Source organism: Helianthus annuus, chromosome 9, assembly GCF_002127325.2.
Source record: "Helianthus annuus cultivar XRQ/B chromosome 9, HanXRQr2.0-SUNRISE, whole genome shotgun sequence".
Taxonomy (NCBI): Eukaryota; Viridiplantae; Streptophyta; class Magnoliopsida; order Asterales; family Asteraceae; genus Helianthus; species Helianthus annuus.
Genome location: NC_035441.2, coordinates 145,903,526 through 145,975,614, shown reverse-complemented (window position 1 = coordinate 145,975,614; position 72,089 = coordinate 145,903,526). Strand labels below are relative to the sequence as shown.

At 37.1% G+C, this 72,089-nt stretch overlaps 2 protein-coding genes and 2 long non-coding RNA genes across 4 annotated transcripts; 1 reads left to right on the top strand and 3 right to left on the bottom strand.

The window, feature by feature from the left end:
• Positions 1 to 10,839: 10,839 nt before the first annotated feature.
• Positions 10,840 to 11,652, bottom strand: LOC110917826. Its single transcript, XM_022162270.2, has 2 exons — positions 11,571 to 11,652; positions 10,840 to 11,476 (listed from the first exon to the last, which is right to left on the bottom strand). The coding sequence occupies exons 1-2, from the start codon at positions 11,619 to 11,621 to the stop codon at positions 10,877 to 10,879; spliced, it is 651 nt and encodes a 216-aa protein (XP_022017962.1). The 5' UTR covers positions 11,622 to 11,652; the 3' UTR covers positions 10,840 to 10,876.
• A 17,027-nt stretch (positions 11,653 to 28,679) lies between these two features.
• Positions 28,680 to 34,144, top strand: LOC118482150. The gene is made up of 3 exons (XR_004867484.1): positions 28,680 to 29,038; positions 30,280 to 30,389; positions 33,741 to 34,144. It is a non-coding gene; the product is annotated as an uncharacterized LOC118482150 (long non-coding RNA).
• A 9,018-nt stretch (positions 34,145 to 43,162) lies between these two features.
• On the bottom strand, positions 43,163 to 46,138 carry LOC118481796 (protein FAR1-RELATED SEQUENCE 5-like). The gene is made up of 6 exons (XM_035977069.1): positions 46,114 to 46,138; positions 45,921 to 46,022; positions 45,060 to 45,831; positions 44,692 to 44,953; positions 43,944 to 44,516; positions 43,163 to 43,852 (listed from the first exon to the last, which is right to left on the bottom strand). The coding sequence occupies exons 1-6, from the start codon at positions 46,136 to 46,138 to the stop codon at positions 43,163 to 43,165; spliced, it is 2,424 nt and encodes an 807-aa protein (XP_035832962.1).
• Positions 46,139 to 46,255: 117 nt separating this feature from the next.
• Positions 46,256 to 46,624, bottom strand: LOC118482149. Its single transcript, XR_004867483.1, has 3 exons — positions 46,589 to 46,624; positions 46,393 to 46,470; positions 46,256 to 46,271 (listed from the first exon to the last, which is right to left on the bottom strand). It is a non-coding gene; the product is annotated as an uncharacterized LOC118482149 (long non-coding RNA).
• Positions 46,625 to 72,089: the final 25,465 nt, after the last annotated feature.

The window sequence follows — 72,089 nt, the reverse complement described above, 5'->3', positions numbered from 1 at the left end:
GAGATGAGAGTGTGAGAAGAGAGTGTGTAAAATGGTTAAGGGAGGTGGGGTTGGGTTTATGTAGTGTACCGAATGGGCTTAGGGGGATTCCGGATTGGGTTCTTGGCTACAAGGCCTTAACCGGCCCAAGTGCTTCACTGTTTACTCGAGACCGTGGTTTCGAGTCGGGTTGAGGTTTCGGTTTACATATATATAACACATATATATATACATATATACACATAAGTAAATCGGCATATAGCACATAATAACAAATAATTCATCGTTTTCATTTAATAAAATCTGTACACGAAACGTTACATCGAAAGGTTATCCGGAAAGATCCGAGGTGTCACATTATCCCCAAGTTTTAGGAACTTTCGTCCCGAAAGTTAAGGCAGCCACTGTCAAGCTAGTGTAAGTGAAAGCGCTTAGTGTAAGTGAAAGCGCTTCAACGGGGTGTCACATCATCCCCCCGTTAGTTTGGAATTTCGTCCCGAAATTCGTTCGTAGCTTCAGTGCTGGGATTTTCGTTAGGGAACAACTGGGGATACTTGTGCTTCATCTGGTCTTCCCGCTCCCAGGTATACTCTGGGCCACGTCGCGAGTTCCAACGAACTCGTACAAGAGGTATCTGGCTACGTTTGAGGATTTTGATCTCCCGATCAGTGATCTCAATCGGTTCCTCAGTAAAGTGTAGCTGCTCGTCAATCGTCAGTTCCTTAAAAGGAATCACAAGTGTTTCATCCGACAAACACTTCTTCAGGTTGGATACGTGGAAAACGTTATGTACCGCACTCAGTTCTTCAGGCAGGTTCAATCTATAAGCAACCTTACCGATCTTCTCGGTAATTTCGAATGGTCCAATATATCGCGGATTAAGCTTGCCCCGTTTACCAAAGCGAACCACACCCTTCCAGGGTGAGACTTTAAGTAGAACCCGGTCACCGACCTGGAATTCCAATGGTTTCCTACGCTTATCAGCGTAGCTCTTCTGACGGTCACGAGCTGCCGCCATGCGTTGTCTGATCTGGGCAATCTTTTCCGTTGTATCCACCACCATCTCTGGGCCCGTGATTTGACTATCACCGATTTCTGCCCAGCAGAGAGGTGACCGGCATTTACGACCGTATAATGCCTCAAAAGGTGCTGCCTGAATACTGGTGTGGTAACTGTTGTTGTAAGAGAACTCTACTAACGGTAGATGCTTCTCCCAGTTCTTGCCAAAATCGATCACACACGCTCTAAGCATGTCTTCTAGAGTCTGGATGGTGCGTTCGGATTGTCCATCCGTTTGCGGGTGATAAGCAGTGCTCATATCCAAACGTGAGCCAAAGCATTTGTGCATAGCTTGCCACAATTCCGAAGTAAATCGAGCGTCTCGGTCGGAAATAATTGAGGTTGGCACTCCGTGCCTCGAAACTACTTCCTTTAAGTAAATCTCCGCCAAGGTAGAAAACTTGTCCGTTTCCTTAATAGCCAGAAAGTGTGCGGACTTGGTCAATCGATCTACGATTACCCAAATAGCATCATTTCCGCGTTGAGATCTAGGTAACCCTGTAACAAAATCCATGGAAATTTGCTCCCATTTCCATTTCGGGATTTCTGGTTGTTGGAGCAGACCTGCTGGTTTCTAGTATTCTGTCTTGACTCTTGCGCAAGTCAAACATTTGCTGACGTAGGTTGCTATGTGGGCCTTCATACCAGGCCACCAATACGTAGTCTTCAAATCATGGTACATCTTGTCCGAACCAGGATGTACCGAGTAGCGGGACTTGTGGGCTTCGTCCATCACGAGTTCACGTAAATCTCCGTAGAGTGGAACCCAAATGCGCCCTGTTACGTAGTAAGCACCATCTTCTTTCTGTTCTAGTTGCTGTCTCGATCCTCGCAGAGACTCAGCCCTGATGTTTTCCGGCTTTAATGCTTCAACTTGAGCATTTCGAATCTGGGTAGGGAGGTTAGACTGGATGGTGAGTTGCAGTGCTCGCACGCGCTTTGGTATAGTGTCCTTTCGGCTGAGGGCGTCTGCCACGACATTGGCTTTGCCCGGATGGTATTTGATGGCGCATTCGTAGTCATTCAAGAGTTCGACCCATCGTCGCTGTCGCATGTTCAACTCCTTTTGCCTAAAGATATGCTCGAGACTCCTATGATCGGTGTAAATAGTGCACTTGGTACCGTACAGGTAATGTCTCCATATCTTAAGAGCAAAGATCACTGCTCCCAGTTCCAAGTCATGCGTCGTGTAGTTCTTTTCATGCGTCTTGAGTTGTCGAGAGGCGTAGGCAATAACTTTCTCGCGTTGCATTAACACGCAACCGAGTCCATGAATAGACGCATCGCAGTAAACCACAAAGTCGTCAGTGCCGTCAGGCAACGAGAGAATAGGAGCGCTACAGAGGTTATCCTTAAGTCTTTGAAAAGCAGATTCCTGTGCTGCATTCCACTTGTAGGCTACGCCTTTCTGAGTGAGAGTCGTGAGGGGTTGTGCGATCTTCGAGAATCCCTGAATGAATCTGCGGTAGTAGCCTGCCAAGCCCAAGAATTGACGAACTTCAGTGGGGGTCTTAGGTGTAGGCCAGTTCTTTATCGATTCGATCTTAGCTGGGTCGACATGAATTCCGTCCTTATTAACTACATGGCCGAGGAAATGGACTTCCCGAAGCCAGAAGTCACATTTAGAGAATTTGGCGTACAATTGCTCGTTGCGAAGGAGTTCGAGAATAAGGCGTAGGTGCTGTTCATGCTCTTCTTGACTTTTCGAATAGATCAGGATGTCGTCGATAAACACAATTACGAATTTATCGAGGTAAGGCTTACATACGCGGTTCATAAGATCCATGAACACTGCAGGTGCGTTGGTCATCCCAAAAGGCATAACGAGGAACTCGTAATGACCATAACGAGTCCTGAATGCCGTCTTGGAAATATCTTCATTACGAACTCTCAGCTGATGATAGCCTGATCGCAGGTCAATCTTAGAATAGTAACTCGATCCTTGCAACTGATCGAACAGGTCGTCGATGCGAGGGAGGGGGTAACGATTCTTGATGGTAACCTTGTTCAACTCACGATAGTCAATGCACATCCGGAATGTGCCATCCTTCTTCTTGACAAAAAGTACTGGTGCTCCCCAGGGTGATGAACTAGGACGGATAAATCCTTTATCCAATAGTTCTTGTAGTTGCGTAGAGAGTTCCTTCAGTTCTGCAGGGGCTAAACGGTATGGTGCACGAGCTATAGGTGCTGCTCCGGGAGCTAGCTCGATCTGAAATTCGACCTGACGGTGAGGAGGGAGTCCAGGTAGTTCCTCAGGAAATACCTCAGGATAGTCGCGTACTACAGGAAAATCTTCAATCCTCTTTTCCTTTTCGTGAGTGTTGGTGACAAGTGCTAGGATAGCGGTGTGCCCTTTCTGCAAACACTTCTGGGCTTTCAGAAGCGAGATAATGCCTGTGACTTCTCCACCTTTGTTGCCTTGGACGATGAGGGGTTGACCAGAACGACGAGGTATACGAACTGCTTTCTCTTGACAGAGGATTTCAGCGCGATGTTTGGATAACCAATCCATACCAATGACGACGTCGAAGCTTCCAAGTTTGACAGGGAAAAGATCGATACTAAACGTGTGGCCAGACAATTCTAGGGTGCAGTCGTGGATCACGTGCGTGGCCTCGATGTTCTTACCATTAGCTATCTCGACGGTATGCTTAGAACTTAATAATGCAGGCGAATGCTTAAGTTTCTTACTAATGCGAAGGGATACATAACTGGCATCGGCACCGGAATCAAATAACACAGAAACATAACGATCATCAAGTAGGAACTTACCCGCCACGACGTTGGGATCGTTCCTTGCCTCTCCAGCTCCAATCACGAAAGCTCTGCCCCTTGCATTTCCAGCATTGTTGTTTTGCTCATTGTTCCCAGCCCCCTGATTGTTGTTGCGATTCTGATTCAGTTCAGGGCAATCTTTTCGCATGTGCCCTGTTGCCCCGCATTTAAAACATGCTCTGTTGTTTCCCTGCTGCTGTTGCTGTTGGGGTTGTTGCTGATTCTGCCTTGCTGGGAACTGACTTCTGCAATCCTTGGCTTCGTGCCCCATCTTGTGGCATCGCTGACACTGACCCTTGTTGCATGCCCCATTGTGGTGTCTGTTACACTTGTTGCACTTAGGGTAGTTTCCCCGGTAGCCACCCTGTTGCTGAGTGCCTTTGTTGTTGTCAGTTTTCCTTTGCTGAGCTGGGGCTTGAGTAGGGTTAGCATCCTTGCCCTGATTTCCTTCCCACTTTCGTTTGCCATCACTAGAACTTCCTTCCGCAGCACTGATCCTTTTGGGCAACCTGCCCTCTTCCACAGCCTGATCAGTGAGTTTGTGAGCAAGTCGAACGATCGGCTGAATGGTATTGTGGTTAGCTGAAGTCACGTGGCTTCGAATTTCTGGAGCCAGACCCTTGATGTACAGTTCGATCCTTCGATACATAGGTCGAGACATGTTTGGACAAAGAGCAGCATAGTCGTTGGACAGCTTGGTGTAGGTCTCAATCTCTGACCCAACCATCTTGAGTTCATAGTACTCATTTTCCAGCTTGTGGATGTCATCCCTGTGACAGTACTCTTCCTTGATCATATCCTTGAAATCTTCCCACGCAGTAGCGTTAGCAGTCTCCAAACCAAGCATTTGAATTTGCGCCTTCCACCATGAAAGTGCGCTTCCCTCAAGAGTACCAGTAGCAAACTTCACCCAATTAGCAGGGGGACACTCGCAGACAGCGAAGACAGCTTCGACCTTCTCGATCCAGTGCAGGAGACCTATGGCACCCTCAGTGCCATTGAATGGAAGAGGCTTGCAATCCATGAAGGTCTTGAAGGTACAGACACGTGGTTGCACAGGTGCAGGCTGACCTGTTGTGAGGAGCGAAATAGGTTTAGAGGCGAAAAGACGCTGTGGCGGTAGGATCTAAACATCCTAAAACAACGAGTTTACCTATCGGGTGAGCTGCGAAAGCTGCAGCCACAGTGTTGAGCAGGCTAGTGAACTGAGCCGGGGTCATGTTGACGTTTCCTCGTCCGCGTCCACTCATTGTCTTCATAACCAGAAAACATAGTATGAGTGTGATGTCGTAACATGGCGAGAATAAGATAGAAGAGAGAAGATGTATCTATCTAATCAGGCAACTAGTACGTATAGTAAAGCAGAAAGCATAAGACAAGTAAGCAAGTAACTATGGGTCCGAGCCATGAGGTCAGATAAGTCGAGCCTTGTACTTGGAGTGTAGTGTCGTCACGAGTCACGGGTTATAGTCTGGTTTTTCTCAAAAAGATTTTTCCCCTTTTTAAAACCAAGTTCACTATAACCAATGGCTCTGATACCAATCTGTCACACCCCCAAAATCCACCCGCGGATAACACCCGCTTCGGGGGCGTGACTGACCAGGATCCAGCCACCAATTATACTGAATAACTAAGTTGGTAACAAAAGTAATACTTACTAACCATACGATTAGCAAGCGTTAAGTTTAAAGTTCAAAGTCTTAAGTTCAGAGTAAAATGTAGCGGAAGCATAATAAACAGTTTTAAACATTGTTCATAAGGTAAGCATAATAAATGCCCAACACACGGGCAGACGACCACTACACATCCCAAGTAGCTGCTCCAGTCACTGGCCACCTGCAAAGCATGCAGTAAGGGGTCAACAATAATGCTGAGTGAGTTCACTAGTTGTCCAGTTTTAATTACCAAAAACTCGTTTCACCAGTTAATTTATCCGTTTATACATGCCATGGGGAGCTACCCCAAAAGTTAGCGACTAAACTGTTTTTCCAATACCGAACACTAGGTAACCGTTTGCGTTTCCGCAGGATGCCCCGATGTCAATGTTCTATCATCATTGACGGATTGCCTGAGTACATTAGTTCACGACCGATCCCATACCATGGCACGGTGTGAGGCTGGTAAGACCTAAATAGCGCTATCAACTAATAACCCGTTCGCCTGGCACCGGCGACTAATCGGTATTATGTAGTAGGGACTTGAGTGATAGAGTTGCGTTTAGTGCCGTTAGTTGCATTCCGTATAAACAGTAATTAACTAAAAAGGTTTCCCAATACTAGGGACGATAAAGTAAGTTTGTTCCCAATAACTAGGGAAGGAATGTAGACGGTATCCCCTTTACAAGGGGATAGGGTTGTTTTAGTCTCGTGTCCCAAACCACCGGGACGCATGCTTTTAAGTTGTGAACTCACCTTGGGTTGCTCGGTAAGATACGTTACTTGGTTAAGCTCGTTGGTTACCACGTCCTAGCATGGTTACCAAGTATGGGTCAAGTCGGGTACAAGTAAACACGTATAGCATGCATGTATACAAACAGCTAACCGGCAGAACTACAAACCGTAACATATGTACATACAGTAGCAGATCAGAATGAGGTCCAGTCAAAAGGAGGCCCAACAGTTGAAGCCCAAAACAACAAGACAAACAGTCAAAGACCAATACACAGATCAGCCCAGTCGAAACTAAGGTGGTTGCGACTCGCAACCGAGGTTGCGACTCGCAACTGCGGTCTCGGTCCGTCATGTTTTGGTTACGACTCGTAACCAGAGATTGCGACTTAGCAGGTGTGGTTGCGACTCGCAACCAGGTTTGATGCGTGCTGATTGCGACTCGCAACTGGGAGGTTTCGACTGGTCATGCGTGGTTTCGAGTAGCAACCAAAGGTTGCGACTCGCAACCGTGATATCGTGCATGGCAATCCCTTCTAGAACCTGCAGACTTGTACTATCCAATGAAATTGCATTTTCATGTAAATGTTGTACTATTTCCACTAAAACATGTTTGTTGGTCGATTTGTGCACCAATTTGGATCAAAATCAGCATTTTCAAACTATTATACACATTCAAACTGTTCTTCATTCATTCAATAAAACTTCAAACATTTAATCAAGAAATCATGAATTCTAAATAAACCCGAATCCAAACAGGAAGCTTATAAAACCATGTATCATTTCTTGACAAGGATTATAATACCTATTCCAACATAGATTTCATATTTGTTAACAAACAAATCCTAAGAACATGCAATTCTAACCATCCCCTTCACATTCATCGGATAACCCAAAGCTATGAACAACCAAAAATCATCGAGTAATCACCTCCCTTATCACATTTATGAACATACAAGCCTAATATTCATACTAAGACCTCTAATCACATCAACAAGCATAAAACCATAACAACTTCAACAATCATGAACATATAAATACTAACCGGTTAGAGATTCAAGGTGTGCGGGTAAGATGGATCGATGAATGAGCTTCCGGTTGGTGGTTCCGAGCTAAAGCCGAGTATGTTCTTGATGTTGGTTGAATCCGAGAAGAAGAAGAGGGATGAGAAGAGTGGTCTTGGTTGTTAGAACTTTTAGGGTTTTGGTGTGAGAGATGAGAGTGTGAGAAGAGAGTGTGTAAAATGGTTAAGGGAGGTGGGGTTGGGTTTATGTAGTGTACCGAATGGGCTTAGGGGGATTCCGGATTGGGTTCTTGGCTACAAGGCCTTAACCGGCCCAAGTGCTTCACTGTTTACTCGAGACCGTGGTTTCGAGTCGGGTTGAGGTTTCGGTTTACATATATATAACACAAATATATATACATATATACACATAAGTAAATCGGCATATAGCACATAATAAAAAATAATTCATCGTTTTCATTTAATAAAATCTGTACACGAAACGTTACATCGAAAGGTTATCCGGAAAGATCCGAGGTGTCACACTATTTTTAGTCTTCACTAGGCATAAGGCTAGACGGTATGGGGAGCGTCCCCCACCCGTCCGGCACAGGCTACGGAAGCTACACCACGCCGCCCCCTTGCGTCGTCGTCCTCACCGTCTAGCAAAGGACGTTTGAGACATTCCGTGTGAATGACAAAAAAATGGTGGGTCCCAAGGCTTTTGACCGTTTAAAAAAATTAATTTCAAATTCCAAATCTCAATTCAAACGACTATTTTTTTAAAAATTACTAAATTCCAACATTTTATTATAAATATTCATCCATTTTACACCATTTTTCACACCTTTTCACCCACTACAATCTCATATCTCTCTCACATTTTATAAACATTCTTCCCTTTTTATATAAACTCAACAATTTTATACCATTTTTACACACTACCACCCCATCTCTCTCTCTCAAAATTTACCATGGCTTCATCTTCTTCCATTTCTTCATCTTCTTCGTCTACGTGGTATTCATCATCTTCGGAAGAGAATGACGCATTTATGGAAAACATGATTATGAACGCGGCTCAGGTCTTCATGGCAGGTGATGAAGCTTCTTCCCAATGGCTAACTAGACGAGCAAAATTAAACCGAGACAAAGAAGGTACTTTACTATTTTTTCCGTATGTTTATTTAGATTTGAAAATGTATTTTATAATTAATTTCATATATTTTTCGTTTTAAATATATAGCCGCCCACGATAAACTAGTAGCCGATTATTTTGCCGACGAACCGTGTACACAGACGAGATGTTTCGACGTCGGTTCCGCATGAGTCGTCGTCTTTTTTTACGTATTGCAGGCGACATGGCCCAGTATGATCCGTTTTTACACTGCGACACGACGCTAGGGCGCAAAGGGGTTTCACTAATTTACAAAAATGTACGTCGACCATTCGCCAACTGGCATACGGTTACGCACCCGATGCATTAGACGAGTATTTAAGGATGTCCGAAAGAACCGCACGTCTATGTTTGCACAAGTTTTGCGAATGGATTGTCAAATTATATAGCAAGAGAAACCTGCGGAGACCAAACGCAAACGACGTTCAAAAATTATATCAAGCACACGAACAGAGACATGGTTTCCCAGGAATGCTCGGGAGCATTGATTGCATGCACCGGCCGTGGCAGAACTGCCCAGTTGCCTGACAAGGTCAATATACTAAGGGAGATCATAGACATCCGACTATTATTCTAGAGGCTGTTGCGTCACAGGATCTCTGGATCTGGCATGCTTTTTTTGGTCTACCTGGTTCGCTCAATGACCTTAACATCATATACCAGTCACAGATATTTGACGATGTAGTGGCGGGAACAGGTCCAGACACAAGTTTTACGGTTTCGGGGGTGGAATACAGGCGAGGTTACTACCTAGCAGATGGAATATACCCAACGTACTCGACAATCGTTAAAACTATTCCGCACCCGACAAACGAAAAAAGAAAAAAAAAATTGCGAAGTATCAAGAGGGTGCGAGAAAAGATATTGAACGGGCTTTTGGTGTTCTACAAAAAAATGGCATATCATTGAACATCCAGCACGTTCGGCTACACCAAAGAGGTTACGACACATTATGTACGCTTGTATCATCCTTCATAACATGGTCATTGAAGACGAAGGTAGAGCGATATGCGAGTACGACGAAAACGCGTCTACCGGAAATTCTGTTGCCGTTAATTTGGAACAATAAGATTTGAACATGTTCTCTTTACGTAACGAGTACACACATCATAACCTACAAGCGAACTTGGTGGAGTACATTTGGAACAACGCTCAAAACGAACCAGACGACCACATACAGGAAGAAGACTAGTAGCTTTTTTTAATCTAAGATTTTTTAAGTTTATGTTTTTTTTTAATTTATTAGGATTTTTTTAAGTTTTTGTTTTTTTTAAGTTTATGTATTGTTTTTTAATATTAATGAAAATATTTTCTTAATTTATTTGCTAAATGTTAAAAAAGTGAAATATTAAAAAAATAAAACATAAAAAAGTGGTGGGGTAGGATCATTTAGGATCATCCTTCCATTTCCACTAAAATTGTGGGATGGACTATCTTCCCAAGGATGGTGATGTGTCGATGACGTGGCGGATCATCCTCCCTTGGAGGATCATCCCCATACCATGTAGCCTAATGTTTAGAAGGAAACCAATAAATATAGGAAAAACCACGCGGCCCCCTTGTGGGAATCAAACCAAAAACCTATTGGTCTCAAAGTCTTATCCCACCTCTAAAATAACATTCTATAAAGGTATAGACAAACTGACCAAACTTATTATTGTGAATTTGTAATAAACTAATCACAGTCATACGGACCAACAAAAACATCGAATTTAATAAAATTAACATGTAGTCATGATGGTAATTAAAGTCCAATAACAATTTTCCATTATGCATTTGTGCAAAAGCTTAAAACCTAATTAAAATAGTCTTAGTCACCAACCAAGCTATCACTGTTGCAACAACATTTAGTGATGCTTGGATTCTTTGGACACCGAGTGCACCATACATTCGAAAAGAGAAAAAACGATTTCCAAAGTGCGATATGCACCTGGGAAGTAGCTCTTTTTACTGGCGTATTACTCTCAAAGAGTGATGTCAGCAAATTTCGTCGAAAGATGTCGCGTGACACGTTTTTAGGTTGTGCACGTAGCCAACATAAGATGTGTTTGGTTCTCAGAAATTTCAAGTGTAGTTTTCTCAATAGTCGATTTAGTAAAAGTTTATTAGTGAAATTCAAAAAGTCAATGGTTGTTTTGGTAGGTTTGACCAATCAAACATCTATTTTGATGAATTTCTCTATGTATAGTAAGGGTATAAGGAGTGGTTAAACACTTTAAAGTGGCAAATCAAAAAACCGACCAATCAGAGCGTGCCATGTCAATTAGGCAAAAGTGTTTAAACTTTGCTGAAAATTGTTGGCAGTGGTTTAAACACTTGCTGAGTGGCAAACTTTTTTTTTTATTTTATGTTTTTTTATATTTAAGATAAAATGGAAAAAACATAAACTTTTTAAAAATAAAAATAAAGCATTACATTTTAATTAAAAATAAACCATTACATCTTAAATAAAAATAAAACATTACATTTTTAATAAAATCTAACTTAAAAAAAAAACTAAAAATCACAAGGCCATCCATATTTTTTTGCGATCTCACGTTTTCTAGCGAGTGCGACTTCCAACATCTTCGGGTGAAGGTCGTCGGTAGGCCGATTATACGTCTCAAAGTCCTTGTCGAACATTGTTTGTCGCAACGCCTCTCGTTGCTCATCCGCCAAGGTCAAATATTTTTCTTCTCGTACACGTTTAATTTCCATTATCTCTTTTTTCATGGCCTTGTACTCTTCGAATTTGCTTGTTATATCTCTTGGATCTTCGTTTTTTGAAGACGGCCCTTTGTCCTTTTTCTCCTTTCTCGTTTGTCGTCTTGGTGGTGGTGGTGAAGGATCCTCGTTTATGTCGGGAATATTGAATCCGCTTGAGATTTCGACATTCGGTGATCCTCGGGCATAATTTCCCGAATCCGAAGACTTTCTTTTTAGACCCGAACCGGAGCTTTCTTCATTCAACAAAGGTACCGGCGACCACTTTTGATTTGTTCTAACAACCTCCCAAGCCGCAACATGAGCGAACTCAATTTTTTCTTTGCTTTTGTAATCCTTTAACGCTTGTTTCATTACATATGCGTCGTCACTCCCGCTAGGACGTAAACGATCCTATATTTCGTTAAAAAATAAACCGTATAAAAATATATTATCATCAACTAAATCCAAATATTTCGTTAAAAAATAAACCGTATAAAAAAATTACCGCTTGATGATATAGACCGTTGAATGTGTTAATTTTTGTTTGCATCGTCATCCATTTTGAGCGAACTTGGTGGTGGGTTCGATTACTTCCCGCCGACCGTTTCGTTAAAGTGGTTTAGAACTTTCTTCCAAAAGCCATCCTTCTTTTGTTGATTGCCTTTCCTTTTATTCAAAGTGCAATTAACAAAAGCCTTTGCCAACGCCTCTTCTTGTCTAGGCGACCAATTTTCCCGTTTGGCTTTTCCTTTTTTTTCCGGTTCATCCGCAACATCTTCATCATCCGCAACATCTTCATCATCATCTAACTCTTGTTCTTGTGTTTCCGGCACGAACTCCTCATCGGCGTCATCTTGTTCGTCTATCGGTGATTGTGACATTGGGTTTTGAAAAGCAAACGGGTCAAAAGCATTTTGCGCTTCTTGGGAGTAATCATAATAACCGGCTTGAGTCATCCTCGGACCGTATTGCATCCAATTTTGGGTGGGTTGGGTATCATAACCGAAAGGTTGATGCATGGGTTGGTTAAAATAAAATGGAGGTTGGGTGTGACTCGCAAACCCAAGTTGCGGATTAAACGGGACACTAGTACCACCCGAACCACGTTTATCTTGAGGCCTCGACTTTGAACCGGACCCTACCATTTTCTTCTTGCCTTCACCCTTCTTTGAGCCTTCCATATTTTTCAAAGTGTTTAACAATATGTAGAGTAGATTGAGAGAGTATGGTTTATTTTTTTAAAATGTGTGAGTAGTATTTATAGGGTAATATTTAAAAAACAATTTTTTTTTTACATTTAACGGTAATATTACCGTTGGAGGGGGTGAAAATTATGGCAACCATCATGCTTCTCGAATCGGCAATCCATCACCGATTTCTTTCCTTTGCCGCGTCCCAAGATTGTCGGCGGCGGTGTTTGCCGATCGGCAAACACGTTTGCCGAGCATTGCCGCGTCCCACACCGTATCCCCTAAAGTACTTATTTGTTGGGTCACTCAAAAAGAAAGTCACCGTTCAAAAAAAAAAAAATTAAATACATTTGTAACAATTTCATATATGTTATTTATTATATTTTTAAGTTAATACAACATTAATATATGGTTTTGATGCGGATAAATGGGCATGGGATAGGTTTTGAGCGGGTGTTACCTAAAGCCATACGTATCCAAAACTCATGATTTTTTATAGTTAATCTCACACTCATGCTTGGTCATATACTCGATGACCCATTCTGAATATTTCAGGTTTCACCTTTTCCCATTGAGTTTGGTGTTAATCTCTACATACGCAATGGCGGAGCCAGAAATTTTTTCTTATGGTGTCGTTTTTTATGAATACCCCGGTTTATAGTAACCCGGAGTCGAACTTTTTTGGATCGGTTCGGATCTAGCCGGGTCAAATCACATAATAAAAGCAAATATCACAGTAAAAATACAATGTCATTGAATTAAAACACATAATAAAATTACAAAGTCATTTGAAATATATAATAAAATGCATTTAATAGTTGCTCTGTACGCATTTTCATGTTTTGAAAACCATTCATAATTTTTTTCAATGGCAACTTGAAAAAAACCCTCTTTTTCATTATAACAAACAAGTGCGTGCATCATTCAAATGATAATCAAACATCTTGTTAGGTTAAACAATTGAAACAAAACCAATTAGACATGAGGCTATAATGCTTACTGGATTAGGAAAAAAAATTAAGCATGGACCTTTAATGATTTAAAGTATACTAATTAAATTCAAATAATTGGGATTAATTTTTGAAATATAAATTTGTTTATTATGTAATTGTTTTAGAAGAAAAACAAAACAATGGTGTCGTTTGTAAAAACACAATGGTGTCGCTCGTAAAAAACAATGGTGTCGCTCGAATTTTTCCTATTATACGTTGTATTTGCTACACAAAATTCAATGGTGTCGGACGACACCGTTGTTCAAAGTGTGGCTCCGCCACTGTACATACGACTTCAAAACTATTGTCATAGTTTGGTGCTTGTCATTGTTGTAGAATGCGCCCTTGAGAAGTGATGCACACCACGGTGATCCCAAATATGTTAAACAATATAAAAGCTCAAAATTACTTAAAAGGCGTTATGTATATGCTAATAAAACAGGTAGCTAAAAGTCTATAACAACTAAAACATATCAACTCTATAGTTATGAGGTATTTGATACAATGTGATAACAACATAGGCATATCGATGCGACCTAGACCTATAGATACGAGTTATACAACTCAAAACATCCGTTAATTGAGCAAAAATTAACTCGAGGAGTTTTCCGCCTTGTATAAAAATATAAAAACCACCAAAGCCGCCGAACTTACAAGCTTCTACGTAACATAGAGAAATTTTCTCTCATAAGTAAACAATCTACTTCCGTGGGACCTTTTGTAGCGTTAGAATGATAGCTACACACTCACATTTTCCATTTTCCAATATCGTGTAGTACTAAACTTCTTTCAAATGCAATGAACATATATACCATAACTAATTTCAATGACCACGACCACGATGGCTTGGGCCCGAATAAGCTTTTCTTCGAATGACTCTAATTGCCGATGAGAAAACCGAATCTCCCATTTCAGACGTACGATGTTTATCTACAAAAAGCGGTCTGTGGCCTTCAACCACCGTCGGCGTAAACAATAAGCAGACCAAGACGAGTAGGGCAATGATTTCTCTCATTGTTGGGGGTTTAGTTAGTTAATTCTCCTTGCTGCTAAATTGGGTTATATATATATTATGAAATATATATTAAGGTGAGCGCATTGGAGGAAATCTTGGAAATTGTTGGAAATTAAGGAACAAACTGGATGCCAGTTTTTAAGAATGTTTTGTCCGGCCGTAATTACAGGCGAAGCTTAATTCTACAGCTTATTGGACCGGGTTTTTTGGTGTTAAAATTTTTAAACATGCTTCATTTATTCAAACAATGCCGTGAAATATGGTCAATAGTGGATCTTGTGCTTGTAACATTTGTTTTTTTGTAAATGGATCATCTGGATTTTATTAATTTTCTTATTTAAAGTTTGACAGATATATTTTATTTATATGCAACAACTTAAGGGGTCCTTTTACATATGTAACCGGTTAAAATACAATACACACCATAATGACAAATGTGACGGTATATATTGTTTTTCTTGGCAATTTATATTTATGTAACATTTTGTTTAGAAATAATCATGTTTAGTCACGAATGTGGTGATGGCGGATGTAGTGATAATGGTAGGGGTGGTGATGGCGGCGAGGTCCAGGGGTGAGTATGGATCTAATTGGTTATTAGCTAGGATTGAACACATGACGATGTTTTAGTTTATAGATTTCTATAACTGTTCGGTTTTGACTACGACAATTTGGTCAATGGAAAAGACAGCTCATTTAACCACCGGTTATGAGAAAGAGCTTAAACAACCTATTTGATTAATAAAAACAACCAAGTTTTGGGCAAAAACTTACTTTATAAAGAGATGAGAGGGATAACAATCTTATTTAAAATAAAAATAAAAAGTGTAACCTAACGTATAGAATATTATTTGTAAGAAATAAATTGTATAAATGTTGATTAACATAACCATAGCTGAACTATATAACTCAGATACAGAAAATCGATGACCGAACCATTGGTTCTTAATCAGTCCAATTTATTTCGATTCAATATTTTTTTGTTAGTACTGATTTGTTTATTTGATTTTTCTACACACCCCTAAATTGATAACAATAGAAGTAGCGGTAGGGGCCGGTAGTAATGACGAAGGTGAAGGTGGTATGGTGGGATGGTGTCAACTACATTACTACCTCAGAATGTGATGGTGAGAAAGGGAGAGATTTCAGTTTTTTGGTTTTAATCTTTGACTATTTGAAATCTTTTCCAAATCTTTGAATACTTAGATACTTAGATATTTAGGTTAAAGGGTGTAGGGATCATGGTTGAGACATGATTCGTCACTAGGGGTGAGCAAAAGGAAAAACCCGACCCGACCATTACCCGACCCGACCCGAGAACCGATCAAACATAAAATACAGAACCGATTCACTACCCTAAATATAGGGCCGGTTCCGGTCCATAGGTCCAAGTCGGGTTTCACCATGAAAAGAACCGAGAACAGACCCGACCTGACCCTATTTTATATGAAAATATGGAACCGATCTAAATACCTAGGTACTTGGGTTCGGGTCAGGTTGGGTATATTTCGGTTCGGTTCTCGGTTATTTTCGGTCCGGACCTAAACTTGCTCACCCCTATTCGTCACGTAGGAACATGAATGGAAGGCTATGCCACCCCCTTGCATGATTCACCATGGTTTGCATGGATTAAACCATGACAACCATGGTCCTCCTTTCCATTTTTCAAGAAAACATTTCATTTTTCTTTAGACAAAAATAAATTAAAATAAATTAGGGGATAGTGGTGTGGGTCATAACCACACCTTTCGGGTATTGGTTTTGAATGGTGGATTAGAGGTGGATGACATGACACTGACGTGAAAGATATTGATGATCATGAGGATCATGACCACACCATATAGCCTTAGACATGTATAGATGTTTTATTTAGTTCTTTTAATTGAAACATGTTATTTTTAAATTTATGTCAACAATAAAAAAGTACATAAGAAATAAAATGATTTTAAAAAGTATATAAGAAATAAAATGTTTTTAAATTCTAGTTTCATTGATATTAATATGATTAACCAAACACCATGGTACTTTTTTTAACAGTAAATTAAGATCACTAATTGACGACTAGAGTATCACCGTATTATCAGCGGAAACACCCGATCATATTCATCTCCACTAGACTGTATGATTTATCTTTTTATCTTGATGGTCTCACACATAGTTGAGTTGATACATAACTCTTATTTTTGGGTTATTGGATTTTATCACCCCCCAACTATTGCCCGCTATCACCCTCAACTATCACTTTGACGTCCGTCATCCCCAACTTAACACGTAGTGTGTTCTGTCACCATGTCATTAACTAATCACTAACTTTTGATTTTGCTACTATACTTTTAGGGTGTCTTAAGATCCCTAAAACTTCCTAAGATCCCTATGACACCTCCAAAAGTATAGTAACAAGATCAAAAGTTAGTGATCAGATAACGACGTGGTGACAGAACACACTAAGTGTTAAGTTGGAGATGACGGGCGTGAAAGTGATAGTTAGGGGCGGCAACGACAAATAGCCAACAGTAATGATAAAATCCAACAACCTTATTCTATGATTCATAAATAAACAATTACCGTATGTACGGCATTCTTTAGGCCCAAAAAAGTAATTTATTTGTTAATATATTTAATCATTTATTTCATAATATATTACTTTAATCCTTTCTATTTGAAGAAACTGTCTCAAAATCGTGTAAAAAACACATAATAACATTGTGTACTTAAAGTAACAAGCTATATATATTTTTTTTTATAAATTGGTGAGTAGTTTTAAGTAAAAAATTTCATTACTTCAAGAAATTACATTCAAGTTATTATGTAATATGCGACGCATATATATAACTTGATAAATTATATAGATTTAATTAATTTAATGTATAAAACTATAAACAAATATAAAAAAGAGTTAATTACACTATTAGTCTCTGTTGCTCATGAAAAGTAACAACCTTAGGTACTAATAGTTTAAAGTAACAATTTAAGGCTTTAACTTTTGATTTTATAACATCCTAGGGCCTTAAAGCTAACGAGTGAACTGAAAACTTAAGGTATATTTGTCAATTAAGAACTTAGTACCCAACTTTGTTACTTTGGAGAAACCATAGGTACTAATCCCGCAACTAACTCTAAAAGTATTTAAAACACAAATTTTGTTTTTTTTTTCTCATTTTCTTTAACTAAGTTTTTTTTATTATTTAACTAAATAATATAAAAAATGAGAACAAACCAAAGCACACTAATTTATAAAATTCAAAATTGTCAATTTGAGTTATAAAAAAATTTCTCGAAAACATGGAATAAGTCACTTTTAATTCTAAGCCTTTTTTACACATAATTCAATTTTAGTAAAAAAAATTTAAAGTTTATTTGAATCAAGAACTAAATTCAACTTTGTTAAAAACTGCACATGGTTTATCAATATGAAGTTTAGTTTGAAGGTGGTCATCAAATAATAAAGCAAATATAAAGTTTATATTTATATCCATCATATACACATCCATTCATTACAATTTAGTTTAAACTAAATTTCTATGAAGTTTAGCATATCTTTATTCTCATCCATTCATCACTTTATATCTATCAAGAACTAAATTCTTATGCGCATGGTGGTCACCAAAAAATGGTTGGACGGTTCCACGGCACGATGCCGAATGTGGTTCCACGCCACGGTATCGGTGGTTGTTCCACGGTACGGTAGTGGTACGACATGATGATACGACAGTGTTGGGTGGTGCAACAATTCGGTGGTGCGACGGTTGGATGCAACGTTGGGTGACGATTGGGTGGTGCGATGGTTCGATGGCACGGTGGTGGTTCAACAGTTAGGTGGTGGTGCGATAATACTGAATGATCATAATGTGTATCTATTTTTTATTTGATTAACTTTATTTTTCTCTTTTATTAAATAAATTGTGTAAACATATTTAATAAAAATAAAACATAAATGCCACCAAAGATAGTTTACCTCCCATTCAGGTTAATTATATAGAATTAGCAAATAAAATAAACTTTAATGAGTTAATTAGAACATTTTTTTTATGAGTGACCTAATTGAAACACTTCTAAAACTTAGTTGTCATTTTGTGAAATATTCCCGTTAATTTACTTGTAAGGTAATTACTAAAGTGGCTTCAAATTAGCTTTAATAAGTCAATTACGTATAATTTTAAAAAAAATGGTTTAGTACCTGTGGTTTGTTAAAAGGTTTACATACATAATTTAAAAGGTTTAATTAAATAATAAGAGAAAAAAGAAAAATTGTGTTTTATATATTACAAGAGTTAATTTTGTGGTTAGTCCTTATGGTTTCTCCAAAGTTCAAGGTTAGGTATTAGGTTCTCAGTTAGTTTTTAACGGCTGTTAGCCTTAAGGACCTAGGATGTTACAAAATCAAAAGTTAAAACCTTAGATTGTTATTTTGAGCTATTAATACCTGAGATTGTTACTTTCTATAAATCACAAGAACTAACGATGTAATTAACACTATAACAAATGTTCTAAACCATTATAAAAAATTAGGGTTGTTCATTAGCCGAGCCGAGCCGAGCTAGGGCAAGCTCGGGCTCGGCTCGATTATAAACCGAGATGGCTCGGCTCGGCTCGGATTTGAAACTAAGCTGAAAATCTAAGCTCGGGCTCGGCTTGGTTTTAAACCGAGCTAGCTCGGCTCGGCTTGGTTTGACTTGATTTTAAAAATAAAAATTAATACATAGCTCTCAAATTTCAATATTCTAAAATATTATTCAAGACTTAGAAAGAATATATTCAAAATAAGTTCAACCTAATACATTATAAGCCAAAATCACGTTCAACAACGCAAAATAAGTTTTATTTTTAAAGTAAATACAATATTTGTTCATTAGCATGGCAATCAACCTTTAAATATATTATAGATATTAAACTACAAGCCTAAATACATGTAAATAATAATCACTTTTTTGTAATATATTATATGTATATAAAAATAAAATATATTATAAGTGAAATAATTCGAGCTAAGCCGAGCCGAGCTACCAAGCGAGCCAAACCAAGCCAATTTGGCCCGTCACAAGCCGAGCCGAGCTAGGCTCACTTTCTAACCGAGCCGAGCCGGCTCGGCTCACTTTCAAATCGAGCCATATCAAGCGAGCCTTTTTCGAGCTAAATCCGAGCAAGCTTCGAACGAACTCCGAGCTACGAGCTTTTTGGACAGCCCTATAAAAAATGCTCCAAATGGTTTAAGAGGGCCAAATGACTTACATACATGAATACTCAACTAGTCAAGTGTTTAATCTTCATTGAATTGCACCTCTTTAAGGAAAAAAACAGGATAAATGCATGAATATTTAATTATAATTATTATATTGATTGTTTACTAAATAAAGAAAAAAACAAACACAATATTAAACAAATTAGTATCATTCACGAAAACTTCGTTATAAGGAATCTAAAAAAGTAGCCGAGCCGAGCCGAGCCGAGCTAGGGCAAGCTTGGGCTTGGCTCGATTATAAACCGAGATGGCTCGGCTCGGCTCGGATTTGAAACTGACCTGAAAATCTAAGCTCGGGCACGGCTTGGTTTTAAACCGAGCTAGCTCGGCTCGGCTTGGTTTGGCTTGATTTTAAAAATAAAAATTAATACATAGCTCTCAAATTTCAATATTCTAAAATATTATTCAATACTTAGAAAGAACATATTCAAAATAAGTTCAACCTAATACATTACAAGCCAAAATCACGTTCAATAACGCAAAATAAGTTTTATATTTAAAGTAAATACAATATTTGTTCATTAGCATGGCAATTAACCTTTAAATATATTATAGATATTAAACTACAAGCCTAAATACATGTAAATAATAATCACTTTTTTGTAATACATTATATGTATATAAAAATAAAATATATTATAAGTGAAATAATTCGAGCTAAGCCGAGCCGAGCTACCAAGCGAGCCAAACCGAACCAATTTGGCCCGTCACAAGCCGAGCCGAGCTAGGCTCACTTTCTAACCGAGCCGAGCCGGCTCGGCTCACTTTCAAACCGAGCCATATCGAGCAAGCCTTTTCCAAGCTAAATCCGAGCGAGCTTCGAGCGAACTTCGAACCGCGAGCTTTTTGGACAGCCCTATAAAAAATGCTCGAAATGGTTTAAGAGGGCCAAATGACTTACATGAATACTCAACTAGTCAAGTGTTTAATCTTCATTGAATTGAATTGCACCTCTTTAAGGAAAAAAACAGGATAAATGCATGAATATTTAATTATAATTATTATATTGATTGTTTACTAAATAAAGAAAAAGCACACACAATATTAAACAAACTAGTTATAAAACTGTCGCCGCGTTGCGGCGAACTTCTTTTGTTATTTAATCTGTGTTTATATGTGTTTGAAATCACTGCGAGCGCATTGCACACGGAACCGCTGACAAGAATAAAAAGAAAATGTAGAAAAAAACACTAAAAAGTAACCAAAAGAAAATCAACTAAAAAGTTGTATGGTAATGATGTTGTTCGGTAGAACCCCGTAGTCAGAGATGAGCAAATAGTAATGGGTACCAGTACCGAATTTCCTGAACCGAGAGATCCTAAGTACCAGTTCGGTACTGACGTTTGGCGTTCCTGGTACCGGTTCGCTACCGATTTTTACCTTCATATACCGATACAGTAACCGGGGTATCAGTTGGTACCGAGCTCATCCCTACCCTTGAATCTAAAAAAAAGTTGTACGATATCGTTGTTGTTCGTACGGTACCCGTGATCAGGGATGAGCAAATGGTACTGGGTAGCAGTACCAAATTTCTCGAACTAAAAGACTATTAAACTCAATCCGATACCGACTTTTGGCATTTTATGTACCAGGTTGGTGTTGTTTTTTGCCTTCATGTACCGATAACAAACTGGTATTTTTGATACAAGTACCGGTTGACACCAAACTTATCAAACTTTAAAAGTAAAGAAACTAACAATTATTAAAGTCTTAAAATAAAAAAACAATTATTATATATTAAAAAGACTGTTCATTGCAGTCTTAAAATAAAAAAACAATTATTATATATTAAAAAGACTGTTCATTGCCTTGTGTTTTTAATATATAGAGAATTAGTATCATTCATGAAAACTTCGTTATAAGGAATCTAAATATATATATATATATATATATATATATATATATATATATATATATATATAGGGTAAGGTTCATGCGAGAACCACCCTTATTGCGAGAACCGCGAGAACCAATGTGAACACAAAATAAAATCTAAAAAAAATCAAAAAAGCACTCAAAATTTTTTTTTATTTTTTTTAATATTTTTTAACAAAAAATCGCTATATTTCGTTCCATAAAAAAAAAAAAAAAAAAAAAAAAAAAACTTTTTTTTTCGAGTAACAGTTATCCATGCACATGTGCATATGTATCATTACTTCAACAAATTCGGTAATACATTATCAGGAATAGACAATTGCACTTTAATTTACAATACCATTAGTAATACACTACTTTTTACATTACCAATATTCAAAATGCACATGTGCATAATTAGGTATAACCATGATATAACGTGTTTTGATACAAAAAGTTTGTGATTTTGAATGGAGAAGTAGACCCATATACATGTTTTTTGGTTAGTTATATCTAGTGGTTGATGGTTTGGTTATAGTTGTCAATTTTTTATGTAATATGTTGATTAGATGGTATAAATGGTGTTTACATACATGTAATAAAGTGAAAATATTGTTAATGGTATTGTATTATGGATGGTAGGAGGTAATGGTATTGTATTATGGATGGTAGGAGGTAATGATAGTGTATTATGGATGGTATGATAGATGAAAGGGAAAGTGTATTCAAAGTGGTGTACCAAAACACCTTATTTCATGTTGATACATATAATGCACATGTGTATTTCTAATATTGGTAATGTAAAAAGTAGTGTATTACATATGGTAGTGTAAATGAAAGTGCAATTGTCTAATATATGTAATGAATTACGGAATTTGTCAAAGAAATGACAGAAATGCACTTGTGCATGCTTGTGTATTATGGATGGAATGATAGATGAAAGAGAAAGTAGTGTACCAAAACACCTTATTTCCTGTTGATACATATAGATGCACATGTGCATTTCTAACATTGGTAATGTAAAAGATAGTGTATTACACGTAGTAGTGTAAATGAAAGTGCAATTGACTATTATTTGTAATGAATTACGGAATTTGACAAAGAAACGACACATATGCACATGTGCATGGATAACTGTTACTCGAAATTTTTTTTTTATTTTTTTATTAACAAAATATAGCGATTTTTTCAAAAAAAAATAGTAAAAAAATAAAAAAAAAATTTTTTGGGTGTTTTTTAGATTTTTTTAGGAATTACTGTTTGTGTTCACACTGGTTCTCGCGGTTCTCGCAATAAGGGGTGGTTCCTAACGGATCTTTGTCCTATATATATATATATATATATATATAGAGGCCGGTTAACGTACAATAGGGCTTATCGTACATTATGTACGCGATAACACCAGCCGTCAGATCTTCATCTCCCATGCGATTTCATACCTCCATGCGAACTGTACGAGCTGTGCGAATTCAATCTTCCACATGCGATTTTCTCCATCTACACACCCCATGCCATTTTTCACATTGCCCCATGCTATCACATGCGATATTCAATTTTCCACATGCGATTCTACACACCCCATGCCATTTTTCACATTACCCCATGCTAGCTATTTTTTCACATGCGATATTCAATCTTCCACATGCGATTCTACACACCCCATTCCATTTTTCACATTACCCCATGCCATTTTTTCTCATGCGATTTTCAAATCTTCCACATGCGATCTTGTCCATCTACACACCCCATGCCATTTTTCACACTACCCCATGCTAACCATTTTTTCACATGCGATATGTATTGAATTCGCACCAGATCCGCACCTGATCGAACGGCTGGGATGATCGCGTACGTATTGTACGATAAGCGCATTTGTATTTTACTCTTTACCTATATATATATATATATATATATATATAGGGAGAAGATCATGCGAGAACCACCTCTTATTGTGAGAACCGCGAGAACCAATGTGAACACACCAAAAATGCCTAAAAATAGTTAAAAATCACACAAAATAATTTTTTTTAATATTTTTTATATAAAAATCGCTACTTTTCGAAGCAAAAAAAAAAACTTTTTTTTCATTTTTAAAATTTTTTTTTGCCACTAAAAGTAGCGATTTGAGCATAAAAAAATATTTAAAAAAAAAAATTTTTTAGATTTTTTAAAGATTTTTTTAGGTTTTTTTGGTGGTTTAGTTTTTAGTATTTTAGCTTGGGGGGGGGGGGTTTAGGTTTTTGGGGGGTGGGGGAGGGGGGTTTAGGCTTTTTGGGAGGGGGGGGGGGGTAGTTTTTTTTTTTGTTTTTTTGGGGGTTTTAGTTTTTAGCATTTAGCTTTGGAGGGGGGGAGGGGTTAGGTTTTTTTTTTTTTTTTTTTTTTTTTGGGGGGGGGGGGTTAGGTTTTGGGGGGGGGGGTGTGGGGGTTAGGTTTTTCTTAGGTTTTTTAGCTATTTTAGGTTGTGTTCACATTGGTTCTCAAGGTTTTCACAATAAGGGTGGTTCTCGCATGAGCCCCTCTCTCTCTCTCTCTCTCTATATATATATATATATATATATATAGGGAGAAGATCATGCGAGAACCATCTCTTATTGCGAGAACTGCGAGAACCAATGTGAACACAACCAAAAATGCCTAAAAATAGCTAAAAATCACACAAAATTTTTTTTTATATTTTTTATATAAAAATCGCTACTTTTCGAAGCTAAAAAAATTAATTTTTAAAAAAAAAAATTTTTTTGGCCACTAAAAGTAGCGATTTGAGCATAAAAAATAAAAAAAAAATTTAGATTTTTTTAGTTTTTTTGGGGGTTTAGTTTTTAGCATTTTAGCTTGGGGGGGGGGGGTTAGGTTTTTTTTTTTTTTTTTTTGGGGGGGGGGGGAGGGGGGTTAGGTTTTTTTTTGGTTTTTTGGGGGTTTTAGTTTTTAGCATTTAGCTTGGGGTGGGGGGGGGGTTAGGTTTTTTTAGCTATTTTAGGTTGTGTTCACATTGGTTCTCGCGGTTCTCGCAATAAATGGAGTTCTCACATGAGCCCCTCCCTATATATATATATATATATATATTAATTTTCGTCGGATAATCAACCGACTGAAACCATAAAATCCAAATAAAAATACTGTTTATTTTATTTTATTTTATTTTATTTTTGTTGCTAAAAAGTACGGGTACAAACGAGCCAAATTGAGCTCCAGCTTGACTGGGCTCGAGCTTGTAGGAAGTTTTCCAAACTCGGGCTCTTGTTTATTATCTAATAATTAATTTGTATTCATTATAATTATTATTTTATATATAAGTAAGTTATTTTTCATAATTTTATAAATAATAATAATTATTATTATTTAAATATAATATTTAATATATTAATTAAAAATTATATAAATAGTGGGCTTATTTAGGCTTGTGAGCTAGCTCAAGCTCGTTAAGTGAAGCTCGAGCTTGGGTTTGTTTGCCAAACGAGCTTGTTTTTAGGCTTGGGCTTAGGCTCATTTAAACTCAACTTGTTTGTACCCTGCTAGTAAAAGGTCAATAGGTAATCCGTCGCAATCAAATTACCCATGGCTATATTTATGAAGGTTAAGTAAAAAATCTACTGGTATTTGTCAAAATTGGTATTACAGAGACTTTAAATAATTACAAAACGATTCAGATCTTTGTTATATCAACAAAAAACTCAACAACATACAATCTTTACAGAACTCACAAGATCAAATCATCATGGTGATGATCTGACAAAACATACGAACAAGATCTCACCGATTTACACTATGACGAAAACCTAGATCTACAATGATTCCATAGAGTTCTAAAGATAGAGAAAAACAAGATGTAAAAGTGAACTGTATAATTAAACGAAGATACTCGAAAACCAGGCCACGACTGCATCATCACAAGCGTATATATAGCTGTCATAAAAGCCCTGAGAGCCCTTCACATATCTTCAGCCCATTTGAACTGTTTGCAGCCTTTTATTCATTTGCACAATATGCCTTAGCCCAATCTTCCAAGCCCAATATGTTGATGGATGCGTTGGGCCCTGTCCTGGCCTAGACGTGAACGCAGTACAACTCATTTCAGATACAAATCCATTCACAGCTTCAAGCCCACGTGCATACATCCATACCTCATATTTAAGCAAATAGAAATATTAGAAATCTTTATAACAAACATTTATAAAATATAAAACTGGTTATATAACGATATATTTTTAACACCCCCACTCAGTTTTATATTTCGAACATGTTAATAAGGCCAAACACATAATATCATGAATCTGTGACGACAAACACTTTGTAAACATATGCAGCTTTTAGTGCACCAAACACATTCACCAGACCCTCCTAAACCTCACACATAGAACAATACTGTACGTTTGCAGTAAATTGTGAAACAATTGTTTATTTTAGTTTTCCATGATATAATTTCAAAAAAAAAAAAAAAAAAAACCCGAAGAAGCTAGTAACTTACTTCTTAGTGTCCAAACAGTTTTCCCATTTTTGCGATTATAATAATGAAGCATAAAACTTTGAACAAAATAAGTTTTTTCTTTTAAACAACTTATTTATAACATTGGAAAGCAAATGATAGAGCATTTACCCACTTAAAATGAAGAACATAACTGAATTACAAATTCCCATCTAAGAAATAAGTAAGTACACTACAATTATATATAGAAATACGTGAGATATGATAAAAACAAGAGTCAAAGATTCTATAACCACTTCCAACCACTAATCACACATCAATAGAAAAGTATAACAACTTTCTTCTACATATAATGAAACCAAATCAGAAACAACATTCTGATTAAACAGTGAATCACACAGTTCAATAAGCATATCAGGCAAACACCTGATAAAATAACACTTAATCAGAAATGCAATTTTCTAATTACACGATTCAAGTACAATATTCTAATCATAAACGATAAAAAATAAGAGTCACACGACTTTAATGACTCAGAACCATATCTGAAAATTTTTAATCACATGATTCAAACCAAGTCCGAAAATCAAGAGTTACACAACTCTTCATCAGACAACAATTACAGCCAATACAAATTCTGATAATCCACAAAATCACATGATTTTATGACCAGAAACTATCTCTTACACAAGAAACAACACAAGGCTATAACAACATTCAAGAAAAAATCTTGAACAAATACATCAAACCACTTGGTTCAATAATCAAAACAACCTATCAGTCAAACATTCTTTGAACGAGGAACATAATCATGACATACAAGCATGAGGATTAAACAAAAAAAACACCAAGTTTCAGTTTACAGTTTTATCCAAGAGTAAGTATGTATAAAATCATATCAACAACACGAATAACTGACAGAAAACCAACACTATGATCTAACGGGGCTAGACTCAATAACACGAAGAACCTACAAACGACTCTACACCAGTGAGGAAGAAAAACGAGCATCACCTAGACCAGTGAACTAACATCACTACGATCAGCGATGAAGTCTCAAAAAACGAATATGAAACAAATAAGATCACCAACACGATGATCCTACACAAACCTCACTACGGTCAGACTCAAAACGTTTAGAATCCTAGACTAGTGAGATAAAGGAAAACACTATCGAAGAATGCAACTTCAAGATAGCATAACTTTTACAAAAAAACAATCACACGGTGATTCTAATAACCAAGGGAATACATGATTGTTCAAGAATCATCAGATACAAATACACATATGATAACACATAAAATAGTGACAAAATGGTGATGAAACTTTATTAGAAGATTATACTCAAATCGATGGGATTCACCTTTCATAGAACCATATAAACTACAATACAAGTTCTTTAATAACAAAAAAATGATTAAACAATACATTCATTAGTCAAATGACAAACTTGTTAGATCAAGACATACAAATATGTAACACACAAAAATTACTTTTGGTTGAATACGAAAACACACGATTTTGCAACAAAAAATGTAAGAAGAAATATACACTGACACGACATCCGAGAACATTCTTGAACAAATGAAAGTGTTTACAATAGTGAACTACATAGCTCAACAACCAGACTACAACTTACAGTCAACAATTATTTTCGAAATAAAAACAAATCAAACAACAATCACAAAAAAAAAAAAAAAAAAAAAAAAAACTTTACTTTATAAAAGACTAGTTTTCAAAAAAAAAAAAACAACATTATGACACCATAAAAATATAAGAATGTAACTTTTCTCAAATTTCCAACCAGGTTATGTAACTATCAAATATCACTACTAGAAAATAGGCCTAATGCAACCTTTTAAAAGCAACCTTTTTTCAAATAAGCTGTATTTGATTGTAATGCAACTTTGTTGAACATAAAGGTTACAAAGTTATAGTAAATTTACAACCTTTTTGATTAAAGGTTGCAAAATTATTTTGAATTTGCAACTTTTTTATTTAAAGGTTGCAAATTATTCTAAAAACTGCAACTTTTTTCTTAAAAGGGTGCATTTGTGCAAATTTAAATGCACGTTTCGTAACACATGTGTGTTTCCGTGCATATAAAACATTTATGTTTTAAACAAACACGGAATCCAACACTAGAGACTTTTAACTTTCAACGTTAAAATCACATAAGCTAAATATGTTATAGCTCATAAGAATTATATAGTTTAATCGATGACAAAAAAATATTTTCTTACATTCCAAATATATTTTGAAAACATTTTTCGAATATCTAATTTTAAAATCACCAACAATATTACGTAGAATAGGGATGAGCATTTGATACTGGGTACCGGTACCGAACCGTACCGGGTATATTCGGTACCGGTACCCACTTTCTCCGTTTTTCGGTACTGGTACGGTACCGGTATTTACGGGCACTACGTCAAAACTGGGTTTTAGCCACACTTTTTTCAAAACAGGCTTGCCACAGTTTTGATTAAATGTGTGGCTAAAGGTCATTTATAATATCTTAATACATTTTTAGCCACATATTTTATTATTAATGTGACCATTGTATAACAACTCAAAACCTTTAGCCACACATTTTATTATTAATGTAACTATTGTATAACAGATCAAAACATTTAGCCACACTTCTAGAAAAAAACTGTGACATTTACTAGCCACAGCTAGAAAAATGTGGCCAAATGTAACCTATTGACACTTTGTTTGTTTGATTTCTTGATTCATGTAACGAAAACATATCTCTTGGAAACCTTCAATCACATGTTTAATATAAAAATATAATAATTGCTAGCCACAGTAGAAAATATGACCATATGTAATTGTCAAGGAAGAGCAACTATCATGATATTTCACAATAAAGTGTGTTTGTGTGGCTAAAGTTGCTAGATGGACACAGTAAAATTTGTGTCACCAATCATTTCCTTCTTCCTCAAAACCCCCAAATTCCCCACCTCCATAAAACCTAAATTAACCCCCACCAAGTTCAGGAGATCTCCACTGTATCTCCACCGTGTCTCCACCATGACAACCCGCCAATTCCAACATCCACAAAACCCTAACCAGATTTAGTTATCACTTACCATCAACGCTCTCCTCTCATTTACTCTCCTCCGCTACCCAAATTAAGCGTATGATTTAGTTCGATTTTCACTCAGATCGATTTTCACTTTCCTCCTCCTGCAGATGCAGGCGATGTAATTCGGAAACATCTTTAGTGGAGACTCAAAGAGATCTAAAGTCAAATGGTAATTTTTTACTCAGGAATATTGTAATTTTAGTTTACAGTTTGATGTAATTAGGTTAAACATGTGTGGTTTTGTTGTGATTAAAGCCCTAAAATGTCAATTGGACTTGATGTTTGTGATTTTTGCTGGTCATATATGGTTGTGAGTTTGAATTAGAGGTTAGTGAGGATGGGTTTTACACATGTTTATCAAAGTGACTTTATCCGTATAAGATCAAAACGCAGCGGAAAGGTTATTTAAAACATGTTACTTTTAAGATATAAATTTCATTTATATGCAAAAACCCAAAACCTGGATCTATATATGAACATGCATACTATCAAACACAACCACAGGATGTTTAGAAGACTACCTTCTTGGAGTAAAAGGAAATGAAAAGGATGAAGCTTCTTGAACGGTTGTCTTCAAGTGTAGAAGACCTCAAGCTTGTATACCCCAAGCCTTCCAACAAACACTTTAAGTTTGCTAGGATTTGAACATTTGAAATCAAACTTGAAAAACTCTTGAACTACCCTTAAGTTGGCCGAAAATTTAAGAGCAAAAATTCAAGTCTTACACTTGAATTTTGTCATGCAAAATATTATAAAACATGAGAGAAGAGGTTGCCTTTTTCAACACTCAATTACAAGTTATCTAGCCATGCAAAATACATGCCTTCTTATTGGACCAAAATGGTCTTGGGAAGACCATGGGGGGGGGGGGGGAGGGGGGCAGTTGGGTTATTTATAAAAAAAACAAATTTCTTTTATAATGATTTAAGTCTTATTCAATTTTTATAACTTTTATAAAATTATAACATTACATGTTATAAGACTTATGCAACCATTTAAAATGTTATTTAACCTATTAAATAACAAGATAAAATATTCTCTCAAAAATAAATTATCCATATAATTTATTAGTTTCTCAAGTGCAATTATTTAGAAAACCAATTTCTAAATATTATTTATTTGTTTGATCATATCATAAATAAATATTATAAGTGTTTGTCTAGCTTGTTATTGGGTATGACTCGACTTGGATCATAACGTACTAGCCACATCAATTTGATATGTATCTTGGGCATATAGAATCAAACAAGTGAGCCCTTGGTTGTGGTTATATACACGAGTTTTGGTTGTTGGAGGTTTATTAGGTTAAATATGAGTGATTTTGTTAAGATTATTACTCTAAGATGCTAATTGAATGTTCAGCTGATCCCACCCCCACATAACACATTTAGCTTTCTTTCTTTCTTTCAGGAACTTCAATGCAGCAACTGGTCTCTTCGTCCTCTTACACAAGACCAAGCTACTTACGCCGCCTTAGACGCTCATTTTTGATGTTTTTCAGCAAAGACTTCTCAAACAAGGTTTTTCATTCTCTTTCTGTATTCTAATTGTTTGCTAGTTGGCCTAAATGAACATATATACATTACCTTGTTAATGGTTGCTAGTGCATTCCTATCCAAAGCCACAAATATCAGATAATTTGTTGTTTTTTTTTTGCTTTTATATGATTTGAGTTAGTTTTGCAGTAAACAAGATACATGCTTGCTGCTTATTATTATTGAGTTTAATCTGTTAGCTTTCATTTTATTGGTTGAACGCTGATTGGATGAGTAGGGTGACCTGGAATCATGTTTGTTTGTCATATGTATGCTATTAGTGTTGTATATTACGCAACAATGCTATCATTTTGTTACCTAGGATTCACATGGTTATAAAGTTGTTTGTTTTAGAGATGTGGTGGAGGTTCTGTTTTTGTAATGCTACACCATGGAAGTATTTCATGATGCTGATATCTTAATGATGATGATTCTTGGGGATAAGACTAATATGTTTTAATACACTATGTCAATAGCAGAAATCTTATTCCTTTGATACTTGCAGTGAGTTATGAGTGTGTATTTATGTGATCGCAACACCATCAGTGAAAGATCACTTCACCGCACCAGTTTGACCAGATTTGCAGCAGAGGAAACACCAATTGAACGAAAGACTTTCTGAACCATCATTGTCTTCAAAGATATCAATAGGATTTAAAACCCATAAAAGCAAACCCAAGCTAGGGTTTCTCCAACTACCCCCATAACAGCAGCTTCCAAGATCCAATTGAGTATACATATATTCAGACCCATAACTTTGTTGGCACTGATGAGAAAAAATCCATCAGGATTGATGGGACTGTAGAACAAATCCACTACAGGCCGAGAATGACCGTGGCACACGAGAGGAACAACGACCTTCTTGTCAGCAGCTTCCAAGATCCAAAAAACCCTAGAATCGACGATTGATCTAAAAGCGCACAAGCTGAGATTGGCAACAAGTTCCATTGTTTCAGCAGTTGCAGACAATATGAAGAAAGGGATTCACCCTCAGATGAAATGGATCTCGTACGTGACCCAAAGTGGCTGATTAATACACGTTATGATGACCAAAATCCACGAGACAAGCAAGGTTTATCACTTTAAAGCAAGAAAACAGATGGCTGAAAGTGTCGGTTAGGTGGCCAAGTTCAGACGTCGTTAATGGCGGCGATCAACAATCAATCCAACAAGATGAATCCACACCTCCTCCTTGATGCAATTATTATTATTATTGTGTAAAGAAAAATAACAAAAAAGGAAAAAATACTAAAAAGAAAGATAAGATAGACTACTGCGAACAGGGCTAGGCGATATGAAGAAAGGGATTGGCAATGAAGTTCCATTGTTTCAGCAGTTGCAGACGATATGAAGAAAGGGATTCACCCTCAGATGCAATGGATCTCGTACGTGACCCAAGGCGGTTGATTAGTACACGTTATGATGACCAAAATCCACGAGACAGGCAAGGTTTATCACTTTAAAGCAAGAAAACAGATGGCTGAAAGTGTCGGTCAGGTTGCCAAGTTCAGACGTCGTTAATGGCGGCGATCAACAATCGATCCAACAAGATGAATCCACACCTCCTCCTTGATGTAATTATTATTATTATTATTATTATTATTATTGTAATAAAGAAAAAGGAAAAAAAAATACTAAAAAGAAAGATAAGATAGACTACTGCGAACAGGGCTAGGCGTCAGACCTTCAATGATCCACAGAGATCTATTGTACCACACCAAGAAGATCCAGAAACCCAAAAAATATGAAACCCTAATATGGTGAATCACGATCGGTAACAGACAACGGAAGCAAATACTCAAAGAGCACGAACGGCTCTGATACCATGTCAAAATTGGTATTACAGAGACTTTAAATAATTATAAAACAATTCAGATCTTTGTTATATCAACAAAAAAACTCAGCAACATACAATCTTTACAGAACTCACAAGATCAGATCATCAACAAGATGATCTGACAAATCATACGAACAAGATCTCACCGATTTACACTATGATGAAAACTAGATCTACAATGATTCCATAGAGTTCTAAAGATAGAGAAAAACAAGATGTAAAAGTGAACTGTATAATTAAACGAAGATACTCGAAAACTAGGCCATGACTGCATCATCACAAGCCTATATATAGCTGTCATAAAAGCCCTAAGAGCCCTTCACACATCTTCAACCCATTTGAACTGTCTGTAGCCTTTTATTCATTTGCACAATATGCCTTAACCCAATCTTCCTAGCCCAATATATAACAGCCCTCCTAAAACCCCTTAACGTAACCTGAAACGTCCTAAATATATCTCGTATGCGAGAAACGGGCCTAGAAAACCCTAATATTTATGAAAATCAAACAAAAACAAATATATGGGGTTGTCGAGGGCTGCGACCCGGACCCCCTAAGTCTGTCGCGGGGCGCGACATAGTGACACCAGGCCGGACCCTGGTCCGCCACGTGTCCGGTGATGTGTGGAAGCTACTATGTGACTCGACAAGCCTATAGCCGCCCTCAAGGCCCTCGCGGGCCGCGACTAAGATAGAGGTGGCTCTCGCGGGGCGCGAGAGACCCCTCGACCAGCCTTATAAAATGAGGCTTCAGCCTCATTTGTCGTCGTTCATTTTCTTTTCTTTCCTCTGAAACTCTAAAGCTATTATATCGGGATATAATACCCCTATAAAAGCGAAGCTCTGCCTCGTTGTAAGTATTATAACCCTATTTGTTACCCTACACGATCGATCTGGGGCTCCGTAACGCATGTCAAGGCTCTGCCTGACTCAGTCGTTGTTGTTCTGTCTCGTGTTACACCCGATTGATCTAGTACTCCGTCATGCATGTCAAGGCTCTGCCTGACTCAGTCATTGGAGTTCTGTCTCGAGTTGTACAATTAATGTGATTTGGGTTATTTACTAACACGTGTGCATTGTTTAATTTTAATAGATAATAACCAGGAGACTCACCAGGAAGCTTTAGTTTTACCTAAGTAAACAATGTGAGTCATTCCTCTTTTATAAATTCTTTTTGTGAGTACATCTTATTTTTTGTCACCTTTTTACCAAAACCTCAAATGTTTTAAATTACACTTAACAGTAATTGAGTATTTGTAATTCTACAATTACTGCCGGTATGTTGGGGTTTTGTATACATTACTTGAAACTCGTTACTATTGCAAATAATAGCATGACCACAAGTCAGGATTGACAGTACCAAAGGGGGTAATTGGATAGATATAAACAATGTAAATGCGGATGCTCTCAATGATGTGAAGTTGTAAAACTGTTTTGATTAAACTGGGATGCACTCGCCAGTATTTCTTGCTGATAAAATCTTTTTAAAACGCGTTTCAGGTAACTTAATGTGAAGCTAATAGAAGCCAGCTGGAGAGCACTGAAGGCATGAAAAAGTGGCTGTAAAAGTTATCTAAATAAAAAAGAGTTTTTGTTTACAATAAACTAAGGTTTACCCCTATAAATATATTGTTATGGAAACTTGGGTTTTATCCCATTTATTTATTATAAAAAAGTTTGGTGTTTTAACTCTGAGAAAATATTTCCTAACTACGGTCCTTATGTCTCATTCCCGCTGCCAAATTAATAAACACTGACACCACCCGCTTTGCGCAACGCGTGCCACGCCCGCCCGCCTCCAGGGGTAGGGGTCGGGGGTTGCGACAAGAGATGGTATCAGAGCTACAGCCACTGGTTTAAGCCAATGAAGTGTTCTGTTGACACTTAAATTCTAAATAAACTGTGCTAGGAAATAATTTATGTGATTATGTGTAAATATGTATATTATTGTTTTGTTTTATTTGACAATTTGTTTTGTAAATAAAAATATTAGAAATCTTTATAACAAACATTTATAAAATATAAAAATGGTTATATAACGATATATTTTTAACAGTATTCCGTGGCAAATCACATTACCATGTCTAGATTACCGAAAGTGAAACTGTTTTGTTTTGTAATGGGTGTATTCTTAAGAATATTTAAAATTTTGTAATTTATCTATACTGACTTATTCAATATATCACTTACAATAATTATAACGGCATGTATATCGAATAAACTTATAACAACATGGCAAGTCATTACCTTTGTGTTAAAATAAAACCAGGCCCGGTGATAAGTGTGGGCAAGTAGGGCAATGGACCCAGGCCTAAAGTTCTTGAGGGCCCAGACTTTTTAAAAAATATACTATATACTATATGTTTTTCCTATTGAGCCTTTAAGTGTAACCTAATTATTATAATCAGCCTTCAGCCTTCATATTTGTGATTGACGTATAGAATACGTTAGAGCGGGAATCCGGAGAGATTATACGAAGCGACGATTGAGGAACAGGCAGCGCACACAGCAATCAGAAATCAAAGCTTCAAATCCGGTCGGTTCACTGTTCCTTGTGTTCGGTTCACTGTTCAGCAGACAGCAGCGCAGTGGCCACGAAATCGGTGATTCGGAATCGCGTTACAGGTTAGTTCCTTGTTCAGCAGCGACGATTTTGTTTATTGTCAAAAAACGCAAGTGATTTATTGTCTATTATATGGGCCCGATTTATTTTTAGTGGCTCCAGGCCCAAAACGTTTCGAGATTTCTCGGAGACGGCACTGAATAAAACGTTGTCGGTCAAAAAGTATGACATGTTACGGGTTGTTTAATAACACATTGTTGTTTTAATATTTGTAGTTACGGTTTGTTTAATAACACATTGTTGTTTAAGGGTGCATGGGGCGTTCTCGGTGACCCCATGCGGGGACCTCCTCTACCGAAGAGGGGTGGTGCCGCCATTCAATCGGTGACCAACATGGGGGACCAAAATCGGTGGGAATTCACCGAAGAGAGGGAGGAGTGGGCCAATGAAATTTTTTTTTTTTTTTAATAAAAAACCAAGTCACCTAAGAGGGAGTGCCGCCATCAATTTAGGGTGTTAGAGCATTCACATCCAATCCACTAAAAATATACATATATTCCACTAAAAAACAACTCACATATCAATATATTTCCACTAAAAACAAATACTTTTTCTCTTTCCTTTTCAATATATATTACATTTTCTCTCTCCTCCACTCACAACCACTTTCAATATATATTAAAAAAATATAGAGGGTGAACAGTGTCCCCCTAAATATACAGATGAACAGTAACATTTTCTCTCTCCTCCACTCACAACCACTTTTTATACTTTTTATATTTTAAAAACCCCCTTACACAGATTTTAGTGGTTTAGATGAGAATGCTCTTAGGGGAGTTTAAGAGGGGAGTTGACGTGGCACACGAGGATTGGTTATGCGTAAGAGAGGGTTAGGGGAGTGCCCCTTACACCCTAATATTTGTAGTTACGGTTTGTTTAATAACACACTGTTTGTTTTAATATTTGGAAAGTTTGAAATTTATTGTAGAAGTATTAGTTCATAGATATCTGTATTACTATTTTGGTCAATAAATTTTATTTATTAATGTTAGCAGTACCACCGTTTTGCTTAAATTCTGTGATCAAACGTACATTGCACGGGTGTAGAACACTATGACACCATGTATACTTTAGTACTTTACTTAAGTTTTTCAACATGGGAAACGTAATACATAATGAGTCAAAGATTTTGAAAGATCAAATGGTTACTAGTACAAATAATAAATAAATAAATAAAATAAAACACATAATATATATATTTTGAAAGAAAAATGCTATATCTTAATAGTTTTTCTGCCTAATTATCTTGAGTTTTCTTTCTAAACTAGTGTTGTGAAAAAATTATTTATCAAAATAGTGTTTCTTAAGAAATATTTACCAAAATTGTTTTTATCCCTTAGTTTGTATCATGTTTTAAACATCTGACAACTTATTTATATTTGTATTCTATCAATCTATTATATGTATTTTTTTCTTTGCGTTCGTGAACATAAAATATTTAAAATTTTTGATTTCATTTGAAAATGTATTCGTTGGATGTATGGGATGTAATTTTTTCAATAGCTGAATATGTGCAAATGATATTATTCTTTCAAAAATTAATTAGTTTCACTTTCATATATTAATAATAATCTTTAGTTCGTTTTGTCTTAAAATACATATGAAACATATATTAATAGTGAATTAATATCAATAATAAATAAATTTGAATAAATTTTATTTATTGAATTGAATATAAGCAAATAAACAAATGATGTGATCATGTTTGCTCGTTTAAATTAACAAAAAGTTGTCTTCATGTTCATTCGTTTATTAAATGTACAATTATAAGTGCACTTAGTTTTGAATTATTTATGAACATTCCATTATGATATTTGTTTATTTATATTTGGAACAAGTTTGTTTATATTTGTTCATTTAATAAATATATGAATATGAAAATAACTTTCTATTAGTTTAAGTAGACGAGCGATCATGAATAAATGTCACGTTCATACTCATTTATGCACATGAATGTTCATTTATTTTCGTTCATTTACATTTTCTGACGTAACAATCTTTTTGTTGAACTGTTCTTTAAATGGTTTGCTAAACGTTTAGGTTTATTTACATGACAAAAGATCAAATACAAATACCCTTATCATACAAAACGTACGAATAGGGTGAAAAGGTAAAAAACGCGGTGACATTTTCGTAATTATTTACTCGTAGAGTAATTATCAAAATTACCCTACAAATGATCTTGTAGGGTAATTTTGTAAAATTTTCTTGTAGAGAAAATTTGATCTTGTAGGGTAATTTTGATCTTGTAAGATAATTTTGATCTTGTGGGGTAATTTTGTAGAGTATCATAATTACTCTACAGACGTGTCAAAATTACTCTGCAAGTTTCGTACGTTTTGTAAGATAAGGCTGTTTGTACATGAACTTGACTCTTATTTACATAGCTAGAGTTCATTGAAAAAAACAAAAATAAATATAATGAGTTGGGGAAAAATCTGTAATTAGTTGACGAAGAAAGAAGTTAAATTGATAGAATAAAAACATAAAAAAAAGTATAATAAAAAAAAAGATAATGAATTGATAGAATAAAAGCATAAATAAGAAGTTTAATATGTAGGTTAAAACATGAAACCTTAGTATAAAATAAGTGATTAACATTATTTTGGTAAATAATTTTCAAGAAACACTATTTTAGTAAATATTTTCCCCACCAACACTACTTTAGGAAAAAACTCAAATTATCTTTATAAGACCACCTGTAGTCGTTGTGATCTGGGCGTTTTTAATGCCAAACAAGCCCCAAGCACGCCCCGCAACGGCCTCAGTGGGCGTTTTTGATTGAAAAAAATGAATGGGCGTCCAATATTCCACGCCGGAAGGGGGAAGATTTTGACCAATTGGAACGTTGCAACGGTAAAAAGCGGCTAGTTCATTTAATTTTTTTATTCATCCATTTTTTATATAAATACTCTCATTCCTCATTCATTTTATACAAACCACAACCAAATAACTCTTTCACCCACAAAATTTTATATAACCTTCACCCATTTTATTAAAAATGGATTCCCCCACTTCCTCGTCGTCCATTGCAAATTATTACTACAAAAATTTCTTAGCGGATGAGGGTGACTCGACCGATGAGGAGGTCGAGCAAGAGGCAGTTACAAGTGCGTGCTTCAAATTTAAGAAAACATGTAAAAGTGTAAGACCCAGACACCATTCTTAATCTTAGTTATAAAGATAATTAGAGTTTTTCCAATCTTTGTTATCTTATTTTGTAAATATAAGCTCGAAGTATGATCAAACTCTATTAAGAAGGTCCTAACTAAAAGTATATATAATTTAAGGTAAGGATCCATTAAAAATGGATTTTTGCCTAAGTAGCCTTAAAAGGATTGTAATGATGACGTGTGACACTCCTTATAAGTAGGAAGGAAAAACATTTTGGTACTAAAACATTTTGGTCCTTATTAGTAGTGGAGTGAAAATGACATGTGACACCCCTTTTGCTTTCTAAAAAAATACAAAAAAAATTTAACACAAAAAATCCAGTACAAAAAAATATAGCACAAAAAATCCAGCACAAAAAAATTCAGTACAAAAAAAATATAACAAAAAAAATCCAGGACAAAAAATTTAGAAAAAAAAAATTAAGACAAAAGAATTCAGCACAAAAATGTAGTACACAAATTCAGCACAAAATAATGTTATATAACATAGAAATACAACACATTTTTGTGGGTTTTTTTAGTTGTCATATTTTATGTAGCAATATGATACTTAAATTAAAGATAAAAAGATACTCGATTTTATAGTGAAATTTTTATCAAAAAAATAATATCTTATTAAAAAAATTATGAACGTTTAAAAAATGGGAGTGAAATATGTATTTGACTTACACGTGGATAGATAAAGTCAATAAATATGATTTTACCAAGATAACTTACTCTCCTCTTTTTTCCTACATTTTCATCTTAACCGTTGATTTAAAACATGAATGGTTAAAATTCATTCTCATTCTAGTTAGGCAAAATAAACTTTTTATTTGATCTTATCCCATATAATTCAAATGTTCAACCGGATCTCATAAATAATAGATCTTGGTTGTTATACACTTATACAAAAGAATCAAATTAATATGTTTTATTTGATCTTACCTATGCGACACAATATGTTCCTCCGGTGAATCCGTGTTTCTTCCTCCTGTAAGAGAGACCGAGAGTCACACCTTGCTCTTCCTCTGGTATCCAATTTTGCAAAGAGAAAAGATAAAAGTGGGATTGTGGAGATGGCCGGTAGAGGAAGAATACTCTGTTTCCAGCTATAAAAGTGTGAAAGCTTCATATTGTTTGCCCTAATAATGAGGTGAACACCTCTTTATATAGGAGACATGTGTCACCCCTAACCTCAATGGGTCAAGCCCAGTTAGGGGTTATCTCTACAAGTGCCCAGCCCATTGTAGCATAAACTAAATCGCGATGGGCCTCGCTTTGGGTTAGTAAGCAATAATAATATATATTATAATAAAATGCAATAAGTAATGAAAATGTCCGATCATTTGGGTCGGATCCAATACGATACCCCATCACTAACCAATTTTTTTATATTCACTTTAAATCTAGATAAGGAATCCAAATTAGCGATTTAGAGGAAACATGGGGCAAGAAGACGGCAATTAGGGGGGTCGAAATGCTGGGCCACATGGGCCCATGGAGACGGATCTAGGCCACCATGAAAGTTTGGGTGCAAGTGAGATTCAAACCATCTATTTTGATATGTCCGTTCATAAAAAAATCGTTTTTGATTTCTATTCCCTTTCTCAACCATTTTATTTTATTTTATTTGTTTTGAAATTTTGATTGAACAGTCTTTATACAAATTGTGGAGAACTATGAAAACCGCTTTAATCGTTGTATCAATTATTATATAAAATGATTAGAATGCATGTAGATCTCACCTAATTAAGATTTTTTCTTTTTTAGAAAATATGGTATTTATACTCTTTTCTCTATATGCATATGCACAAATCTATGATTGTAATACTATTTTTAAAAAAAATTTTGGTTGCTATTTTCATTGAAGCTATAGAGGTATGTTTATGCGATTATTAACATAATATTAAACTCGAAATAAATATGGCGAGCGTGTGTGCGCGCACATACATACATACATACATACATACATACATACATACATACATACATACATACATACATACATACATACATACATACATACATACATACATACATACATACATACATACATACATACATACATACATACATACATACATACATACATACATACATACATACATACATACATACATACATACATACATACATACATACATACATACATACATACATACATACATACATACATACATACATACATACATACATACATACATACATACATACATACATCAGCGTGGACCCAAACTGCGGTTCAGCTAGCTGACATTATTGAAGATATTGCAACTGGAAAGCTAGATGATGAAGGCGTGCCGGTGAATGATTTCCGGACTGATAACAAAAGACCTTCATCGAGCCGCGGGACTGCACAAGATTTCCCGTCCCCAGAAGTGCGGGATATAAAGAAAACTCGACCACAAACAAATGAAGTCAACAAAGGGAAACGAAAGAGAATACCTAAAATAGCTGCATTCGGGAGATCGCCTTGGCTGGAGAGAGCAGTCAATATCTCCAAGGCTATCACAAGGGAAGAAAACATAGTTTGGGAATACGTCCTTGAGGGTGCAATTGATACACAGTGAGTTTCTAATATTATTTTACAATACATATGTGAATATCTTTTGGTTAACTAGTTTTTATATCCAACACGAAGGGTGGCAAAGCCAAGGGAAGATAGGAAAAAAGACGAAGATAAAGAGGATGAAAGGTATGTATTTAATACGTCATCTATTATAAGGCATTAGTTTTGAATTAGAGAATTAGATATTAAAACGTTGGATACTACATAATTATGTTCACGTTGTTTCCTTTCTTTATGGGTCACGCAGACCTTTGGCTGAATTGATAAAGGAAAAAAGAAGTAAAGCTAAATCTGACCGGGATAGAAAGGAAGAAAATGAGGTCCGAAGAACTATGGCGTAAGTGCTTAACTCAAATGTACAAAGGTTGGTGCACTTAACGTATATGAATATGTGTATTCTAATTTTTTGTTTGCAACACGGATGTGTACAGGAATGATATATTCTGCACTGCCTATGGAACACATCTGATGCACTTTCATATATTGGATCTACTACCACATGTTTGGCTGAGCACTGGCATCATTAACTGTTGGGCATCTATGCTTAATCATGACGAAGTCAAAAGACGAGAGTTTACAATGCCAAGGCTGCTTTGTCATACCACCCTTTTTGTAAGCATATTTTATAACACTACTCATATCTTGGAATAGCGTTCTCTACGTAATTAGAATATCGGATACATTAGTTTAATATTATTTTTTCCTGTTTGTTTCTAACACTAGACTGAGGAAATGCTGACCAAATCAAGTTATGATGACAACAAACGCTTAGATATGTTTACTAGTGCCTTGAGGGTTGTGTTGGAGGAAAAGGAGGAGTTAATGGACCTGAAAGAATACGGGAACCTTATTTTCCCAATTCTTGACCGTGGACATTATTATTTAGTTTGCTTTGACCTGAAAAATCTGGCAATTACAGTTATAGACAATATGGATCCTTCTGAAAGTCCAGTGAAAACATTTGACGGTAACGATTTCTTCTTAAAGTCGACTCCGATGAAAGTGGTAAGTGACTGTCGGTAGTTAATACACAAGTGTACTGCAGGTTGACTTAACCAAGTTGTGTTGTGTGCAGAAAGATGTGGTCGTCAAATACCTGAAACGTGTTCGTCATCCACGTTGTCATGATATTGCAGCTCGTCAGCCTGTTCGTTTGGAGATAAGTTGGGCGACGACAGGAAACTATGAAGACTGCGGAATATACGCAATGCGACACATGGAAACCTGGATGGGGATCACTGAGGATCGCTGGCACGTTGGGTTCCCAACCGAAATGGCGAAAGCAAAGAAGAAGATCGCACAACTTAGGAAGAAGTATGCAGCGAAGCTACTAACTTCGGAGGCGAACATACATCGCGAACGTATTCTAAAAGAAGCCTACCAATATGCCGGCATTAACAGGGATAAATAGATAAAAAGTCTGCTACTGGAATTTGTTTTTTGTAGTTTAATTTTGCTCATGTTGAAACAATATATTTACTTTTGCGGGAGGTAATCAAGTTATGTCGAAGTTTCATCTATGGGATAATGTTTAATGTAATTGTAACAACCACCTTTCTATATTAATGCACTGTATTATTATCCTAGTGTTACTTAATGTAAGCCCACAGGCTCGGTTAGGTTTCAACAACATCCTTATGCTTTTGAACTGTTGCAACCTTAGAAGACTTCACTTGCTTCATTGCAATTTCGAGAGCCTTACTTCCACCAATAAAATTCGGATACGAGCTGTTTATATAGTCCATCTCCATATCAACGATGTGCCCAATCATCATCTAAGAAGGTTGAAGACCATGTCGAAAAAACTTCCCAATAACATCATCGATTCAGTTTCTAAGAAACGGCAAAACCGTTAACACATATGTACCATACATCGATGACTCATCTTGATTACCTCTTGAGAACCAATAAACAAACGGGCAATTTTGCTTGTAATCAGAACCTCAAAAGGAACGTCTGGCACAAATAACGCGGATCTAGGACCAGTTGCATTATGAATAGCGGTTCGAAGGTCATCATCAGTCAAGTCCTCACATGGATCAACCTCCTCCAAAATGCTTTACGAATACGGACTGGAAAATGTAGTGTATTCCTGCTCCTCCGAGTATCTCAGACCGACAAAGCCCAAGACTCTGAAAGAAGTATCTAGTCACGCTCATTTATAGGCCGACAAGGCAATGTAGTCGCCACAGATCAGCATAAACAAGCTAGGGTCCAGCCAACTGGTGAGGTTGGAAACACAAGCTGCGGGGATGTCATCCTTTTTCGGTGGGTCGGATAGTCGAATGTCAACCAAATCTAGTTCTGCAAACAAGCCGTTAACTGAACGGGGTCATACCATAGATCGTATGGATTATTCATCTTCAATTATTTTGCAAAAAAGATTATTGCCCCTTACGCGTTTTTCGCAGAAATTGCATAAAAAACACAATAGTAACTGCATAAAAAAGTAAAAAAAAAAAAACACCCAGACTTCGGTACATCAGTAGACAAACTGCTTAAACATATAATCTAATACAATAACCAGCCGAAATGTTTAGAAAAAAAAGGCGAATGTTGATACGGTTTAATGAAACTATTCTTCACTACCAGAATCCTCAGAGCCAGATTCTTCGGTTTCTTCATCTTCGTATATCTCATCTTCTTTGTCGGTCGACGAGTCCTCCTTAACCGGCTTCCCCTTTTTAAGCGGGCAGTTCCTCTTATCATGGCCCCTTACGAGTTTTCCGCAGAAATTGCATTTCCTTCTCTTTTTTTTACTAGTCTTGATTGCTTTCTCACCGGGACCAACTGTTCGTTTATGCTTTCCACATCCTTTGTTGCGTATTTTTCGCGGGGCCGTGCAAGAAACCTCAGCTGGTTGTTTATGCGCAATTACATCCTCTATCACAACATCCTTTTTATTGATTGAATGATCGTACGGTACCTCGCTAAAAAGCTTATCTTTAATAGCTTGAATCTGGTCACTTAACTCTTGTAATTTTTCAATATTGCCACGCACCCTGTCTCTACACATGTTCACGATATCACAAATCCCGCGCCACAACACACCACTCCTACTTTGGTCGTCACATAACCTATTCTCCAATAAGTGTGCACTAGCTGGGATAGCATCTCTACACCATCTCGGATGTATGTATCTGGCTGGAATCTGAAAAATGTTGTGATGCCTGAATACGCAAAACACGTGTCGACAAAGATACCCAACCCGGGTAAAACCCATGCATACACATGAAACTGTAAGATCACTTTTGTTGAAAATTACCTACATTATTAACAAAGACAATTAAAATTTGTTCAATAAAAACAAAGTTGTGAAGATTGTAAGAACTGTAGACACTAAAAGTGTAACTAACCTTAAACTCATTCACAATTTCTTTGCTGTGATCTTGATGAGCAACAAGATACGTATTAACTCCATCAACCATTCCTCTTTCGGCAACATAACACAAACTGTTAGACTTGTCAATCTCCTTTTGAACTTCCCAAAATAACGTGCGTGTATATACTTCATTGGCATGACGTTCTATCGGAAACGATGTTTTGTATCGCTCGGGATTGGTTGTATCTGTCTCATAAGACAGTTTACGTTGTTTGTTACGTATCTTGTCCACCGATGTATCATAGCAAAGCATGAACTGCACCAACGTATTATGGGGACTAGAATTTGCTTTAAACATATGATTAGCACTTTCGCATCGAGAAGTGGTCTTCATAAGGCAACACATAGGTATATCACGAAAATAACATGGAATCCACTGTTCCCTTATAGCGTACATTTCATTCATCCAAGCATGATCTTCCAAACCATACTCAGTCATGAGTAAATTCCATCTCTTTTCAAACCTGTGGGGTTCTATGTAAACATTCCACACTAGTTTGTGGATCTGTCTCTTTAACTCAGCATTCGTTTCATCACTGCCCTTTATCTACACATAGGATATAGGATAAGTCATTGCATTAGGATCGTAATAAATACACCCGTCAAACAACATACATAACTGTACATATGTGTATATCAGAAAAGTCAGCTATTTTTTAAACATATACATGACACATACATAACCTATACCCATACACGTATTTAAAATCCATTTTCCATACCTTAGCTGGAATTTTCTGGGTGATGTGCCACATACATAGTCTGTGTACAGACTTATCAAAAACATTGTTCATGGCTTGCTTCATGGCGCAATCTTGACCGGTTAATATGATAAGAGGTTGTTTTCCATCGTGCGCTTCTAAAAACTTTTGTAAAAGCCATGAGTATGACTCGATGGTTTCGTTGTGAATCAATCCAGCCCCGAATATTGTACACTTCTTATGATGATCAACCCCGGTAAAGGGGACAAATATCATATCGTACCTAAAAAAAAGATTCATAAATATAGTGTTTACATTAAAGACGTAGAAAAAAGCCAGATACTAAATGCAAAAAAATATTTTACAATCATTACATGTTTGTGTGATACGTTGCATCAAATGCCACTACATCGCCAAAAGCGTGATAATTTGTTTTTGAAACTCCATCACACCAAAACAGCAACTGAAGTTCCTTTTCAACAATATGTGTTTTAAACGTGTAATTTTGCTTGTTTTCCACACGTTCATTGAATTTGTCAACGACCATTTGTGCATCTCTGTCGCCAATGAATTCCCGGATATCTCTTCCAAAGTTCTTAAACTCGGTAGTCGTTCCACGAACATTTTGGTGACCTCCCTTTAAAACAACGTATATATTGTGTGCTTTCGTCGGACCAATGTTAGCATTGCGACAATCAGCGATAAACTGTTTAGCCGCAAAGTCTAGCTTCCTTTTCTTGCGTGATAAATCTAAGTTCTCAGGTGCTGTTAGACCATGGTTGTGTTGTTCAATGAATTTGTAAACCACATAATCCGTAGATTTTTTTACTCGCCTAATTTTAACACATGCCTTACAATCTGTAGCTTTTATACTACGGCATCGTTTCGGAGAACTAGTATTACCCGCTTCCTGGTCCTTTGGCTTATTAGCTCTAGAACACAAAATGTACCGGAGTTTGAAAACTCCTTTAGGTTTATCTCTCTTTGACGTACCCAAACGGGTCGAAAAACCAGCCCTCTCTGCATAACGCTCATACATACCAACTGCTTCATCAATAGTTCGGAATCTGGCTCCTTCATACGGTTTTAAATCAGGAGGAACATTTGGTGTCCAATACTTTGTGCCATTAGGACTTTGATATACATTGCTAGCAATAGACTCTAAAATTTCAAACAAGGAATAAACGTCAGCAAAAACAAGTAGCATACACCACAGATTTCTAATGAATTGTTCTGTCCTAGAATAATACCTTGCTGCTCAATGGATGCTACCAACACGTGATCTGGTACTGCTCGTTGGTTGCTCAGATGAGTTACCAAATCAGCTGGTCCGTCGGGCTGCTCGTTTGCATCTGTAATAACAGTACCCTCAGTCAAAAGTTTAAATTCATAGGTATTGTTAAAAAAAATACACAACAAAAAAAATACGAATACTACAAATACGTAACTTCAATTCAGCGACACACATATACTAACTTGTATAAACAAATGTTTAAAACTTATACCTTGATGATTATCTGGTTCTGGTTCAGCGCTCTGAGGTATTAACAACTTGTCAGCAACGTTGGGCTGATCGATGGTCTCTGACATACGGGTACCCTCTATCGAAAAATAATAAAACTTAAATGTTAGTTAAACGAATCAATAGACTATACGGTCATGTATTAAAATTACAACGACATTTGCTACAGAATTGTATAAACAATTGTTTCAATATTATACCTTCATGACGATCTACTGCTTGATCATTACTCCGAGGAACTAACAAATTGGCTCGAGCATCAAGATGATCGTTCGTATCTGTGGAAAACTATAAATCTTAGGGTTTATAGAAACTAAACCAAACAATACACAGCTATGTAATCTATTATCCGACACTTGAATCAAACTTGAATACACATATTTCTTAAGAATATACCATGATGTTGTTCTCCCGGTCGTTGAGCGGTCTCATGAATTAGCCAATTCGCAGAAATAATATTCTGATCGGTCGAATGTGTCATGATTGCTGAATTGCCTGTTGATATTATGAAGAACGAATACGAATTGAATGATGGTGATGAAGAACGAACAGGAAGAGTTGGCGCAGATTATGATCGATACAAAATTGAAATTGGACATCATGTTGAATCGTGGGTGGTTTTATCAATAACTGCCATGAATAATTTAAAAAAGAAAATTATATATAAAATTAAAGATGTTAAAAGACGATCCTATCCTTATATTAGATTTAGACGATCTAGGGCCAAGATTTGTTCGTTTTGTTCATTACTTATATAGGGTTCACAAAAGAACCTAAACCTATATATATATATATGTATATGTATATATATATATATATGTATGGAGGAGGGTTTAAATGAGAACGCTAAATATCGCGAGAACCGTGAGAACGAATGAAAAAACCACGAGAACTTGGTCAAAAACAATTCAAATTCAAATTTTTTTTCTACACTTATCATTATTATTCGAATACAATGTTAGCAACTTAATTTATACGTTTAAACTTACGTGAATTCATAAATAAAAAAATTTACACATGTGTAAGTTTGCCATTTACACATGTGCAAATCTGTTATATTTACACATGTGTAAAAAATCTAAAAATAGTGATTTTGAAACGAGAAATGAATTATTTGATGTTGTAAATTCGTTTTTCAATGTTGTATCTTAATTACAAAGAGGGTTGTATTAAAAAAGTTGGTTTTGATTGGTTTTTTCATTCGTTCTCACTGTTCTCACAATATTTAGCGTTCTTAAGATAACCCTCCCTGTATATATATATATATATATATATATATATATATATATAGGAAAAGGATCATGTGAGAAGTGATATGCTAGTTGAGAAACTTGAGAAGCATTCTGGACCACACATTTTTCTAAGCCTTTCGTAATATACACATATGTATAGTTTAAAATTGACTATATACATATGTGTATAACTCAATATACATATATGTATATAGTCAATTTTAAACTATACATATGTGTATATTACGAAAGGCTTAGAAAAATGTGTGGTCCAGAATGCTTCTCAAGTTTCTCATATAGGGTGGACTTCTCTTAGGATCCCTACCATATATATATATATATATATATATATATATATATATATATATATATATATATATATATATATATATATATATATATATATATATATAGGGTAGGGTTCCAGCGTGAACAACCTCCCAAGAGTGAACTGCGTGAACATATCTGGACCCTTGATTTCCTTCTTAGTTGTTAAGGGTAGGATTGTAATTATATAAAAAATTAGATTTAAATCATTATTTTAATAATTGAATTAAGTTACATCTTTCCTAATTTAAATTCATTATCCACATTATGTTTTATTTATTAATAAGATAATTATCAAAATAAACAACAAATAACCGGATTTCAGTTTTAATTTTTATTTCAGATTTTATCACTAGAATTCAAATTTTTATTTTTAAGATCCACGTAACCTTCATATTTTAACGGTATACACATGTGTACTTGGATATAAATAGAACAGTACACATGTGTACTCAGCATCGTACATATGTGTAATTAGCTAATAATACATACATAGAAACAATACCTGTAAAACTATTTTATATTTAACAAATTACAAGTTCTATAATGTTTTCCAAACCAAACAAAAAAACATATAATTACAAGTTCCAGTTTTGTAAAAACAATAAACCCAACAAAATCGAAAAAACAAAAAACATAATCTTTTACAACTATTCGCCACGTTGTATGCTGAATCATCCTTATCGACCTCATACGTGAATCATCCTTATCGACCTTCCATCTCCACTTTTCTCGTTAACGACATCTCCTATACTAGCACAAAAAAAAAACCTCAGCAACTAATACTTTGCATAATTTACAAGTGTACATCAACAACTTTACACATTCAATACACAAAAAATTATGAGATATCAAAAAAGCAGACGCTATACACATGTGTACATTGGGTTAAAATAGAGCAAAAATCAGAATACACATGTGTACATCGCATTAAAAACATAGCAAAATCAGAATACACATATGTATATCGCGTTAAAAACATAGCAAAATCAAAGAATTGAACAAAAAACTCTGCAACTAATACTTTGCATAATTCACAAATGTACCTCAACAACTTTACACATGTGTACAACCCAGTTTACAATCTTCATCACATTTTCCCAAAAAAAACAATACCAATAATCGGAATACACATGTGTACATTGGTATAAAAAAGAAACTAAACCCTAACCCATATTGGTATAAAAAAGAACTAAACCCTAACCCACTATTGCTTCCAAAAAAATTGAATCAAAATAATATCATTCTATATCTAACAGTGAGTTTAAAGTAACATAATTGGTATATTAAAAAAAGGCCAAATAAATTGCAGCAAATAGCAAAAAGCTTAAGTGAGTTTACCGAACTTTTGAAAAATTGCCCAAAGTAATGAGATTTAGAGGTCTAAGGACTTTTAAAGTTTATTTAGAAATGAAGTCGTTTATTGCAATATACCCCACTAAGAAAGCATAATAAAAATCCATAAATGGATTGGACAGAATCAAGAATATACATACCTACCTTTAAATGGTATAGATCTGACTGCAGAGTAAGGTTATTCGAGGATCAGGGGCATGTGTGAGTGGGAGTTTTGTTTTTTCCGTTCACCTGTTTTTTCCGTCCCCTATTTTTTCCGTTCACCTTCCTCGAAGCCCTAAATCGATCGATCTTCGTCCCCTGTTTTTTCCGTTCCCTTCCTCGAATCCTGTGATGAAGATTGTCTACTGATTTCCGTTCACCTTCCACGATGCCGGCGATGAAAATAAACTGATTTTTCCGGCGGTTTGAATGATCCGACGCCGTTCTTCGTGTTTTATTTTCCGTCGCCAATGAAGTTTAGAGAGAAAGAGGATCTGAGTTTTTATTTTAAAAGGGAAATCAAAAGATTGATAAAACAAACCTATAGATAATTATGGGATTTAATTAAATCGGAGAATATGGAAACAATCTAGTTTCTTGATTTTAAATAACTAATTAATCTAATTACACTTTATCCTTTTGATTTTAATAAAACAATAAAAACTAACCTAATAATTACAATCATGCCACCCATTCAAAATATCAAGATCATAATACTCAATGGTCCAGATCAGTTCACGCAGTTCACTCTTGGGATTTTGTTCACGTTTGAACCTAATCCTATATATATATATATATATATATATATGCATGGCATTTATAAGCGTCACTCTCATAAAAATTATGTATTCCAATATCTTATTCGTACACTAATAAGTTATACTTAGGCGTTTCATGACTTATGCATAATGCATAAGAAAAAAATCATTTATAAAAGTAGCATCTTCGGTAGCCACAAAATCCGGACATCTCTCCTCTCTCTCCTCACACTAGGGGTGTGCACGGTTCGGTTCGGTTCGGTTATTAGCATTATCCGTAACCGTAATCGAAGTCATCGGTTAATCGGTTCGGTTAATTCGGTTAATTTGTCGGTTTTCGATTCGGTTCGGTTAATTTTCGGTTAATAACCAATCCAAACAAGAGATAATTTTTTTGCTTAAAAATACATGTAATGGAGGTATAAATACATGAAATAGATGTATAAATACATGAAATGGATGTATAAATAAATGAAATGGAGGTATAAATGCATGAATAGATGTTCAAATACATAAAATGGAGGTATAATAAATAAATGAAATGAAGGTATATATAAATGAAATGAAGGCATAAGTAAATGAAATAAAGGTATTATTACATGAAATGAAAGTATAAAACATGAATACATGAAATAGAGGTATAAAAGCTAGAAATATATAAAAAAATAAATGATTCGGTTCTGTTCGGTTAATTTCGGTTAACCGATGGTAAAAAAAATATCCGTTAACCGACTTTCGGTTAATTCGGTTTCGGTTAATTTCGGTTTGGTTTTGTCGGTTTTCGGTTCGGTTTCGGTTAACGGTTCGGTTATTGCACACCCCTACCTCACACTCTGTTTTCCATCTCACCTCTCTCCCCCTCACCTAGGTTTGGAAGAGTGGCGAAACTTTACCCAAATGACGGGGGGTCGAAAACGTATATATCCAAAAATTTCTATAGAACCGGGTGGGTCGAAAACGTATATACCTAAAAATTTCTATACGAAAACTATATATATAACAATACTAAGCGAAAAGTTCGGGGGGTCAGACGCTCCCTCTCGCCCCTGGTTTCGAAAGACCAAAATCGTGTTTATCCGAGATGCTATAACAAATTTATAAAAATACAATGTTTGTCTCGATACCCGTACATAAAATTTTTGATAAAAATTCTTATATCTAAACATCTTTTTGATCCTGGGATAGCCTAGTGAATTGGTCCTGGGTTCGAAAGTCCATGGCTTTATAGCCTAGTGACATCTTGGTGGTGGGATAAAGCTTTAGGACCAATAGGTCCTGGGTTCGATACCCACAAGGGGGGTTTTCCCATATTTATTGGGTTTTCTCCTGAATTGGTGAGGCATTATTGCCTAGTGGAGTTGGATATGATCGGGTGGTTCCGCTGGTGGCACGATGATACTCCAGTGGTCCGTCAGTGATCCTAATTTGCCGTTCAAAAAAAAAAAAAAAAAAACATCTTTTTGATGATATAAAAAACAAAAATAGTTGAAACACTTGCTATGAAAATAAAAGTATGTTGCTTTTACATTTTGGAAACTTACACGTGTTATTACAATATCGGGTCAAACCAAGAATCACAAAAACCTTAGGTGTCGAGGCTGAGAAAGCGCATGGCCGAATCCTTTTATGGATTTGCTTTATTTTTGGTCATGTTAACAAATTAATCCCTCAACTATTGATGGTTTTTACTTTAATCTCAAAACTGTTTCTTTTAGATATAAATCTTTAACTTCATTTTGCACATATTGCACTAATTCTCTCTCAAAAACTGCTAATTAATCTATATTATGTTACTTTAGACCTTTAAAATAAATTAATTGAGTTAATTATGATTTTGTCTATTAGAATTAGTGAAAATCTCAGTTTCAGTCCTTAAAAATAGATTACGGACTGAAACCAAGACTTCTTCAACAAAAAAAAGAGCTTGAAACTAGGATGCCGTCAAACCCATAATCTGATATTTGTTTTAGTTAATGAGTTAATTAAGTGACAACAAGCTTTGATTTGATAACTCAAGAAGAACCATGGTTAGCCGGGATTCAAAAGTTGAAAGCTACATGTTGTTGGCACGAAAGCACGATGAGTGTTAAAGATCATGTTGTCTTTTATCTTATACAACAAGATTGTGAAGCAAGAATAGTTTTTATGTGATAGAACAAATTTGTTGTCGATCTCTAAAGAGAATCCCACATGTATTGGAGAACCAAAAAAGTAGTAAAAATTTCAATCTATTAAACTCCACCAAACAATAAAAAAGAATACTTATTCAAACATTCCATGTCAAATACCAAATAAACCCCACACTAACTCAAAAGCCGCAAATCCTAAAAGCCCCTTCACCATCCTTTAGCCTACGGTGGAGATTCTTGACGGCAGCCGCTACACCATTCTTTTCCACCCTCATTTCTCCACCACCCCTTAAGTTTCCATATTCTTTTACCTAATATAGCAACCTACCCACCCTACCCACCCACCCATGCATTATGCATACATACCCACATCCACAAACACCATATAAACACACAACCCCTCTTATAAACCAATCTATCATCAATGAGTAGCATCCGCGGCCGCTTGTGCCTGCTACCATTGGTGTTCTTGATGATGATGGCGGCTTTCACCGAGTCGAGAATCATGGCTCCACCCAAGTCGCGTTTTGTGTCCAAGCACGATGACCATAAGCCGCTTCCTACGTTGGAGTTCTCGAAACTATCCCCATCTTCTCAACCATCAAGAAATGATCATCAAGTTCATGATGAGTTCCGCCATTTTGCTAGAAAAGTTGAAGCTTATAAGGCGGCTTTAACCGGTCCAAGCCAAAAGGGTAGGGGGCACAAGTGATGGATGGTGTAATTACTAATTAAATAGGTTGTTTTATCGGTTGAGATAACGAGATTAATGTAACCTTATATATATATGCTTGTTTGGATCTAGACATTTATGATCGTGTTTGTGTAGTGTAGGATATGTATTTACAATGTTATATCTTGTATGTTATTAATCAAATTATTTATATTTGGCTATATATATCGACTGATTCAGGGATACCATTATATACCACTCATCGGGTGCTTTTGTTTTCAATTCTTTGTCTGCCTGTGAATTCACGGGTATATACCAACTGCCAACATGTTCTAAATGTAAGAAAAAATCTATAAAACAACAAAATAATTCTTTTTGAAGCATCTACTCAAATCGAATGGTACGCTCATAATGAAAATAGTCAAATAATAAATATCTTAAAAAACATGTTCAAAACAACCGATAACAAAATTATAAGGACTTTATTGTTGAAATCTGAATAAGGTTGTTTATGATTCTCAGCATAATTTTCCTTTAATCTTGATGTGGTATTTGTCAAAAGTCGAGCATTGTTTTTTTATAAACCTTTTTATTTCACTCGGCTCAAGATGAGATCCAGTCCAAATTTTTTTAAAGATATTTCATTTAAATAACCCAATTTTTTACCAATTGCCGATAGCACTACCAACTACCAATAGCACTCTCAACTTTCGATTTGTATAACACCACTCTCAACTTTCAACTTATTTTCCTCTTTCATTCCCACACTAACTAAATCCTAATCCAGTTAGCTTATGTTAGATGCCATGTCACTAAACAAGTGCCACATCAGCTGCCACGTCTACGCATTTTGTGGAACAACATTCCACACATAAACGTCACTAAACAAGTATCACATTAGCTGCCACGTCATTAAAATGCTACGCATTTTGTGGAACAACATTCCACACATAAGCCAAAAATGACCAAGTACTTATATTAATTTTTTAAATAAATATATACTCTTTAAATATCGATAAATAGTTGAATAGATAATATATCTTATATTATTTTATATATTTATCTTAACCATTCGTAAACATGAACATCACCACACATTACTTATACATTTTGAAACCCAACAGTTATGGAAACACCATCTTCATCCAAAAATCCACCAAGTCTTTTTTACACATCAAAATAACCACAAGAACTTATGATGATCATCTAATCATAGCAATCACCAAGCTTGGCAATTCTCATGCTAAAACACAAACTTTCATCCACCAAATTTATCATTTTTAACATGTCAAGACGTCTAACACCAAGAATCCTCTTAACATAATAATCATGTGTAAACATACACTTATCGTGATCAAAACATTAACTTTATGTTCACCACCAAACATACTCATCTTAAGGTTTTATCAAGCTTTTCAAGAGCATATCATTATCAAACACATACCCATACCCCATGATTTATTACGCATACTTACACACTCCCATTTTAGTGAAAAACATCACATATCAACATTCATCTAGTTGCAAGATCATCACCCAATAACAATCAACATACAAGCACTTTTAACATAATTAAACATGCACAATGAACACATATACATACATCAACATTCACGGCTCAACAAACACACACATTATCCTAAATCTTCCACTTTAACACTAGATTAGTTTGTTTTTAACAAAAACCCTTTAACATCTCCGTTGGTGAATATTTCATTCACAAAATAGACATTTTAACAAGATTAACAAGGTGAGATTAAACATTTTACACTAGTCTAGCTAGGGAAGATTTCCACATAATGGATGATCAATTTGGCTTGGGTTTTGAGATTCAACTTCCAAGGTTAAGCTCCAAGCTCCCTTAGATCTAAAAATAAGTTCTTAAGCTTAATTTAGGTGTGTTGGATGAATGAAAGTGGAGGTTGGGTTCTCTTCGCTCTTGGCCAAAATAGGGGAGAAGATAAGAGAGTTTTGGGAGTTTATTGAAAGTGTTAAGTGACAAATGTGCCTTACAATGCATCAAAGCATCTAAATATCTCCCACAATCATCATCTTTCCAAGTTTCAAGACCACACATAGGGCTGTAAACGAATCGAATTCAATGAACCGTTCGTGAACAATTCGGCAGGAAGTTCGTTTATGTTCATGTTCGTTCGTTTAATAAATGAATGAACATGAATAAGAAATTTCGTTCAATTAGTTAAATGAACGAACATGAACAAATGTCCCATACGTAAATTGTGCTCGTGAGTGTTCGATAATGTGTACGTAACGTTCATTCATGTTCGTTTGTTTATGTTGTTCAAGAAAGATTTTCGTACTTTTATTTATTTTATCGGAACTTTGTATATTATGTATTTATTTTATTACCCTTAAAATTAAAATAGGAAACCTTATTCCCACTTTGTTTATGTACTGTTTTCATTTCCTTTCCTTTCTCAATATTCACATCGACGAACACTATTGACCTCTGTTCCACAATGATCGCTTCAAGTTCCAGCGCTCCTCCCCTGACTTCCTCATCCGCGACTCTATCCTTTGTCGCTTTCACTAATTTTATTGGGTGCATTTGTGTTCATGAAAACATTCATTTACTCAACGAACGCACACGAACATAGATGCTCGTTCGGTAAGTGTTCATGAACTCATATATTTCCTTAATGAACGAACATGAATAAGGCGTTGTTTGTGTCTGTTTATAGAACTAACCACACATGCCTTTATGGAAGAGCCAAGAAGCAAGGCACAAAAAAGTGAGGGGAAGCATTGGGGTTTCAACCGAAATAGGGGTGGGGGTGGGTCTTGGGAAGGGTTGGGTGCTAAAAGTATTAATAAAATAACTAACCATCTATCCTAACCACAAATCTCTCATTTGGTTTCATTTTGAAGGTGCCTTTTGTCTGGTTTATCCCATTACTTACAATTTAGGGCAATTTAATCACTAGACATGAAACTCACACACAATAATATACAGTTTGGTGAAAAATGACAAGTATAAAAGTTAAATTAGGGTAAAATTAATATATACACGATAAAATCGAAAATACGATATTAATATATATATATGTATTATTTTTTCATCTATTTTTCATACCAAACACATAATAGTGCTCTCAATATAATGTTCCAGACATATTGGAACAACATCCGCTATAAAAGTTTAGCACATAATCACTAACGTTTGTTTTGGACACATTTACCATTACGTGATAAGACAATATCTAATGATTACCAAATGCAAACCTATGCATTTACCCAGACTTTGTTAGACTTATTAGACTCAATTAGTAATATTTAAGTATAAATGCATGTAATTAATGCAAAACATGATTAATTAGATGCACAGATAATGTCTCAGATTTACCTTTATACCTTTTTAATCGTTTTTAAGCATTTTGCTATTTTTTAGTTTTTGGCTTTTCATTAAAAGGCTTACACATGTGTTTATATGCCAAAGCTCTGAAAAATGTTTAAAAAAATATATTTTTTAACATGTTAAATTGAGATTTTATGATTTATTTAAGATTTTAATGCATTGTTCTTCGATTTCCTACTTTTTTAAATATTTCACATTGAACCCAACCCCACACAGGTGCACACACATATATATCAAGAATATAATTGCCTTTTAATATTTTTTTAGTTTCATTAATTTCACCGTCCCCATAAATTACATATTTTTGGGCCTAGGCAGTTTTAGACTTGGGCTGACTTCTTCAGGTACAAATTAATAGTTACACTAATACTTTTTAACAATAATATAATTATACTCCAAAATTTAAATTAGAGTAAACTTTCGTTTTGCTCCCTGTGATTTGGTCACTTTAACGGTTTTGTCCCAAACCTTTAAAAATAGCCATTTTACTCCCTGATGTTTTGGTTTTGTTGCCAGTTTGCTCCCTACGGGGAGCAAAATGGAAAAACAAACAATTTGAATGGAGTAAGAGGCAGGGAGCAACCTGGCAAAAAAACCGAAACATCAGGGAGTAAAATGGCTATTTTTAAAGGTTTGGAGCAAAACCGTTAAAGTGACCAAACCACAGGGAGCAAAACGGAAGTTTACTCTTTAAATTATTATTCACTGTGGAACTCGAATCATCAACCTCATAGAGAGGACACCATATAACACACCTTATTACCACTAGTCTAAATGCCCTTCTTGGTAGTAGTTTTACTAATTAGTTTAATATTAACGGAGCCAAAAGTTTGAGGGTTTGAGTCCTATAATGAATATTGATGTGAAATAGGAGTAAGATTAGAAGATATATGTAGCGGATGAATGATGAGAAAACTCATCTTTATGAGAAAACTAAAAAAATGCTTAAAAACGCACGAATTTTTATTTATTTATTTATTTAGTTTTAATATTTTTGGCTATAAATTTAGCTTTTTTAAGATAAAAAAAACAAAAACTAGTACTACACATATACATTACTACAAAAAAATCTACCCCCCCCCCCAAAAAAAAAAAAGTTATAAGGAAAAATTGCACGTTTTGTTCTTTTATTTCAGGCAGTGTCTTTTTCAACGAATTTTGACAGGTTTTGCCCTTTTTATAAGGGGACTGGGGGTGGTTCCGTGATGGACCACCATCACTCGTTAAATGAAATAGCACACCGCCGCCACCTATTGTAACACCTCGAAAAATTCGTCAAATAATGTCTTGACACGTGTCATGAGGTTCCGGTATGTGAAAACAAACTTTAGAAGGACTAAAAGTGACAAACGATGAAAACTATGGAACGTAAGGGTCCAAAGTGTCAACAATGGATAAATAGACTCTATGATAACCCTACATAATGTTTATAACCTTAAACGGATGGTTCATGGATCATACGACGCAGAAATTGCACAAAAGTGAGGAATTGCAAACTATAGGGGCCAAAAGTGTCAACATGTTAATTTATACCTCTGAGTGAACTTTTGGCAGACCCGAAGCTTTATAATGCTAAAATATACTCACTAGAATATGTGGTTAAAATTTCGTGAAGTTTCGTCAACGTATGAGAACGTTATGGCCAAAACCGTACTTGAGGGACTAAAAGCGTCAACGTCGAATTTCATGGCTTTTCGGTTGAGCGCAAAGTTATCCGAGGACATTACCATGTTGGTAAATGTCCCAAGGTTCTTAAAACCAAGTTTGGGGGTTTACGAGTCAAGTTAAGCATCAAAACATCGCGCGTGAAGGTCAGGGGCCAAATCTGCCAATTATAGAAAGTTGCTGACCTGACCAGGTCCCTTGCGGACCGTATAGAGAGGACCTTACGGTCCGTATGACTTGCCCAGTATCACAGTTTCGCGAATTAATCTGATTTGGCCCGAATTTTGAGTTGGAACCAGCTGTGTGCACCTCCAAATGCTCCAATAATAGTCCATGCATGCCTAGGACTACAGTGAGCTATCCCAAACCTCTGAATTTCACTTTAAATCAGATTATTCTTCACATTCTTGAGCACTTGTGATAGTAACAAGGACTCTCAACTTGCAAGAACACTCTCAAGACTTTCTGGAGCAATTCTGAACAACAAGGCAGCATCCTAGTGTTAACTAAGCTTCATTAGGACCTTTGTAAGCTTCCATATCAGTCTCTAATTCGTTCTTGCATTGATTAATTGTTAAAAGTCAAACCGTTGTTCTTATTATTTGACTTTTCGATTAAACGAGTTTTACTCTGTCATTTCTCAAATTGAAACCACTAATATGTTGGTATTTATGTGGGAAACAAACCCTTAAAAGGGTATTCTCTGATTCCCACTTTATGCATGCTAATTGTCGAGTCAAAGTTGTTTCTAAAAAGTCAACAGAAGTTGTTTTTGCAAAAATAAGCTTAAATGGTAATGTAGATGACATGCAATCCGTTTGATCATCAAAAATAGCTTCATAATGAATATAAGAATATGTTTTACCATGATCAACTCGACAATCTTTAGTATAAACCCGGATTGGAACCGAAAGTCTTATAAAACGACTTTTTCGTAGACTATCGATTCGGATCCGTGCATGCATGTTTGAGATCTGTATTGGAGCTTATTTTTGACCATTTTTATTTTAGTATAACTTTCTGGAATTTTTATATCTCGAGTCTATACTTAGCCGATTCGTTTGCATGTTTCCGATTATGCTTAAAAGTTGACTATTTTGCCCTTTTTGATATAAAACGTGATTTTTGGAAAAGTGAAAGAGTAGAAATCTTTATTTCTAATATATAAACATGCACCGAAAATTTGAGGTCAGTTGGTGATCCAGATTTTGAGTTATGGCCGATATCGTAAAACTATATCTTAAAGCTACATAAATGGCGCAATTAGCGTATAACCTATTTCAGGCCACGTTTTGGTATAAAACTTTTTACCCATTGATGTTATATATTATTTTAGGAATTTTGTTGATTTTTATTTAATTTTTGGCTGATCGGATCATAGATCGCTAAGTCGATTCGGTTAATGCCGGTTTTGACCATTTAAGCCATAAAATGAGTTTTATACATTCTTTTGACCCGAAACCTTTTTCCACTGATTTTATAAGTTGAATAAATTATTTTGAGCCTTCTGGAAATGTAAAAATCTCAGCTTTCTTATTAAAACCCGGAAACGGCTCTAAATCGCATTTTAAGCGTTTTTAGCGCATAGTAAGCGTTATACCCGTTTTAAACATATAAGACTCATACCTACTGATGTAATTAGTATATTTTCATATAATAACAGTAAGTATAAGTATATGAACTCAGATTTCCAGTTTTGGCATTTTTAGCCCTTGCGAAATTACTAAAATACCCCTACGGTGCATAGTTTGATTTTAAATGATAAGTTTTGTATACGGGTCATACCCTACTGTTATAATATGTTAAATGAAGTATATTTACTGTATAATTCAGACCCGTAACCCAGATTTCCAAATTGACTCTTTTATAATCTTTTAAATGACCAAAATGCCCTTCTAAGGCATAAATTGAGTTTAAAATTATTCGGGGCATAATAGAACATAGCTTACTGATGTTATATCATATTTAAAGCATATTATCTCAGGGAACTTGCATTTGACTCTCTTGGCTACCCGTAACGCCCTTTTTGCGTTCGGTTCGGTTTACGTAACTAGTTTGCGTTAAATTGACCGAAACGGGTCAAACATTATCATTTTTATCTCGAAATCCAGAATGTATTTAGTATACCCATATTATACAAATATTCAAACTTGTCGGGTCTAAATCACATTCTATCCGGTCTTTCGCTTAATCGTGCGCTTGTACCGTATCATCCTTAAAACTAACCGGTCAAAGCTTAGGCTTAAATAAAAGACCCGTAGGGATCTAATAGGTTATTATAAACCTTTGTTCCAGATTAGGAGGCCCAGTAAAAGCTACCTACACTTACCATTTGTGATTCATACTTGCTCAGGTAAATACATTTTGACTTATTTTCCCTATACGGGCTTGGGGTACGGTACTTAAAATACCGCTTGATCGAGCGCACAAATCCTGCACCCTATGGGTGTACAGTCTTGACTAGTTTGTGCGACTCGTTTAAACAGTCTTGTTCTTACTTTAGGCTTTGGGGGGTTATTGACCGTGTCCTGGATATCCTTGGCATTATCTTACGAGATGGCCACGACCAGAGCACGGGGTGTAGGCGTACACCCGGCGTGTATAACTCTTTAATGTGGTGTGTCATTTAATCTTTAGCCTGGACAGCAGATCCCGGGCCACCAAATGTACGAGTAACATGTAATTCGTTCACAAGTTTATATTGCATAATTATCCCAAGTTAATAAAAATATTTATGCCTTGTGCATTTAAATCAATTTTCAATCATTTTCAAAATGAGTCAGTTGATTTGTATTTACCAGTGTAAACTAACGTATTTTCCCAAAAGGTTAAGTGCAGGTACTATACGAACTAGGCTGGCTGTTTCCTAAGAGCGTCCACTATAGTCTCGCAAGCTCGGACGACAAAATAAACTGTTGAACAATTTTATCTTATTTTTATTTGATCCGCCTGTGGATCCGTTTCAACTACTTATGATGTTATTATTACATTTAAATAAAGTTGAAATGTATCTATTCTGCTTCCGCTGTGCATTATTATATTGTGTTGTTTGTCTATGACGATGCCAACCACGTCACTGTACCCCACACTGGGCCCACCGGTGACACGTGGAGATCGGGGTGTGACAGGTTGGTATCAGAGCCAACGCTGAGTGAATTAAACACTAGTCCTTTGTGTTTAATCTCAGTTACACAATTGCACAATCCTCGATTTTCGAGTCTAGACAAAGAACTTAGGAAATGTTCGACATTTCGTTTATTTTATCTTTATTTTTATTATTAGCCTTGTCTTATATATTTTGTTGCGCAACTTGTTTAAATTTTTGACAGGTTCATCATGCCGCCATGTATGCGAGGACGAGGAGGATTCGCCACATCACATGACCACGAGGCAGGACCCTCACACAGGCGAGCCCCATCAGCTTCGTACAACACTGCAGCCCACGATCTTTGAAGATCATTTGCTGAACCAGCCAGGCACTCGGTATCACTGAGTACCTCACCATCCCTACCTCACTCCTTTGGGCCCCACTCTGAAAATGGGCCCCACGACTCCCATGGATCTTTCATTCCATTACACCAGTCACCTCACCACTACCTAGCACCAGTTTATCAGGGCCTGTATAACCCTGATGCCTATTTGGATGAACCAGTGGGTCATAACCCACTAGGACCTGAAGACCACTTCTCTGGTGGTAACAAGATGGAGGACGACGAGGACACTGACCCTTCCCTGCCGCCGTCCGGCACGCCTAACCATCCCATTGAGATATCGGATGGGTCACCATACAGGGGATCACCATTCAATGGTGTTGATAGCTACGAGGAGAGGTTTAAGCAGCACGAGTGGTTTTATACCCCCAGCCACCACAACTCTCCCATGCACCAGTCTTATCACGGTTCTCCCGTGCATTCGCAGCACCACTCTCAGCAGCAGCAGCTTCAGCAGCCGCCTTTGCAGCAGGACCCATCTGAGGCCTTTTGGCGCGACGTGATTACTCCGTCGCCACCACCACCACCACCGGTTTTGCCTCCTCCGCATCAGAGGCCAAGGAGGAACGCGCGTATGTCTACGCGAGGAGGGATTCGCATTGCCACCCCTCGACATTCAGGTAGCGGCCGCTACTCGCCGCTCCACGAGGAGTCAGAGATGGGAGAGTCTCAGCATCCCGTCTCAGAGGTTACTTCTGCGACTATTGCGCCACTACCGCCGCAGAACTTTGGAGAGCCCATCCCTGCGTATGCTAGCGCAGCACAGTTCAACCCTTTCGAGCCGACTTTTCCTCCCGGTTATGATTATACGGGAGATCCCTACTGGTTAGCTTCAGGCTACAACCCTCTTAACCAGGAGAGTGCTTTTGGAGGTCCCTGGGTTACGGGACAATCAGCTTTTGGATTCCCACCGCAGGGATACCAGCAGCCGCAGCCTCCACAGCCACCACAGTATCAGCCACCGCCGCCTGCGCCGATGATGTCGCCACCGCAAGTCCAAGAAATCCTGCAAGGGATACACGATGTCACACCCCGATTTCCACGTGTCACCGGTGGGCCCGGTGTGGGGTACAGTGACGTCGTTGGCATCGTCATAGACAAACACACAATATAATAATGCACAGCGGAAGCAGAATAGATACATTTCAACTTTAAATAAAGTGCAATAATAAATATCATAGTAGTTGAAACGGATCCACAGGCGGATCAAATAAAATAAGATGGAAATTGTTCAACAGATATTTTGTCGTCCGAGCTTGCGAGACTATAGTAGACTCTCTTAGGAAACAGCCAGCCTATTTTCGTATAGTACCTGCACTTAACCTTTTGGGAAAAATACGTCAGTTTACACTGGTAAATACAAATCAACCGACTCATTTTGAAAATGATTGAAAATTGATTTAAATGCACAAGGCATAAATATTTTTATTAACTTGGGATAATTATACAATATAAACTTGTGAACGATTTACATGCACTCGTATCTTTGGTGGCCCGGGATCTGCTGTCCGGGCTAAAGATTAAATGACACACCACATTAAAGAGTTATACACGCCGAGTGTACGCCTACACCCCGTGCTCTGGTCGTGGCCATCTCGTAAGATAATGCCAAGGATATCCGGGACACGGTCAATAACCCCCCAAAGCCTAAAGTAAGACAAGACTGTTTAAACGAGTCGCACAAGCTATTCAAGACTGTACACCCATAAGGTGCAGGACTTGTGCGCCCGATCAAGCGGTATTTTAAATACCGTACCCCAAGCCCGTATAGGGAAAATAAGTCAAAATGTATTTACCTGAGCAAGTATGTAACACAAACGGTAAGTGTGGTAGCTTTTACTGGGCCTCCTAATCTGGAACAAAGGTTTATAATTAACCTATTAGATACCTAACGGGTCTTTTATTTAAGCCTAAGCTTTGACCGGTTAGTTTTAAGGATGATAAGGTTTACGCATGATTAAGCGGAAGACCGGATAGAATGTGATTTAGACCCGACAAGTTTGAATACTTGTATAATATGGGTATACTAAATACATTCTGGATTTTGAGATAAAAATGATAACGTTTGACCCGTTTCGGTCAATTTACGCAAACTAGTTACGTAAACCGAACCGAACGCAAAAAGGGCGTTACGGGTAGCCAAAAGAGTCAAATGCAAGTTTCCTGAGATAATATGCTTTAAATATGATATAACATCAGTAAGTTATGTTCTATATTGCCCGGAATAATTTTAAACTCAATTTATGCCTTAGAAGGGCATTTTGGTCATTTAAAAGATCATAAAAGAGTAAAATTAGAAGTCTGAGTTTCGGGTCTGGTTCATACAGCAAATATACTTAGTTTAACATGTTATAACAGTAGGGTATGACCCATATATCAAATTTATCATTTAAAACCAAACTATGCACCGTAGGGGTATTTTAGTAATTTCACAAGGGCTAAAACTGCCAAAACTGGAAACCTGAGTTCATATACTTATACTTACTGTTATTATATGAAAATATACTAATTACATCAGTAGGTATAAATCTTATATGTTAAAAACGGGTATAACGCTTACTATGCGTTAAAACGCTAAAAATGCGATTTAAAGGCGTTTCCGGGTTTTCGAAATAAATCTGGGACTTTTATATTTCCAGATTACTTAAAATAATTTATTTAACATATAAAATCAGTAGGGAAAGGTTTCGGGTCAAACGGATGTATAAAACTCATTTTATGGCTAAAACGGTCAAAACCGACATAAGCCGAAATAACTAAGCGATCTAAGATACGATCAGCCAAAAATTAAATAAAAATCATCTAAAATCCCAAAATATTATATTACATCTGTTGGTAAAAAGTTTCGTACCAAAACGTGGCCAGAAATAGGTTATACACGAAAAGGGCCGTTTATGTAACTTTAGAATATAGTTTTACGCTAATGGCCATAACTCAAAATCTGGACCACCAACTGATCCGAAACTTTCGGTGCAAGTTCATATATTAGAAATAAAGATTTCTATCCTTTCACTTTTCCAAAAATCACGTTTTATATCAAAAAGGGCAAAATAGTCAACTTTTAAGCATAATCGGAAACATGCAATTTAATCGGCTAAGTATAGATTCAAACAATAAAAATTCCAGAAAGTTTTACCAAAATAAAAATGGTCAAAAACACTTTCCAATACAGATTTCAAACATGCATGTACGAATCCGAATCGTTAGTTTACGAATTAGTCGTTTTACAAGACTTTCGGTTCCGATTCGTATCTATACTAAGGATTGTCGAGTTGACCGTGGTAAAACGCATTCTTATATTCATTATAAAGCTATCTATGATAATCAAACAGATTGCATGTTATTTATATTACCATTTAAGTTATTTTTCTCAAAAATCACTTCTGTTGACTTTTTAGGAACACGTTTGACTCGACAATTAGCATGCATATAGTGGGATTCAGATAATACCCTTTAGAGGGTTTGTTTCCCACATAAATACCAACATATATCTGGTTTCAATTCGAGAAATGACTGAGTAAATCTCGTTTAATCAGAAAGTCAAAGTTTAAGAACATTCAGTTTGACTTTTAGCAATAATCAAAGCAAGAACGGATTTAGGACATAATTAGAAGCTTACCAAGGTCCTATTGATGTTAAGCTAACACTAGAAATCGGCCTTGATGTCCAGAAATGCTCCAGAGATGCTTGTGAAGTTCTTGCAAGTTGAGAGCTTCTTGGTTACAATGAAAATGTCCAAGAAATGGATGAACAATCTGATTTAAAGCTGAATTTTGATGTTTGTAAGGAGGTTACTGTGGCCTAGGCATGCATGGCATCTCATTGGAGCTTAAGGAGGTGAAAAACAGCTGGTTACCATTCAAAATCGGACCCAAATCGCTGCTGTTCGCGAAATCCGGAGCTGGGCGCTGGGTCGCGGCCCGCGTAGGACCTCAGGCGGGCGCCTGGGGTCTGCAGTTCCAAAGTTTGCTCAATTGTTGCAGTTTTGGTCCCTGTACTTTGGTTGCGATGATTCGGCTACTTATCTTGACCCGTAAACCCCCAAACTTGGTTTCTAAGAACCTTAGGACATCTACCTACCTGGTAATGTCCTCGGATAATTTTGCGCTCAACCGAAAAGCCACGAAATTCGACGTTGACGCTTTTAGTCCTTCAAGTACGGTTTTGGCCATAACTTTCTCATACGTTGACGAAACTTCACGAAATTTTTACCACATATTCTAGTGAGTATATTTTAGCTTCTCGAAGCTTCGGGTCTGCCAAAAGTTCACTTAGAGGTATAAATTAAACATGTTGACACTTTTGGCCCCTATAGTTTGAAATACTTCACTTTTGTGCAATTTCCGCGCCGTATGATCCATGAACCACCCGTTTAGGGTTATGAACATTATGTAGGGTTATCATAGAGTCTATTTATCCATTGTTGACACTTTGGACCCTTACGTTCCATAGTTTTCACCGTTTGTCACTTTTAGTCCCTCTAAAGTTTGTTTTCACATACCGGAACCTTATGACACGTGTCAAGACATTATTGGACGAAATTTTTTTCGAGGTGTTACATCCTCACCCCCTTAAAAGAAATCTCGACCTCGAGATTTACTGAAACAAATGGGGATATTTCTCTTGCATCGTGGATTCCACTTCCCACGTGTATTCGGGACCTCTACGGGCATCCCATTTGACCTTAACAATAGGCACATGCTTCCTTCGAAGCTTCTTTACCTGTCGATCCTCAATCGACAACGGTTTTTCAACAAATTTTAGACTTTCGTCTATGTGTATATCTGTATGCGGTATAACCAGTGAATCGTCAGCGAAACACTTCTTCAAATTACAGATGTGGAACACATTATGAATAGCACTAAGCTCTTCAGGCAAGTTTAACTTGTAAGCGACTGACCCGACACGTTCGATAATCTCGAAAGGTCCTATATATCTCGGGCTCAGCTTGCCTTTCTTTCCAAATCGCATCACACCCTTCCAGGGCGATACTTTAAGCAATACTTTTTCACCTACATCGAAGTGAAAATCTTTGCGCTTAGGATCCGCATAACTTTTCTGCCTATCCCTGGCAGCTTTTAAACGATCGCGAATCTGAACGATCTTGTCTGTCGTCTCAAAGACGATATCTGGTCCTGACAGTTGGACATCTCCAACTTCTGCCCAACAAATGGGCGATCTACACTTTCTACCGTATAGGGCCTCAAAAGGCGCAGCCTTTATGCTGGAATGGTAGCTATTGTTGTAGGAGAATTCAATCAGTGGTAGGTTCTTATCCCAACTACCACCCAAGTCGATCGCACATGCACGAAGCATGTCTTCCAAAGTTTGAATAGTACGCTCACTCTGACCATCAGTCTGAGGATGATAAGCCGTACTAAAATTCAAACGAGTGCCCAACGATTGTTTGAAACTCTTCCAAAAATGCGACGTATATCTAGTATCTCTATCGGAGATAATAGATATAGGTATACCATGTAGCGCTACTATCTTATCGACGTATAATTGTGCTAACATATCGGAGCTATACGTCTCCTTGATGGGTAGAAAATGAGCTGACTTAGTCAGTCTGTCTACTATGACCCATATGGTATCATTTCCCTTTTTCGTCTTCGGCAACTTGGTGATGAAATCCATTGTCACCATTTCCCATTTCCATTTGGGAATTTCAGGTTGTTGAAGCAAACCTGACGGCTTCTGATGCTCAGCTTTGACTTGCGCACAAGTCAAACACTTTGCTACATGCTCAGCTACTGACTTTTTCAAACCAATCCACCAGTAGTTTGCTTTCAAATCCTGGTACATCTTATCAACTCCAGGATGAACGGAATATTTAGAGCTGTGGGCTTCCTGGAGGATAACATCCCGAAGTCCTCCATAAACTGGAACCCATATTCGTCCGTTTAGTCGTAGCATTCCATCTTTGTCGTAGGATAACTGCTCCTCAGTTACTCGTAACTTTTCCGCAGGATAGTTAGCTTCCAGCACAGCTTCCTTCTGTGCAGCTAACACCCTTTCATTCAAATTATTTCTTATTTCAATGCGCTTGGCATTGATCCTGATCGGTTTCACCCTTTCCTTTCTGCTTAAAGCGTCGGCAACCACATTTGCCTTGCCTGGATGGTATCTTATCTCGCAGTCATAGTCATTGAGAGTTTCCATCCATCGCCTTTGACGCATGTTCAATTCTTTCTGACTGAACAAGTGCTGAAGACTCTTGTGATCTGAATAAATAATACACTTGGTTCCATACAAGTAGTGTCTCCATAGCTTCAAAGCAAATACAACTGCACCCAATTCCAAATCGTGGGTGGTGTAATTCTTCTCGTGCACCTTGAGCTGGCGAGAAGCGTAGGCAATGACTTTGCCTTTCTGCATGAGTACACAGCCCATGCCAGTGTGTGATGCATCACAATACACCACAAATTCTTCAATACCATCGGGCAATGTCAACACTGGCGCGTTGCTCAACTTCTTCTTCAGGATGTCGAAGGATTCCTGCTGCTTAGGGCCCCAATCAAACTTAATCTTCTTACGAGTCAGCGATGTTAGGGGCGCAGCAATCCTAGAAAAGTTTTCAATAAATCGCCTATAATATCCTGCCAATCCAAGGAAACTGCGAATCTCGGTAGGAGTCTTCGGCTCCTGCCAGTTCATGACTGCTTCTACTTTAGCGGGATCTACTTGGATACCACGCTCACTTACTACATGTCCAAGGAACTGGACTTCTCGAAGCCAAAATTCACACTTCGAAGATTTGGCATAAAGCTTCTCTTGATACAGAAGTTTGAGAATACAACGAAGGTGTTTCTCATGGTCAGCTTGGCTCTTCGAGTAGATAAGGATGTCATCAATAAAGACGATGACGAACTTATCTAAATAAGGCTTGCAGACGCGATTCATGAGATCCATGAATGCGGCTGGTGCGTTAGTGAGCCCAAACGGCATCACTAGGAATTCGTAATGTCCATAACGAGTCCTAAACGCGGTCTTGTGCACATCTTCATTCTTGACCTTTAACTGATGATAACCTGACCTTAGGTCAATCTTGGAGAAATAGCTTGCTCCTTGCAACTGATCGAACAGATCGTCGATCCTGGGTAACGGATACCTATTCTTGATAGTGACCTTGTTAAGCTCACGGTAATCGATGCACAGACGCATCGACCCATCCTTCTTTTTAACGAATAAGATTGGCGCTCCCCAAGGAGATGAGCTAGGTCTAATAAAACCTTTAGCTAACAAATCATCCAATTGCGTCCTCAACTCCTTCATCTCCGTTGGTGCCAATCTGTATGGTGCTCTTGCTACAGGTGCTGCGCCTGGAATGATATCTATCCGAAACTCTACTTGCCTATCTGGTGGCAAACCGGGTAGCTCTTCAGGAAATACTTCAGGATATTCTGAGATAACAGGGATATCCTCAATCTTCGGCTTCGGCTCATCAATGGTAACTTGTGCCATATAAATGACACATCCTTTCTGCATGCATCTGGATGCCTTGAGCATGGACACTTGCTCCGGCAATCCATGATGGGTATCTCCTTGAATAGTAAGTGACTCACCAGACGGAGTCTTAACTATTACTTGCTTTCTGTTGCACAGGATCTGGGCTTGGTTACTCGACAACCAATCCATGCCTATCACTATGTCGAATCCAACTAGCTTAAAGGGAAGCAAGGATAACGGGAAGGAATGATTCCTAATGGATATAATACATCCATCTAGAACAGTCGAGGCGGTTTCTATGGTTCCATCGGCTAATTCCACCTCATATTTCACGCTTAAGGTTTTAACAGGAAGGTTCAACAATTTACAAAACTTATCATCTACAAACGACTTATCGGCTCCTGAATCAAACAAGACTCTAGCAAAAACATCGTTTACAAGAAACGTACCCGTAATGACATTGTCGTCAAGAACTGCCTCCTTGGCGTCCATTCTGAAGACTCTCGCATTAGTCTTCTTCCCATCATCAGCTTTCTTCACATTCTTTGGGCAATTTGGCCGAATGTGCCCTTTCTCGTTGCAACCAAAACAAGTTGCATCCTTCATTTTCTTGCAATCCACAGCTTTATGGTCTGTGGACTTGCAGATCCCACAACGTTTCTCGAAAGACTGGGACTTAGACTCCTGCCTGCATCTCCCAAAGTGATGCCTCCTACAAACCTTGCATTTGGGTTTCTCACCCGACTGACGATCTCCTTTCTTAGATCCCGACCCTTTTTGGTGGTCGTTGCTCCCTCTGTGTCGTTTCTCAGACCTTCGTGAGGTGTCATCCTCACGTTTCCTTTTGTTTTCTTCTGAGCTCTTAATAGCTCTCAATCTGACCACATCTTGAGTGAGGGAGAGGGATAGATCGGCTACTGATCTAAATGTAGTAGGCCTTGAAGCCTTGACGCTTGCCTTTATCTCCGGTGCCAGACCCCCAATAAATCGAGCAATCCTACGCGGCTCCGGGGTCACTAGATAAGGCACTAACCGAGATAAAGTGTTGAACGTAGTAAGATACGCTTGACAATCGAGGTTCTTCATAACCAGAGACACAAAATCCGATTCAATTCTTTCAACCTCATGCTGCGGACAGAAATTCTCCTTGATCAGTGCTACAAACTGATCCCATGACATGCTATACAGAGCGGTCTTTCCAGTAGCTTGTAGAAGCGACTTCCACCATGCTAACGCGTCTCCCTTGAACGACTGGGACGCGTACTTCACAACATCCCTATCAGCACACCCGCTGATATCAACCACAGTATCCATCTCATCAATCCACGTCATACAATCGACGGCTCCCTTTTCCCCAGTGAAATCTCTGGGCTTGCAAGATACGAAATACTTGTACGTACAGGACCTGCTGTGCGTATCATGCTTCATCTTAACTTCTTGCTTTGGGATGCTGCTGTGGTTGGAGGAGTGATTATCATCCTCATCCTTCTTCGGCTCACTCTTTTTAGAAGGTGGCTTACTATGAGCCTCAGAATGAGTCTTGGGCTTTACGTGCGTTACTGTTCGGGTTCTGCTCCAAGTATCGCTAGATTCCCTGAATTGCCTATCCATAGCTTTGGCAACAGCGTTATCTATCAGTGCTTGCAACTCTGCACCGGTGACGTGAATCTTTGCATTATCTGAGTGTTCCCCAGAATGACTGTTGGTCTCCTCCGATTTGGCCATTGTAGCTTTAAGCTACAATAAAGGACAAGGTCTATTTAGAAACCTAACAGTATTATCGTTCTAGACGATTTATTAACCACGGTATCAAGAACCTTAACAGTTAATTTGATAAATTTCATTCAAGCTCTTATTAGCAATCAAGGAATGAAAAATACATATATTGGCACCATAGGCCTAGTCACTACGGACAATTACTAAATTATAAATTTAGATTTTTATAGGATTATAAATTGTATAATTAAACAAATAATCCTTTTCTAGACAGAGAGTCATAAACCACAACTGCCACTATATGACATAGTCATAACCCGTAGGTATCAAGTCATTAATAGGCTTGTATACAGATATAATCTGTAGATAATTTATTAAAAAGGGTGGCTTGTGTGATTCTATAGATCGCGCTTAGCCAGGAATGTTAACATGTTTTCAGATGTTAACAGGGAGTTGAATCTTTTCAACCAGGTTTTACCATCATGGCCAGGCCTGTTAATAAGGCATTCAAGCTAGGTTATACCTTACTAAGATTCTTATAAGATGGCAAATCAAATAAAATTGATATTTTCCATTATTTAAATATTAAATTCATGCACATAAATAAAAATGAGAAATTCCAATTAACCATTTCAAATTTCAAATAAGGTAACTAGTACATCTTTGCCCTAAACGGGACTTTAATTCAAATAACATGAATAACATGCCCGCGCAGGGGCTAAACAAATAACAACAACAACTAAGCAAAACAAACCCACGCAGGGGTTAACAGAACAACATACCCTCGCAGGGGTAGAATAAGGAAAATATGTCCACGCAGGGACATGAGTAATGAGATAACAATCAAAGGATTCAATGATCCTTCTTACTCTTACCCTTGAGTAAGTCAAACACCTTCTTGAACATGCCACTGTTGCGTCGGCGATCAGCTCGCATCTCGTGTTGCAACTCTCGTCGCATGCTGTTAATCCCATGCAGGATTTCTTGAACCTGCGGCGGCGACATCATAGGCGCCGGTGGCGGTGGCTGGTACTGCTGCGGCTGCGGTGGCTGTGGCTGCTGGTAACCCGGAGGGTAACCAAAAGTAGACTGCCCAGCAGCCCAAGTGTCTCCAAATGGACCACTAGGTGGGAGCGAGCTGTAGTTTACAGCTTGCCAATAAGGGTCTCCTGTGTAATCGTAACCCTGAGGGAAAACCTGCTCGAACGGGTTAAACTGGGCTGCGCTAGCGTAAGCCGGAATCGGCTCTCCATAGTTCTGCGGCGGCAGAGGCGGGATCGGTACTGAAGTGACCTCCGATACGGGATGCGGAGACTCTCCCGTCTCGGACTCCTCGTGAAGAGGCGTGTAGCGGCTGCTACCAACATGTGGAGGGGTGCCTATGCGAATCCCTCCACGCGTAGACATACGCGCATTCCTCCTTGGCCTCTGAGGCGGAGGAGGTAAAACTGGTGGTGGCGGTGGCGACGGAGTGATCACATCGCGCCAGAGGGCCTCAGATAGGTCCTGCTGCAAGGGCGGCTGCTGAAGCTGCTGCTGCTGAGAGTGGTGCTGCGAGTGCACCGGCGAACCATGGTGAGACTGGAGCATCGGAGAGTTGTGGCGGCTGGGGGTGTAATACCAATCGTGCTGCCGAAACCTCTCCTGAAAGCTATCAACACCATTGTAGGGTGATCCCCTAAATGGTGACCCATCCGATATCTCGATGGGATGGTTGGGCGTACCTGACGGTGGCAGTGAAGG

Coding starts and splice junctions, on each gene's coding strand:
- LOC110917826 (XM_022162270.2), bottom strand. CDS start 11,621: ATGACGATGCAAACAAAAATTAACACATTCAACGGTCTATATCATCAA. Junction 11,477..11,570: donor ACGGTCTATATCATCAAGCG/GTAATTTTTTTA, acceptor AACGAAATATAG/GATCGTTTACGTCCTAGCGG.
- LOC118481796 (XM_035977069.1), bottom strand. CDS start 46,138: ATGTGTGTCGCTGAATTGAAGTTAC. Junction 44,954..45,059: donor GTAGTGGCATTTGATGCAAC/GTATCACACAAA, acceptor TCTTTTTTTTAG/GTACGATATGATATTTGTCC. Junction 43,853..43,943: donor AAATTGTGAATGAGTTTAAG/GTTAGTTACACT, acceptor TTAATAATGTAG/GTAATTTTCAACAAAAGTGA.